Raw genomic sequence first — 72089 nt, 5'->3', positions numbered from 1 at the left:
TTCTTTTTCTTTCTCGTCAGCTCATCCAGAACCCTTGGTTTGAGAAGATCGGCAGTGGTTTTATCGAGGGGTGTGCGTGCGAGTGAAGTAGGGGGGGTGCAGCTTCCTTGTCTTAGAGAATGGGGTGTTGCAGATTGAATGCCATAGTTTGACATCTAAGCTGAGGCTCAATGCAGAGTCAGGACCTTTCACTCATCCCTGTGTTTTAAGAGGACGGGTCAAACCAAAGACCAAAGCTTTCCTTTTTTTTCAGTGGCACAGTGGAGAGATTCTTTACAACTCTGTCAATTCTCTGAGCACCGACCGCAAATAGAGCAAATAGAGGAAATACACTTTCACGACAAGTTAGCAGCATTGTTTGTATTAGGGAATCCCTTTAAAAAGTGGATGAAGCAGTTATGATGTTGTACAAAATGTGCACCGTTCTAGACCACCTCTCCCATTTCCTCTCATTTCAGTGTTGTATGTTTTTACCTTACAATACAGATACTTTAATCAAAGCAATTTCAACTTCTGAATTTAATTTACCTTGACTGAATAAACAAGTATTCTGCTAATTATGTATACTTTTCTCTAAAGCTGTTCCCACCACCAGAGCACCTAATAAACTGATTGGACTAATTACCAACTCCATCAGAAGGCTTTCACCCAATCCCAAAGCGCTGATGACTTTAGAGGGCCAATAAAACCTGCTGAATGTTTAGGAAACCTGAGAGAGAAGAGGACAAGCTAAGGTCAACAATGTTGACTGAGTGTTGCTCTGTGCTGGCTTGGTCTGCACCTCTCTTCATTGGGAACCTGTGGTAGATGGCTAGCTCAATGATCAATGTCAATGACAAATCTGAAATAGATTGATGATCAGTGGTAACCTGCTGCTAGAGAAACATAGGAGAAGGGGAGGGAGGGAGAAAGCGAGAGAGAGCGAAAGAGTGTGTGCTTGAATGTGTATTGAGGGAAAGCAAGGATGTGTATTGGGAGGTGGAGAGAGGACGATTCTGCATTTCCAATCCATTGAGAGGTGAGGAAAATAGCAACAAGGCTCTCTATAACAGTGCAAACTGTCACAACTTGTATTAGAAGGCAGAAGAGGAGGAGGAGAAGGAGGAGGAGCGGCTGCTTTGCCTAATCACTTTCCCCGCTGACTTCTCAGAGGGGAAGGAGTGACAGATCACAGCCCCACAAGCACAATGCAGCAGTCCCATACTCCTCCCTCTCCTGTATTCCTTTCTCCTCCCTCTATCCTCCCCATCCCATTGAGAGGACGCCCGGGGTGCCTGGTTCTCTAGTTCTGCCCACTGGGCTATTGAGGATGTGATGGATGGCTTCATAAAGAGACTGTTGTTGAATCCCAAACCAGCCCCTTGCCCCTACCAACTTGCTTGGAAGGACCTTCGTTGTCATGTGTTGCTGACGGAACTTAAAAGGTGTCTTCCAGAGTGGTGAGGGGATCAACTAAACCCAGCAACTTTGGGACACACCCGTGACCTAAATGGTTTCATTTGTTACATGTGTCACACCTGGAAATCAATGTCATATAATTAGTCATGCCTCTCCATTCTTCTGTATGAAATTATGCAAACTCCAAACATATCGCGGTGCGTGTTGGGTTACAACTTCGCTGTGAAGCCGGCAGCATAGCTGGCTCGGTTGAAGTGGCTATTGGAGGGTCTAATTAGCCCCTACACCCTCAATAATTTGCACTCCCTCAGCTTTGGGACACTGATTTGTGGTGCAGCCTCTCTCTCTCTCTATCTCTCTCATTTTCTGGGGTGGTAGTAGGGGCTCGTGGTGGTGAAGGAATTTTGGCCTCTCTCTCCCTCCCTTGCGCTCTCTTCTTCTCTTTTTTCTCTCTTTTTCTCTCCCTCTCTCTCTCTCTGTTTCTGTCTCTCTCCCTTTCTCTCCCCCTGGGGCTGAGGACAGATGCAGAGGCCTTCCTTTCCCAGTATTCCCAAGGGAGAGAGTATACAGGTCTTAACGCCCTTTTGGGGATGGAGGGATGGGGGGGTTGTTGTTGTCCAGGGGTCATGTATTTGGCGTCAAGTGATGCATAATGAATGCGTTGTTTGGTGTAATTTCGGGTGCTTTTACTGATTTGGCTTTTAATTGGGTCATTCTCCATAAAAGTATCCTGTAAAGACAAGTATTTTACAGGCCTAGTATTTTACATGGTTAGTTTGGGCAACACAAATTGACAGTTGAATGCAGTTGCAATTGGATATAGTTATTTAATTATGCACCTTCATAGGGTTAATTCAACTATGATTTTTGGACCGACACGTTTTAAAAAAGTAGTTCCAGTTACCATTCCCCTAATCACATTTGTTCTTGTTAATATCCATATTACTGTAGTTTTTTTGCCCCAGTATGTCTTTATGTTGCAGCTCTTTGAGAGAAACTACAAACAGACCTTTCATACGGCTCTTGATGAAATCTTCATATCGCAAGCTGGCAGTTCTAACCAGTCTGGCAGTTATTTGGCTTATTCTCCTCAGGCTATTGAAGTGACAGCACATGGTGGTTTGACTGTGAGGACCCATTCAGCCTCTTGGCCTCCATAGCCCAGGCGTAAAAATCGGCTACATTTAATCAGACACGGTGCAGAGTTTAAAGAAAGGGATCAAGAGACCTTTGTCTTAATGGATTGGCTACAGTTTAGGGATCCACCACACCGAGTTACCTTAGATGAAGGCATGCCACTCGGTAACAAACTAACTCAAACCACATGGTGTTTCCTGGAATTTTTCTTGTCTTTTTAGGCTTCGAACATAAAAGGCTGTGTTGTTTCATCATTGGAGAAGCTAGACTGGGTTAGTTAATAAGGATATTGGTCAGCCATGTTTTCAATTGATGAGTCCATCAAGTCATTTCAAAATGAGGCAATCTTCAAAGAATTAGCAAAAGGGGAAAAAGTAAGCCTTGTTTTTTAGCAGGATCATGTGACCTTCTTTCTCTTCTCAGTCTGTGGTTCTATTCTCCAGTCTATCAGTCTGTACATTAGAATTTCAAGCTTATGGCCATGGCATTTCTTAGAAATACAGAAATGAGACAGCATTAAAAGGCCACCACAGTCCAACAAAGAAGTAAATCAAGTGGTTTGACAAACACTCACCAGACAGTTTGCCGTTTGTCATGGACGTGAATGGAACTAAACGAGAAGTGCGGACACATCGTTCAGATCGACATTGCTCAGATACTGCACAAGAGGCCTTTTCAGACAGCTGCAACACTGATTACATTGTGAGAGGGCCAATCAAAGAGGAAAATGACGAGAGCAGTCACGCCGGACGCACACAATGCACAAATGGCACTGGTCAGATGGTGGAAAGAGAGGTGGTGCACCACAGGGTTTTAGAGTCGTACTGGGGCTGTTGGGGCAGCGGCATGGGAACGGAGGACTCACAACATCTCGCAAACATGCACACACTTACGCACATGTGCGCACCACACTAACACAACAACGTACATGCACACACATGCACGTCTGCAAGCCCGCATAAATGCAAGCATGAACACACACACACACTGACACACACACAAACACACGACACGCATTCAAAACTTGGTTAGAGACCAAGATATTAAGACTCATTATGCCATGTGCCTGAGGGGAGGGTTTGGCCTAGAGGCGTCCCAAGTGTGTGTGTGTGTGCGTGCGTGCGTGCGTGCATGCGTGTGTGTGTGTGTGAGTGGGAGAGAGGGAGGGAGGATTGCTAGAACAGGGGATTTTTTGTGTTGGGGGGAAAGAGAGGCTTGGACACTTCATCTTCTCTTCTCTGTGCTGCCAAAAAGGGCAGAGGTCAAAAGTCAGGGCGATTGGAGAATTCCGTGCTGCATGCCTACAGATCGGGTTTCAGGGGTGGGGGAGGGACGTGGACTGCCCTAGAGGGATAGGTGTGTGTGTGTGTGTGTGCGTTTGTGTGTGTGAGCTTGTCCGGACAGCTCTTTATTTAAAACTTCTCCTTACAGCTTTAGTGCTCACAGCATTTGAAACTTTCTCTTGAAGTTTACTGCTCTGCAAAAGCCTTTTGGGAAAAACTTGCCCAACATGTTGCAAAACTAACACTCCTAACTTGGTGTCTAGATTAGAACACCCCATCACACTGCATTTTGTAGAGTAAGCATTTACTGATAAAGTGACTATGGTGTGAAGAGATTTTAAGACAGGACTTGATAACCAAAGCTAAACCTTTTCATCCAAACATAAATTATTTAAGCACTTTTCAAAATAACTTGGAACACAGGCTCGATTATATGGTGGATTCACCTTGCGCTTGGGACAATAAAAGGCCACTCTAAAATGTGCAGTTTTGTCACACGACACAATGCCACAGATGTCGCAAGTTTTGTGCGATTGGCATGCTGACTGCAGGAATGTCCACCAGAGCTGTTGCCAGAGAATTCAATGTTCATTTCTCTACCATAAGCCACCTCCAATGTCTTCAGATGCACAGAGATACCGTGACGAGATCCTGAGGTCCATTGTTGTGCCATTCATCCGCCACCATCACCTCATGTTTCAGCATAACAATGTCGCAAGGAATTCCTAGAAGATGAAATTGTCCCAGTTCTTCTGTGGCCTGCCTACTCACCAGACATGTCACCCATAGAGCACTATTGGGATACTCTGGATCGACGTGGATGACCGCATGTTCCAGTTCCGTTCTAATTTGGGGCAGCAGGTAGCCTAGTGGTTCGAGCATTGGGCCAGTAACCGAAAGGTTGCTGGATCGAATCACAGAGCTGACAATGTAAAAATCTGTCTTTCTGTCCCTGAACAAGGCAGTTAACCCACTGTTCCCCAGCAGGCCGCCATTGTAAATAAGAATTTGTTCTTAACTGACTTGCTAATTTGTTAAATAAAACAAATATCCAGCAACTTCACACAGTCAATGAAGAAGAGTGGAACAACTTTCCACAGGCCACAATCAACACCCTGAACAACTCTATGCAAAGGAGATGCGTCGTGCTGCATGAGGTGGTCACAACAGATACTGACTGACTGGTTTTCTGATCCACGCCCAAACCTTTTTTTTTTAAGATCTGTGACCAGCAGATGCATATCTGTATTCCCAGTCATGTGAAATCCATAGATTAGGGCCTAATGAATTTATTTCAATTTAGTGTTTTCCTTATATGAAGTGTAACTCAGTAAAATCTTAGAAATTGTTACATGTTGCATTTATATTTTTGTTCAGTATATATTGTTTTACCAAAATAGTTGTGTTTGAAAATGTAAGTGAACTATTTTGATAAGGAAAACTTGAAATGCATTTAAACAATCTGAGGTGTTTTCAGATGTTTGGGACGGCAGGGTAGCCTAATTGGTTAGAGTGTTGGACTAGTAACCGGAAGGTTGCAAGTTCAAACCCCCGAGCTGACATGGTACAAATCTGTCGTTCTGCCCCTGAACAGGCAGTTCCTAGGCTGTCATTGAAAATAAGAATTTGTTCCTAACTGACTTGCCTAGTTAAATAAAGGTCAAATAAAAATGTAGAAGTTTCTCCAAACATTATTAATGACAGCATTTCTTTCAAATTAGAGGAGAGTTGAGGGGAAGCAAGTAACTTGCTGATTTGTTTCTTCAGTAAATCGATGTTCAATAGCTAATAACTGTTTTTACACCCAGCCCCAATGGGCTTAAACCGTCGACTCATCCACGATCAATTTAAGACGACAACTTCGGTTATACATTTAGCAGAAGGTTCGGTCATTCAAATGATTTGAGATGCAAAGCACTACAGCCCTCAGCGACTAGTTCCCCCATTGTAGCCTTTGTAATTGATCATTAACGAACATGTGCTCCCAAGTCTCCAGTGGCTCCAAGACCCCAAATAGAGAGCACAGCTGTCTTTCCATTGTACTTATCCATGGAGCCACAAAATAACACAACACTCTGAAGCCTACTGCCTGGCTATGTGCTGGAATTTCTAACGTTTACTTTCCAAGACTTGTAGGAGATGAGTGAAAAAGGTGTTGGGTGGTTGACGTGTGTAGGAAGCGCTAGAGTAAATGTGAGGGGCTCACTTTTATGATTTCAAAAAGAATGACTGATTTATGGACATACAGGTGGTTTGTGGCCGATAAAGTTACACAGAGAACTAAAGAGAGTTTAAAGGGACATGTCAGGTCAAACCCATGGAGAATTAGCTGGATAGTGTGTTATTATTGCACTGTGCAAACATGGGAAAAGTCATTCAACTACGACTGCTCTTCCTCAAGCCATGTTTGTTATAATACCAATGAATGGATGTAATAGCTATTTAATCGTGTGGGTAAAAAAAAAAAAAACACCACATCAGACTGTTAAAAAAATATTTGCTATTTCCTTATAGAGGATGATGTCATATATTTCATATTTTTAATGACCGGTATATGCCCACACCATTCTGTTGTTGGTGTATGCCGACACCATTCCAACACTGAAAATATGCTTTTTAAAGTACTTAAAGGGATACTTCGAGATTTTGGCAATGCCCTGCGTGCAGTTTGAAGAAAGTTGCTAACTAATGTTTGCGCAATTGCTAACTAGCGTTAGCGTAATGACTGGATGTCATTGTGCTAACGCTAGTTAGCATTGGCGCACAAAACTACCTCTATCTTCCTTCATACTGGATGCAGAGACATAAACATGGTGTCCACAATTTCATCTGACTCCAGGGAAGTAGATAAAGGGATCCCAAATCATCCCTTTGGGAAGAAAAAATATTTGACTCATATTGTAATTAATTATAGGTCATATTTCATAGAAATCTGAAATACTGGACAGTTACTTTAATTATCCCTTTTGATTCATGCACAAAATGTGTGTTGCAGATCATGCGGTTTCGGGGTTTTGTGTGGATGCCAATAGACGTATTGGCTTTATTATACATTAACAGGGAACAAGTGCTCCACTCACTGTCCCATTCACAGCTTCCACTGCACAACCTTGGCCCAGAGAACAGTGCAGTCACACAGAGAAACACACAAAGGTCAGAACCTACTCCCACCACCCCCTGTTCCCCCTTCCAAAACCAGAGACTCTCCCTCCCTTGCCCCTCAGCCACACACACTTCCCTCCACTCTCAGGCCCCCATCCCATCCCAACAGAGCCTATACACTGAGGCCTGTTTACAGTTTCAGATCCCTTACTACCCTCTTTCACGCTCAACATTTTTTACACGACCAGGGATCATGAAAGAGAGCAAACGAGTCATTGATGGATCGGACCGGGGTCTAAACTCGGGGGGCCGGGGGCACAAACCCCGCCTCACCCCCAATCACCCCTTCCAGTCCTAGGGCTGTGTGAGTGGTGTGTTCTGATCAGGCCCGGCTCTCTCTCTCAGGTCCTAATGGGGCAACTCGTTGAGGGGGCCGTAGCTTTGATGCCGGCTGGGTTTCTTAACAATGTGTCCTTTCTGTGATTGGGGTGAGATATCGCCAGCAGGGTTCCAAGAGAGGGGAAAATGTAAACTACGGATTAGATCGACTAATGGCCCCTTGCCTGTCATTGACGTTAATTAGCGTTAATTAGGAGCCCCTCATTAAACGCGATGGGGGTACGGCCATGGAACCTGTGTGTGTACGCTGGAGGCTTTCTTTCAGAGCCAATAGGGGTCCATTTAGACCTGGGCGACTCGGAAGAGTTAAGTACCGTCGCTTTTATGTGAATGAATTTCGGAGCATGATGGGAAAATGTCGGGAGTGCATTGGTAGAAATTCTCCCGGAGAATCTGATCGTCTTGTCCGGTCTTGTCGGTTCGACATCCTGTGACATTAGCAAATCACGAGCCAATCACCACAGAGTGCGGGGGTGTTCCCAAAGCATGGCATTGGTCCCACGTGGGGAAAAACAGTGCATCTCAATATGGATGGAGCACAGAGCAGACAATGCATGTATCATCTGGTAACTTTTTTCCTGCTGTGACAGGTACATTTGCTGCAGTCTATAAACACAACAAGACTGATGGAACAGACCCCGTGCCCTGACCCTTTTTTTCACGTGCCATCAGGACCACATCGGACTGATATGAATTGCTGGTTGGGCCATAGGGTGGGGGCTTTACAATGAGTTGGTTCACGGGGTGTTGCAACCAAATCTGGTGGTTGTCTGCTGTATATACTGTAATTTGAGCTTTACACACATATACACACACAAGCCAGGGACTCTCTGTTAGGGGCGGCAGGGTAGCCTAGTGGTTAGAGCGTTGGACTAGTAACCGGAAGGTTGTGAGTTCAAACCCCCGAGCTGACAAGGTACAAATCTGTCGTTCTGCCCCTGAACAGGCAGTTAACCCACTGTTCCCAGGCCGTCATTGAAAATAAGAATTTGTTCTTAACTGACTTGCATGGTTAAATAAAGGTAAAATAAAAAAAATAAAATAAAAATAGCATGGCGACTGCAGCCACTAGCACTTGTCCGCTGATGGCTTCCCACTGTTGCTCTTCACTCGCTGGGTTTTATCTTCACAGCTATTCAGGGGGTCCTCTTTTCTACTGTTCCTGGGCTCAAGCCACCCCACACAACTCTAACCCCAGTATGCCACCTTATAAACCTCTGATCTGTGCTTGTGTATCCACTGAGCCGGGAAAGTGGCTGGTGGGATTTGGGATTGGGATCTTTTTGGCTAAAATCCTCCTCCGTGGTACATAATCAGACACTTTGTTGGCTCAGTTAACCCATATTGTCATAGAGGCCCATTGGAACTCTGATGCTACTCAGCTTGCCGTCACATGACATGTGTTCTCCCCTCTGCTTAGGATGTCCACACACACACACACACACACACACACACACACACACACACACACACACACACACACACACACACACACACACACACACACACACACACACACACACACACACACACAGGTCCACCATGTCTCTGTGACTCACTGCTACCTGAGGGGTGTTTTCATGTTGACATACGTGGCCACCCCTCCTGGCTAACTTGCTCTCATGCTTGATCCCCAGCAGGATTCAGCAGTGTGAAATAGGGGGGCCCCCAGTTTGGTGGCGGAGTAAAACAAAAAACAGAAGAAGGAAAATGCCTCCCTGGCCAACACCTGGTATCACTTTATTAACCCTCGGCTGTCTCGACCCTGAGAGCCCAGGAACAGCGGGGGCGGGGGGGGGGGGGGGGGGGGGGGGGGGGGGGGGGGGGGGGGGGGGGATATGGACGTCCCCACACTGCCTTTGAAGGGGGAAGTGATGCCCCGCATCGGAGTCCCAGCGATGACTTTACCAGTGCCATGACCCTCGTGACCTCGACCCCCCACACCTCCCCTCTCTCTTCCCCACCATTCCTCCCTCCCCACCTCCCCACAGCTGCTGGTTCCTATTGGCCAGCAGTGGAGCCTCAGTGGTGGAGGTTAGAAGGAGAGAAGAAGGGAATGGAAGGAGAGGAGGAGGAGGAAACGGAGGGGGCCATGGCGAAAGGTCAACTGTTGGTCAGAGATTTTTATTGGGAGAGGAGGAGGGAGGGAGAGGGAGAGGGAGAGGGAGAATGTGTTAAAGACCACCGTCTGAGATTTTAACAGTGGGGAGAGAATTTGGCCTTTTTCCACCCCTGCACACGTTAACTACGCAGAGATGACTGGACTGACCTGGCCTGCTGGCCTAATGTTACGTTACTAAGAAAAGAGGAGTATTCTCCAAATGTTTGATACTGAGAACAGAGGATTTCTCCAAACGTTTGCTGGTGGTTCTTGTCTTCTGTGCCTAGATATTGGACCATGGGTTATAGCCTGGCTAGTTGAGATTCCATCATAAGGACGTCACATAGAGGACATCTGATGCAATCAGACACTAGAGCAGGTCTGGGATCAGTCAGAAGTCTGGGTGGCCCTTGACATGGCCATTGGTGAATCATAATCATAAAATAATCTATACGGCCTGATGAGGTGAATCTAACAGCATGCTGTCCAAAAGCATGACAACTAGACAGACTAAATTGAATAGACTAAATCATCGCCCACACAGACAAACCTCCTTAATCTCATGCTGGAGTTATTGGAGATTAATCTTTTTTTTAAAATGGCATCAGGATCCCCAATCTTTCCGCATTGTGCTCGTATGCTGCCTCATTTCCTGTTTTTGGCATTCTTATCACCACAAGAGCACAAAGACGACATTTGGCTAAAACGCTAGCCGCTTCCAGGAGACGTACGGTTGGCAGGCCTGTGTCAGCGAGGTTCCACTGGGAATGCATTAGGAACCTTGCTGGGCGGTGCTGGGTGTTCTTCTCCAGATGTCTGTCTTCTTCATGGTTGTTTCAATGGAAAACAGTGTCACACAAGGTTATCTCCTGACTAGTCCCCGGCCATGCAACGTCAGAACTGTTCAGGCTAGCCTAGTGCGCACGGGCTAGCAAGTCACAAGGGCTTCCCTTCCCTCCGCAGGGGCCAGGGGTTCATTTATTGGCCGATCGCATGACCGCAGATCAGTGTAGATATGCCTGTAAACATTGCATTATGAAGGTTGAGGAGGTTAGGTGGAAAAGTATCTGTTTCAGCCCCAAGTACACTATCTTGTTAAGCCCATTGGTCACAGTCTCAACGCCTGATCATTTATAATTGTGTCTATTAGGACTCAAGGCTGCCTGCCACAAGGCCTCCTTATACAGTCTTATGTATGGATTTCGGTAGTCATAGACTTACATGGTCCTCATGTGGCACAGCCATAAAGGACTATGGGTAAAGTGTGGTATCTTCCACTTTCTTTCTCTCTCTCTCTCTCTCTCTCTCTCTCTCTCTCTCTCTCTCTCTCTCTCTCTCTCTCTCTCTCTCTCTCTCTCTCTCTCTCTCTCTCTCTCTCTCTCTCTCTCTCTCTCTCTCTCTCTCTCTCTCTCTCTCTCTCTCTCTCTCTCTCTCTCTCTCTCTCTCTCTCTCTCTCTCTCTCTCTCTCTCTCTCTCTCTCTCTCTCTCTCTCTCTCTCTCTCTCTCTCTCTCTCTCTCTCTCTCTCTCTCTCTCTCTCTCTCTCTCTCTCTCTCTCTCTCTCTCTCTCTCTCTCTCTCTCTCTCTCTCTCTCTCTCTCTCTCTCTCTCTCTCTCTCTCTCTCTCTCTCTCTCTCTCTCTCTCTCTCTCTCTCTCTCTCTCTCTCTCTCTCTCTCTCTCTCTGTAGGCATCTTTTTATGGAACTGACATTCCTGGAGTGGTCGAAACAGAAGCCCTTGTTTAGGAGCAACCCTCCCACCCAATCCCTTTTTTCATCTTCCTAGTTTTGGAGCCTGAGTTCAGAGGTCGAGACCCCCTCCAACTTCAGAGACATGTCAGGTCATGCTAGCACATAGCATTCCCTGTATAGCCCCACTGGAAAAGGCCCACTGACTTTAGGTTGTGGCAGGATCCTACACAAAAGGTGTGAGTAAGTGTGTGTGTTTTTAAGACAGTCAGTTGAAAGAGACTTTTGGGAGAAAGTGTCCGTGTGTTTAGAATTTTTTTATGTGTAGTTTTTCCAACCCAAGTCCTAATATCAGTAGTTAGAAGACATTAATTATAATAGATTGTTTAACAACTATTAACTCTTTATCTATATAACTATAACAAGCCTGATTATATGTCATAGCTTCCTCTTTGGACTAAATGTACAGGAAGTTAGTGAGCTTGTTTGTTAAAAATGTAAACAATGAATTAATGTAGAAATACATAAAATGGGAAACTGAAAACAATAAGATGGTACTGAATTAAAATAAACAGTGAATACTGTGAAACAAACACAGTCATTTATCCAAGGGTCAAAGTTGAACCAATAATAATAATAGCAATTTTAGGGAGTGTCTTACTGGTTTTGTTAAGGTCATGAGACTTAGCAGGGACTTCATTCATGTCATAACATAGCTTGCTCAGCAAAATGGCAACAACTTCATAACCAGTGCAAAAAAAAGGATGAGGAATGAGCTTGGGATGGACAAACAGGGAAAATGGAGTGGGGAAACATGTGACCCCTTCCAACATACAAACAAATAACTAAATAAATCCTAAGGACACAGGGGTGAGGGAAGCAACCCGTACGGGGTCAGTGCAAGAACAGATAAATCTCCCTTAAAGACGCCATGCTTCTCCATGGTTAACCTCTTAATCAACCCCAATCGGCCAAAGGAAACAGCAAGGCCAAAAAAACTGTCGGCTCAGACCACTATCAAAAGTAAACATGCTCACACATTCACTTTGACACAAACACACATTTCCTTGGATTTTCATTTATGTCTGTCTCTGTGCTAGCCTAGTTCTTGAAAACTACACTCCATGTAACTAGTTGGACTTGATCACATACATAGAGTCCAAACACCACTTCTTGTCTCTAAGGGCCTTAGCGAGGCCCTGTCCAACAGGTCATTCAAGTCCCACTTCTATTTTTGCCCCACACTCAGCTCACATACCTGATCAGTTTATGGACACCTTTCTGAAAATGGGTCATATTTAGCATAGCCAGAAGAAGCATTGCATTGTGGGCCTCTGGTGTTGTCAGGGCCTCCATAAATTACCCAGTAAACCTGTTGCCTTTGCATTTGCTAGGCAATCCTTTGCGGTCATGTTTACCCTCCAACCCCTCTTACCCCTTAAACCCAAACCTGACCACCAGTTGCTGGGGTCATTTATCACTTAAACACGCAACGATATTGGTTCATTAATTTAGGACTAACTAGTTTTGACATGGGTTAGGTTGGCATGAGCTGTAATATCTATTTCAATAACCAAGTTACAGCTAAATAACAAGAACAATTACACTAATTTATATTCAGAAATACAATCAGAAGATGTATTGTCATCTTAATAAGCAATTAACAAAGGTCCATCAAATCAGGTCTCTTTATGACACATCTGTACCTGCATTGACCCTTTTTTGCAATGACTCTCCTGAACTGGTTATCCATTGGACTCTACTCACACACTCACACATACACACACCCATGCACACTACATATGCCCACACACATGCATACTGACTCCACACACACATTCACAAACACCCCCCCCCCCCCCCCCCCCCCACACACACACACACTATACACTTTCACACTCACTACATATGCTGCTGCTACTATCTATTATATATCATGTTGCATAGTCACTTTATCCCTACCTTTATGTCCATAGTTACCTCAATTACCTTTGACTTGGTACTGGTACTCATTGTACTGTATACAGCCATGTTATTTTAACTCATTGGTATTCGTTATTCACTGTGTAATGTTTTCCCACTCCTGTCAGTATTTATGTTATATTTTATATCTATAACTCTGCATTGATAGAAAATGACTCATAATTAAGCGTTTCACTGTTAGTATACGCCTATTGTATACAAACCATGTGACAAATAAATACAATTAGAATTTGATGGATCGTTTTTATGCATTCTAATTAATCTGCCATGGAAACTGATCCAATTTCACTAGTTCCAAATGTCAACAGTTCACTTAAGTCAATGAAAACATAATATACAACTAGTATTGGTCCATCTACTTATGTTGAAGAATGGAGGAGGAGTACATATAGTATGCATTAAAAAATGAACAATTTTGGTTGAACCTCATTAAATGTCGCTTTGCTCAATTAAATTGACTTGAAAACTCCTCCAGCCTTCCTCATAAGCCTTCAACGTATAGAATTACACCCTAATTATTAGGCCCCCAAACCAAAAAGTGCCCTTGGTCACTAGCCTATAGCCAGTGGAATGCTCTAATAGCGAGTCAAGGGGCTAATTGGAAGACAGGTAAGGTTACATGTGACAACAATTATGCCGAGCGCGAGGCCAACGTTTTCGCCCGGGGCACTTGAAGCACTGCACTCAACCTGTCTAAAAGCTAAGTGGGGTCCCGTCCTCTTCGCGCTTTTTTCCTTTGGGTAAATCACTTCAACGTTAATGAAGTTTTTCCGTTCCCGTAGCTTATTTCTGTGAATGTGATTAACCCAGGTTGTACTCTGTTTATACTTTAGGCCTACTGAATATTTGGTTTTACGCATGGTTTTCAAACCAACCTGCACCGGCAATAGGTTGGCTAATGACATTGTAATTAAGATATTTTAAAGATGAGTTATCCTCATTGAAAAAGTAAAAGTCCTAAAAGCAAAATGTGTGTAGCTTTGCATTTCTGAAAGCGCAAAGCCTTCACGACACACTGTTCGGTCTGTTCTGGTACAACTGTACAAAAGCTAAATAGAAAATGCACAGCTTAAAATTGTGTGAATGAGTTCAAGTCAGAATAGTTTCAACGGGTTAATGGCATTTCCATTTGTGACAATTTATTGGCCTTATGAGAGCTAACTTTTGGCGCACAAAGGTTGGGGACATTTAGGGAGTATTTCTCTCTGCATGTTATGACACGTCTGGGGGAAAAAATCTACTCACAGATCTGTTACGAGAAAACATACATTGTTCGTGTTGTCAAAGTTGCTAGGCTTAAATGCTGTTATCAACATCTGACATTTCAGGCCGGAGTTAGAAAATATGAATTTGTATTTGAGTTAGTCAATATCGAAGGTAAGCTATAGGCCTATGTTCAAGTCACAAACAAATAAATGTCTGTTACATATACTACTATTAATATCCAATGACCCAGGCCTAGGTTATCATATTCTGCAGAGTGAAAGGTTAAAAACATGTACTATTTTAGTTGAATTTGCTTCTAGTCTTCACATGGGATTCTGCTGCTGTCATGTACAATGGTCTTATTACTCCTCAAATGACAGATCAGGACCTGTCTGGAAAAATAATGAGGTCCCTGCTGTTTTCAGCTTGAAAACCCCATTAGAGAAAAACACAGTAGCCATCGTTAATTACTGCTATGACCTTTTGTGCATTGATATCCAGATGGCAAGTTTATCTGCACAACAAACTGACAAAATGAACACTCCATATGTTTGTCTTGGTGAGAAGTTTGTCAACTTGGTTTGGCACAATCGATAATCTTACTGTGAAAACTGCATAGCTTTCAGCACGTGGGCATAACATTAAACATTCAGAAAGAGTGCATTGTGGTATCAGTAGGATATACAAGTAGTTAAAACGTTTATTTGTTATTTTTTAAGTGAATTAAAGTGGGTATGATTGAGTTCAATAGCCATCGAATAAACAATGAAAATAAAAGCTAAATTAGAGTGGAAAAGTTTATAAAGACTGATGTTTGGGGACGTATTTGACATATAAATGCCTATTACTTTGATAAAGGCATTTTACCCTTTGACTGAGGCCTAACAGTTTTGTGTTATTATATTTAAAAGAAATCAAGATCTATGTATACAGTGATTTGTGTATCCAGCTACACTCTGCTATACAGTAATAACACAGCCACTCTATCAACCAGAACATACTGTATAGCTAATCGGCGGCTGCGCCAATTGGAGAGTGCCTTACTGCTTTATTCTCCTCTGGCCAATTGAAACTGCCCGCACATGCGTATAACCGTTCTCGATGAGAGGAGGGGTCATGCCTTATATGGTAGTTTTGGCCTTATATGGGCACGGCTGTTTCGTGTCACTTTCACCAAATTCTAACTATGATTCTCAGAGATGGGACAGACAGCCGACGGGTGAAGTACATGTTTGGCAAAGATATCTGCTTGTGAACATACTGCATCTACCACAGAGCACTCCATCCATGGTTTATCGACATTTCTATTCAGACCTCATCGTGGCGCACAACATTAGAGGAACGAAAGTAACGTTTATTTTGGGATGATCCGTATGATTTCACTAGATAACTTCGATCACATAATTGCGTAGAACTGTGGTCAGTATTGTGTTTTTGTGATTGAGAGAATATTTTGATTTAGTTCAGTTCGAATATTAAGCAGAATAAGATTCTAGGCAGTCGATATTCATGAAAATGACACTTTAACGACCACTTCTCCATTCTGTACATGCTGTATTGTTAGTCGACTTTTCAAATACAATCAACGTTTTTGAGAGAGCGTGTTTATGGATTTCTGCGCAGAGCAGAACACTGGCAGTAGCCTCCATTCTTACGCAATAGTCATGTTGATACCGTGCTGTCTTCGTAAACTTTGATAGAAGTTTACAGAAGATACGTTTACGACAGGGACATTTGATTAACTAGAGAAAATCAATTTGATAATATATTAAATACTTTTTGGAGGAAGTGGGAAGCGCCTTTTCGCCCTGCCTTGTTTTCCCAAGACGTCAGAACGGATTCTTATCTCCTCCCCGCGCTACGGAGTTGGACTCGTATCTGTTGTCTAACCAAATTGTTTTAGGATAGCATGGCAATGGTAGTAAACCAGTGGCAAGAGAACATTTCGGCGGATCCCGGGTCCCAGCTCCAGATTTGTAGTCAGGAGCCTGGCGGGACACCGGGAACCCCCTCTGGTTCCACCCCGGGGAACGATGCACTTTCCGGGGACAAGATTCCCAACGTGGACTGCATGGTGTGCGGGGATAAGTCCAGTGGCAAGCATTACGGTCAATTCACCTGCGAGGGCTGTAAAAGCTTCTTCAAGCGTTCGGTGCGACGGAACCTCAGTTACACATGCCGGGGGAACCGCGACTGTCCCATCGACCAACATCATCGGAACCAGTGCCAGTACTGCCGATTGAAGAAGTGCCTCAAAGTCGGCATGAGAAGAGAAGGTAAGATTTGAGATTCGGTGAAGACTGTAGCCTTTATGCAAATGTAATGTAAATGACTAAAATTATCAAATTGGGTTTTGGCGGACGTTTGGTGTCAAGAATATTGGTGCGTAAAGTTGAAACCATATAACGTTAGTGCTTTAACGATGGATGTCCGTGTCTTATAGATTTCCTGCTTCTATCGGTCATAGTTCTCCTAAAAGGCATTTGTAGTCTGCTGTAACGCAATGTTTGTTGTTTCAGATCGTCTACCCTTGTATTTCCTTTTCAGTCCATAGTATGCAATTATTTTTCTCCCCTCGGAAAAGTGCTCCCTTTGTCTCCCCAATTAATTCTGGTGTTTGCTCCTCTACACCCTATCCGCTACAAGAGGGCCCGCGACATGTATTGTATTGTGCATGATTATGAAAGGGTCAATTAGTGCGAAAGATGAACAGTGGCAACGTGTTCGCAAAGCACTGCGTTTCACTTTTAATCAGTCAGCTTGGACCTTGCTGCGTCATGTTCAATCAGACGAGTTGTGTTAATTACAACACGCGAACCAGACACTTGAAATCCTCATAAAAGCTTTCTCCATGCTGGACGTCGTTGTACTCTGTGTTTTATGCGTTACCCACCAACAATACTACATTTCTCTAATCCTAAATACATGTTTATCGCTGGGCAGTGTAGCCTACTCTGGAGTCAACCTTGTTAGTTTATTGTAATAGATTTTTATCGCAAATTAAAAACAATTATATTATGTACTGTAATTCTTGCTAAATCTGGCCACGCAAGCTGTTGTGGATACCCCAAAAGGTTCCTATGATATGACCATAAACAGTGCAAATAGTGACACAAACAGTAGTCAACAGAAGACGTGCGCTCTGTGCAGGAAGCACGCTGTGTTTAACTTCCAGTGTGTGAGTGAGTGTATCAAGCAGGCAGGCCTATTACAAACGAGGTCTTGAATACAGTAGCCTCTGTCAAAATGAACTAACTATACAATACATTTTAGGTGGAAATACCCGTCCTATCGCCTAATATTATCATTCAAGGGATCTCGTTAGTGTGCTAGTGTGTAAACTGTACACAGTTCATGTAAAACACTGCAGGGTAAATTTAGTCAGCCATGCCCCTTTCTGACTGAATGAACCCGAGGAAATCTCCTGACACAGTGCAGTCTGTTGACCTTTCATCTACATAAACATGCTCAATATGTTATCAGACCATTATTTGGCTACATTATATATTAACTACTGAAGATAACATTTTAAAAGGGATTTGATTTGCTATGTTACTATTATATGGTCTAGAATAATATTCACCAAAAACACGATTCAAAAATCTCAATTCTTTCAAGTGTTGATTAAATTGATACAGGTCTGTCATACGCAAAACAGACTCATCCTCATCGTGGATTACAGGCCTAGAGACATGTCCTCGTAAGTGTCAGTGCCTTTGAGGAACATTTTGAAATCGCACTTCTTTAAAATATTAAAAGTGTTGGTTTTAAATTGAAGATGATGACGTGGTTAATGCAGGCCTAGGCATAACTATTTTGTATATGCCTAATTTTCTAATTGACATTCAATAATTATAATTGAAATGCTATGCAGAGTTGTGTTGTACTACAACCAAGTGTTAGCAATGCTTTTAAACAGCAACCTTTGTGAGGTAGTAGATAAAACATATTTAAAAGAAAATTGTTTTCTTTAGGCCTACCAATAATTTTCAAACCCTGAAAGAAAATCAAATTATCAAATCAGATTATAATTAACAAAATATTAGAGGCATAATTTGGTGTGAAATAGTCTACGTATATGTTTCTAACTCAGCAATAAAGATAAAGTCCTGCTAACTATTTGCCCTGAAAAGTTCAGAGGTAGCCTAATGGTGGGGATAATTAATAATAAAAGCACCAATTGTACACATTTAAATGCAGCATTGCAATCACATTAAAGGCTTATTGGTAGCAGCGAGAAAGCAGCAAGACTACACACCCAAAGCTACTTTTCGTCTTCCCCAGAGGTCATACATAAGTCATGTTTCTTCTACATAATGCACCTGGGTTGGCTGACAGAGGAGGCCATTGGGCTTTCTGAGTTATAATCCGTGTGAATTTTGGAACATTTTGGAAATACACAAATGTACATTCCTGCCCTGAATATGGATCTGAAATCATCTCAAATTGATTGTTGAAACTATCAATAATTGACTTTGTAATAGTTATTACCACTACAAGGTATTGCCTACTTGTGTTATGCAAGCCATGCACAAAATAATCCTCTAAATATCATGCTATTCTCGGCACATGGATTGGTAACCAGTGATGTTAATTCATGGCTGCCAAGGGAAGCTAGGCGTCCCCAAAAAATTGACCAATAAAAAAATATATACTGAACAAAAATATAAATGCAACATGTAAAGTGTTTCATGAGCTGAAATAAAATATCCCAGAAATATTCCATGAAGCTTATTTCTCAAACAAAATGGCAAAAATTGGTTTACATCCATGTTAATGAGCAAATCCCCCTTTGCCAAGATAATCCATCCACCTGACAGGTGTGGCATATCAAGAAGCTGATTGAACAGCATGATCATTACACAGGTGCACCTTGTGCTGGGGACACTAAAAGGCCACTCTAAAATGTGCCTTTTGTCACACAACACAATGACAAGTTTTGAAGGAGTGTGCAATTGGCATGCTGACTACAGGAATGTCCATCAGAGCTGTTGCTAGAGAATTTAATATTAATTTCTCTACCATACGCCGCCCCCAACGTCGTTTTAGAGAATTTGGCAGTACGTCCAACCTGCTTTACAACCGCAGACCAAGTGTAACCACGCCAGCCCAGGACCTCCACATCTGGCTTCTTCACCTAAGGGATCATCTGAGACCAGCCACCTGGACAGCTGATGAAACTGAGGAGTATTTTTGTCTGTAATAAAGCCCTTTTGTGGGGAAAAACTGAGTCTGATTGGCGGGGCCTGGCTCCCCTGTGGGTGGGCCGACAGGGGAACCAGGCTGAAATCCATAGATTAGGGTCTAATTCATTTATTTCAACTGACTGATTACCTTATATGAACTACCCCTCTGTATCTGTATGTGTAGGCCATGTATCTGATGCTGTCTGGTTAAAAGAGTATGACATTGTTGCCTCTCGTAGCATTGAACGCAAGGGAAGCCAGCGAGCATTTGGCCTCTATTGATAAAAAAGTATCAAATAATAGCCAATCAGCATTGAGCAAAACTGAGTGAGCTCAACTGTGAATGGTCCTGGTGCACCAAAAGTACAAAAGTGTTAAGGGTAAGCAGCTTGGATTTGGCGTCACTCCTATCAAATTGAATTGAGAGCATACGTCATTGACAGAGACAACTAGAATTGTTGCGTTGTTGTGTTGTTGTCATCCGGTGGCTTTGGACTTGTGGTTTTACTTAATTCTCCATACTGGCAATAATTATAATGGCGATTCTGATCCAACCATTAATTCATACATTGTTGTGCCACTGGCCTAAGAGGATGGAAGTTCAGTATGTAGCAAGTTTTAGAAGGCTAATGTAACGAGCTACTGTTGCCCATGAAAGGAAGTTAGATTAGTGAGCAAACATTTTAGCCAGGTAGTCTAGGACAACAATAAATAAAAGCATGTACTGTATGACAGAGTGAAAGACCGCTTCGTCAACATGAAAGAGAGGAGGATGGCATTGGCCTTTCTCAACAAGTAGGGTGAATCAACATGTTTTTTCTCCTTACGCACACACACACACACACACACTCACACACACACACACACACACACACACACACACACACACACACAGACAGAAATCAACCATGGACAGCCACATCATATTTAGCTTGATGATTGGACTAAATAGTTTTTTGTATCTTTTAGTTGTCACCGTATTAGACAAAACATAGGCTATTTGATTCTGTTGAAATGTTGAAGTTGAAATGGTGCTGGAATAGTGGAGGCAGCTCCTGTTTCCTTTTCGACTTGCGGTAATTCTCCATTGTTCTAAGTCAATGGTTGTTTAAAAGGTCCAAAAATGTCAGAAACATTAACTGCTTGACCATGCTGTAGGTCATGTAGCTGTTTGTTACAGGCTAAATACTTTGTGGACTTCACCGGACAGAAGTTGCTCTCTGGTTTTGTGATGAAACAAAGGTGTGGTTGAATTTATTCTACCACTGTGTCTTCTTATTGTCTCTGCCTTTAGGCCTATATATCACGGTGTCAAAGCATATGAACTAACAGGTTATAGAGCAAACAATGTAATTATCACAACACATACAGGGTTGTATGTTGTAATATGGCATTTTTCCTGGCTTCCCTAGTGATTCTACCCACGCCCTTCTACTGTTGGTAACATGCGTAAAAGTAACGTATTGATGGTGTAGGAGGCCTCTGCCAGTGAAAATAAACAAATATAGCAGAATATCAGCAACAAAGCATATAAAAACAAACCTGACAGGTTATGTTTGTGGTTAGGCGGGCCTTTCTTGTTGACCAAGTCGCTGCCCCTCATCTCCCCTCCCTCTCCAAAAATGCACCACTCCCTAGTGGCGAAATTCTGTAAAACATGGCAACGTTTTAGTAAGGTACAAAAAAAATAGTAATTGATCCTATCTATGCCATAACTTGCTACAAAATGTACTGCACACACATCTTCATTATTTAAGATCAGTGTCACATTCGCTGGCTAATTCAGGAGTGTTATTTGGACAGTTCAGTTGATCTTTAGGGTGACCCTTCGTGTGTAACTTGACTGAGAGGTCACTCTATTTCAGCCCGCATAGATATCGAATATCTCGTGTTAAAGGTTGATTTATACTAAACAGTCATGTAAAAGGTCATGTTTACCTCTTCACTGCTCTACCTGTTTGGCACCTCTGGCATCTCTACTCTACATGTTTCTCAATGACATTCCTGCTTAGAGTAGAACACTGGTGTAAGGGATGAGGAGGGAGTGAGGAAGAGAGAGACAGTGAACCTGTGCAACTGGCTGACAGTTCCTTGGGCTAGTTGGGAGTGAAGTGCATATCATGTTCTGCTGTCGGAATGTTCCGTATGTGCTCCTCTGACCTTAGTGAGACCAAAAAAGACCAATATAGACTGTGATGTTTGTCAAATTCACACGTTCGAAGAAGACACTGTATACTTGACACATTGACAATTTTACATTCACAACTAGCAGCCTTCTCATGCATACAATACATTCCCTACCAGCTACCGCACATAGTGACATGGTCACAGAGATTGGCATGGACAGGCACCCTGTCCACTAGTATGGGAGCTACTTCTAGTATGGGAGCTACTTTTAAAAAATGAAACGGGTTGCGAGCTACTCATTTTTTCTAGCTATGTTTTCTGTCAATATACCTGCTAAAATAATGGTTAATAAACAAGCGGGGTCCTATAGAATTTTTTTTGATTTTAGATTTTTTTTAAAGATTTTCCCAACTGATGTTTTTTTCTTAGTTTTATTTTTTCTGGTTTTAGATTTTCAGATTTTTTTCACTCTCAAAATTGCAATGATTCATAGAGAAACAACAGAATTGGATGGTCTGAGTCCATGTCAAAGCTCAAATTAAATGTATTTTTGTAGGTCTGGAAATAAAACTAGCAAATTATTATGTTTGTCTGTTATTCCCCTTTAGTTGTGCATCTGGCCTTTTAATTGCACATCTAGCAAGTGAGCATTGTGCCATCTAATGTGCTGGTCTAGTAATGGTTCTGTACTACTAATGCTCATTTCATGGCAAAGTTTTCAAATAATAGATACAAATGATATACTTACTCATGATATACTTCTGCCAGGTATGCCTACTTTGCAGTTAAAATTTAATTGAGAAGGATTGGGAGAAAGTATTCCTGTCAACCCACAAGACAGTTATCACATCAACTGGCTACACACGGAGTGACAAAGACACGCACCACACAGACAGACAGGGGCAATATTGATGGAAATTTATTGGCAGATGGTGTTAGGTTTGGCTTTTTAAGCCAAATAGTGGCTAACTAGGGGTGGGATAATATCAATAAATAGTAGCTGGGAGCTTGTGGTGTCTGATACTTCTGAGATTTGTTTATGACAGTTTGTCGTGGAATACATGAAAATTGCATGTACTTTCAGAATTGTTTGGCGAGTTACTCATAGGTGGGCTGCGAGCTACTGGTAGCTTGCTATCAACCTGTTGGAGAACCCTGCTCTAGATTGTTCATAGTAAGTACATAGTTACGACTGTTCATAGACAGAACATTCAAAGACAGATTATCTTCATTATGACTCCTAGTGTGTGTGTCCTTCAATGGTAAATAACACAGGGAAAGACCTGTATATTGATATTCAGTTACTCATACATAGGATTATGAAACACATCACTCTTGACGAGACTCGCTGCTACAGCTGGTGACCCTTGGTTCACACCGACCAAACACAGAGACGGATATACTGTAGGTCAACAGGAACCAGAAACTAAACATTAATAATGGCGATGTTCAAGGTCCAAATGTGAGGTTGACTCTATTGAGAAAGTACCAGGGCTCGCTAACTGACTGCCTTTATTGACTAATCCATACACGTTGTCCAGTTTGTATGAGCAGGCAATCACAAACCGAGACTAGTTTGACCCCTAAACTCTGGCCTGCCAAAACATTCCCCTATTACAATACTGTCATAGTTTATTGACATGTTAGAATAGGTCTCTTTAAGTCCAAGCTGGCTGTAAGGTTCCAGCACCATGGCTTCCATATTGACAGAGGCCTTGCCATTATTCACTGTCAGAAAGCAGCCTCCATTGAAGTGATAGGCGACAAAGAGACCGTAGAGCTGAGGCACTAGTCGTTTCCCATTCTGATATCCCCAAGGCTAGCATTTAATATTTTAGAGGAGGGGGGATGTGAGTGGAGGAATAGAGCTCACTCTGCAGAGATGGGCTTCCTTTGACACCTCAAGGTGAATAGACTCCAGTTCACGATACATTGCGTGTCATATTGTCATATTTCTCTGTTGAGTCTCTAATTTTCTCTGTTGTCTGTACAATAGCCAGGTTAGCCTATTGCCACAATATGAAAGGCTAGCATTTACAGTAAGTCCAGCGTTATCCATATTCATTGTTACATTTTGAAGTATCGTGTTGTTTTTGATTCCAGGCCACTTTACACCAATTTTCTTGAGATACAGCCATTGAGTTTTTAACTCAATGTAATGAAAATGATTGAATCGCTTGTATAGCATAGCTTGTTGTGTGATCTCTTCCATTGTAGAAATGGATATGAGTGAGTAGAGAGATGGATAGAAAGCCAGAGCACTCCTCCGTGCAGGGTGCATTTCTGTTATTAATTCATATCTGCTTCATCAAACCAGCGCCAACATGACTGGGTGGATATTAAAGGGCCTACGTTTGCAGCTAACGCGTCTGAGCATCCTCACCGGGAGCTCTCTCCATCTCCGTCTGTCTGTGTCTCTCTTTTTCCCTGTCTCTTTACCCGTTCCCTCTCCCTTTCCATACAATGTCATACTTAACTCTGTCTCCCTCCCTCCCTCTTCCTTGATCTCATTGCCTCTTTCAGGGATCCCCCTCCAGCATTGGGGGAATATCCCGCTGCCACACGCCACGTCTATTTCTATGGGCACAAACACTGTTCATGGCACAAACTGTTCACAGCCCTCTTGTTGGCGGAGAGCATTTTGCAGGTTTAAAGCTTCTTTCCTGCAATTCTACGCATTTTGTCATGTCTAATGTGTATTCATGTGATATTTATAGGTCTCTAAGGTATGCAGTGACTAACATGACAAGAGGAACTGATGATGCACTACCCAATTTCGGGGATTGCACCTTGTGCATTCTACTATTAGAAGGGGGGGGGGGGGGGGGGGGGGGGGGGGGTTTGTGGGGGGGGGCCCACCCCTTCTGACCCTTTGGGGGCGTGCCCCACCGTTTGGGAACCACTGGTTTATTTCACTTCATCCCTCTATTTCTCAATTCTCTACTCTTACACTCACCTTCATCTTCATTCTCAACCTCTTTTTTTCTCTCCTTTCCTCTCACCCTTTCTTCCTCTCTTTCTCTCCACATCTTTCTCACAGCCTTGGCCCCCTTTCCTCTGTGAATATGGAGTTGACAGGGTAAATGGTTTGACTTTTTGCTGGGGGATTGGTGCTTCACTGTAACCCTTGCATGCAGAGTGAGAGCAGTGACCCCAGAGTTCAGAGTTCAACCCAAGCTAAAGAAGTCTGTCAGAAGCACAGGAATAACACATGAATGTCACATCACACACTCTTCTCTGAGCAGGCTTACACAATACACACTGCTTTACTGTCCAAAATAAGCCATTTTCTGTGTTTGAATGTTACAGTATCTTGTGTTTTTTGTTAGCAGACCTTTAAGGGACTACACGAAAACCATTATACCACTTATCTCCGTTGACAATGAGGCTGTGCCAAATCTGTCATGCTTCTAGTACATAGCCCCTGACTATGACCTTTTACAGGAGCAGATAGTCCTTCATTGTATTTATCTATATTTGCTTGTATTTATCTGTATTTGCTCAACTGTCTTGTACTGGTGGTGTTTTTTAAAAGTCATGGCTGAAATCGCCCATGATACCTGTTTAGTGCCCTTTTCTCCCCTCTGCCTTATTTATGTACCATATTTTATCCGTTATTTTACCAGGTAAGTTGACTGAGAACATGTTCTAATTTGCAGCAACGACCTGGGGAATAGTTACAGGGGAGAGGAGGTTATATGTAGTGCCATGGTCTTTCTGTTTGGGGTTTTAGGCTCTTTAGTTGTTTGGTCCCACTGTTTGCCAGTACCTCTACTGTCAAGAGATCGGGGATTTGGTCTTTCCAATCACACTAAGCCACTGCTGACCAATTAGAAATCTGGAAATCGATTATGGCAGGCATTCAAATCTGTCTCTACATCCTCACTCTCACTCTCTCATCCCATGCCACTCACTATCTTTCTCCCTTTTATCCTGTCTATGCCCTTCTCTCCCTGTCTCATTCATTTCCCTTGCTCATTCACATAGAGATGCTTTTCAAGCGTCATTTCGACTCAAGCACTCATGCACTCACACACAACCTCCTCAAAGAGGCTTTTCAGAAGACAAGTGGATGGGGTGGATTTGGCATCTGGTGCATTACGTCATTAATCATTATGATGCATTGATTAATATTATTTTAATTCAGGTAGTTATAACTAATGAAGGGCAACCATGCTCTAGAAAAAGTTCAGGTTTGGGTACGACCAGGATTAGTTTTTTTTGTGAGTGACATGGTACGGCCCATTGTGCAATGCTGTCTCTGTACGCTACGTTGTCGTTTGCAAAATGAGGCAACATTCTTTCCCTGGGACAGGAGTTGCTTGTGTTCAAGGGAGACCAGTATTTTTTGGTCACAAACTCAAATGTTTTTCTAATCATTCAACAGTCTTGAAATTCGATGGACATATCTATTGACTTACCATGTTCTTGAGTGATTTGACCTGTACTCTTTGGTACACTGTAGTGTATTACATTTTCACAGCTGTTGTGTCGAAGGACAGGTGATGCTGAGTTTCAAAGTATTTTACAAACCCTAGCCTGTCCGCCCTCTCTCCCTCTCTCCCTCCCTCTCCCTCCCTCCCTCCCTCCCTCCCTCCCTCCCTCCCTCCCTCCCTCCCTCCCTCCCTCCCTCCCTCCCTCCCTCCCTCCCTCCCTCCCGCGTACTCTCTCTCTCCCTTGTTCTGTAACTGTAGAGGGAGTTATTAGTCAGACAGCGGGGATGACTGAACAGGTGTTTTCCAAATGGGCTTTGAGCCGCCGCTTCTTAGCTCGGCGGGGGTGGGGATGTGTGCTTAGCCTCTGTGTGCCCCCTTCCCCTTCGGCTGAGCCATTTGGCAGTCGGGGGGGGGCAGAGGTGTGAAGAACCATAGTGTCTTTACTGGCTGCTGGTTGCCATTACTCACTGATGCACGGCACCGGTGTCTGCCGGTCAGGAGACAGAGTGCCGACACATTTAGAGCTGCAGAAATTTCCCCCCGTTTCTCCACACTTTGCACCCCCCACCTCCAACCTCCACCCACCTTCCTCCTCTCCCCAGACATGGCTTTTAGCTGCTAGCCCCAGTGTGATTTGGCCCTATATATTCCCATTGAGAAAGAGTAGACTCGTCTGAGTGCCTCTAGATACTGCTTTATGACACAGTGGTAATTGCAGCCTACTAAATCAAGGCAGTTAGTGTTGGACGCAGTCATGGCAATGTGAATGCAGAGAAGCTTCAGGTCCTAAATGTTACTGTAACTATGCCAGCCTGGATTGAAATAAAGCCTCTTAGGATAGATGGATAGAGTACAGCCACATGAATGAATGAAAGATGCAGTAGTCTAACCAAGTTAGCCCCATGCCAAACAATTAGCTTCTAGCACTTGAGTATTTGCTTATGAAATGTCAAAAGAGGGAAAAATGTATTTTGCTCATAAAATTCAAATGCTTTATCTCCTCATTTTCTTAACCCTTTCTTTCTCTCTCCCTCAGCTGTCCAGAGAGGCCGCATGTCCAACTCCCAGTCTAGCCCGGGTCAGTACCTGACCAATGGAAGCGACCCTTACAACGGGCAGCCCTACCTATCAGGATTCATCTCTTTGCTGCTGCGCGCCGAGCCTTATCCCACGTCCCGCTACGGGTCCCAGTGCATGCAGGGAAACAACCTGATGGGCATCGAGAACATCTGCGAGCTGGCCGCACGGCTCCTCTTCAGCGCTGTGGAGTGGGCCAAGAACATCCCCTTCTTCCCTGACCTGCAGCTCATGGACCAGGTGAGGACGACCACCCTGATTCCTGACTAGAAACTCTGCCTAACTAGATCTTTTTTTATGCCTGACTAGATCTTTTTTGTTATGCCTGACTAGAAAATAGAAATTATGAATGCTTAGAGATGTGGTGTGGTCACTTTATTTGGGTAGTCCCTTATGGATGAGCTGTAGATGCTCAACACAGATATTGCCCAGAACAAATATATGTATATTGGTATGTCATGTAAAGGTTCAATTGTGGGGTCAGCAGCCTTTAAGTTTGAGCATATCACTAACATTTGCCATGCTCAATAATTTGCATAAGGAAGATAAACACTATTGTCCTTGTTTCCCAGAACCACCCTCGTCCACTCTGAACTAACCAATTCTGCCATCATTCCTCCCGTGCCCTAGGTGGCGCTCCTGCGCATGTCATGGAGTGAGCTGTTTGTGCTGAATGCGGCCCAGTGCTCCATGCCGCTGCACGTGGCGCCCCTGCTGGCGGCGGCTGGCCTGCACGCATCGCCCATGTCTGCGGAGCGCGTGGTGGCGTTCATGGACCACATCCGGGTGTTCCAGGAGCAGGTGGAGAAACTGAAGGTTCTGCAGGTGGACACAGCTGAGTACTCCTGCCTCAAATCCATCGTGCTCTTCACCTCCGGTGAGTGGCGTTGACTTTAGTGGTTTCTGTTTCTATATGTCTTTGTTTATGTCCACCTGTAGGATAGTTTGCGTTGTATTTTGTGCGGAACTACACATTTCGGTCGTAGTGGTCACTCCAGATAAGTTAGCCGACGTATAGAGTCTGCAGTACAGCGTGTGGTTAACAACCAAGTGGTTAACAATGTCTTTGTAAACAATGTATCAATAATGTATGGATACCATATCAATATTATCATGGATGGACTACTTATATGAGCTAAAGAAGCGTAAATATTGGTGAAATAGCAATATAAAAACAATACTTTGCTTACTGCTTTGATACACCACTTTTGCCATTGAATGAGGCACAGTACATCATTTTGGTTATTCTACGCCACCCAGAATGCTGTCAGATCTGGGATTGGGATGTGTGGAGGACTCATTGTTTATGACCCAGGGGGTATGAGTGTGAGAGCACCCAACTCTGAGGTCTGTCAGATCTGGGATTGGGATGTGTGGAGGACTCATTGTTTATGACCCAGGGGGTATGAGTGTGAGAGCACCCAACTCTGAGGTCTTGCTTTTTTGTTTCCTGTCGATCGGCCTTTTCCTCGTCTCCATCGCACAGCTTGTCAGAATCACGTTGCATATACCAAGTTCTGGCTCGCACTCTTCCATTTGGATGGCTGAAGAACCCCTTCGCTCTTCTCATTTATTTCATCACCCTCTTCTCCTTCACGCTTCCATCTATTATTGAAACCAGTCAGGCAGCCCCTCCCCTTTCCGCCTCTCCAAACCCCAGCCCTCTCACCCCTGCCTTCACCACCGTGCTTGAATTATTCATGGTAGGTTGCAGCGACAAGGGGGATTCGCCACAGCCCAGGCCCTGACCTACACAACCCCTGTAGCCCTGAGCATCCATGTGATCAGTCCCACAACTCCAGCCAACACACATGCATGTACACACAATGAGACACACACACACACACACACACACACACACACATATGCATGTACACACAATGAGATAGACAGACCATTCGTAGACCAGGCCCCCCATCGAGACCTGCCTGCATGAGCTAACAAGGACAGACAAAATCTCAATACCCCCCTCTCACCTCCGCCCTCAGAAATTCCACCCTATATCCCAGTCCCATCACCCCAAATCAAGGAGCGGCCATCTTACCACCGCCACCATCCTCATCCCCAGAGTGTGGCTGTGTGTGCCCAGGGAGCCAGACGAAATTATGAGGCACATGAATCTTTTGTTACGCGGAACTGAAGCTCAGCTGGACCAAGTTTGCGCAGGGGGGTGATTAAAGGGTACTGTAACAAAGGGACCAGCATGCTGGGTGGTGGGTAAAAGATCCTGGCCCAGTGCTTCTGCTGCCCACTAGAGTAAAGCACTTGGGAGAAAATTACCCTCGCTGTTCGATGCAGCCTTTAAACAAGGTTCATACTGGGGACAGAAACACTGGCACAGATGTACTGAACGTGCACTACGGCACCGTGCAGTACAGGACAGCACCGTGCAGTACACTAAATGGGACTTTGTTTTGAGTTCACCCATCTCTGACCCCATAACCACGGAGCTCGAAGGATGTGAAAAGTATCTCACACAGTCGACACACTCTCTGTGTGATGTGAGACTCACACCAGGGACTGGTGCTAGGGGAGGTGTGAGAGCAGGGACAAAACCTCGACCCACAACTGAAGGCAAAGGGAATTGTATTCCACTACATAGAATGACATATTTACTTAGGGATGCAGACATTTCAGCTCTAATGTATGTACGTAGCTGGACACAATTTCACATTGCATGTCAGTGTGAGGTCAACTCATCAAAAACATGAACCAGAAACTCATCAACACCTAACCTTCCTATCCCTTTCTCAGATGCCATGGGCCTGTCGGATGTGGCCCACGTGGAGAGCATCCAGGAGAAGTCCCAGTGTGCCCTGGAGGAGTATGTGAGGAACCAGTATCCCAGCCAGCCCAACCGCTTTGGCCGCCTGCTCCTGCGGCTGCCCTCCCTCCGCATCGTCTCCTCGCCCGTCATCGAGCAGCTCTTCTTCGTGCGCCTGGTGGGCAAGACGCCCATCGAGACGCTGCTGCGCGACATGCTCCTCTCTGGCTCCAGCTACAACTGGCCCTACATGCCCGTGCAGCGCGACCGCCCCATCTCCCTCCACTACAATGAAAACGGGCCCTGAGGAGGACGAGTCGTCGGGTATTCAGCTCTTCATCCATCTTTCATCGACCATCCCTCAATCCCTCCCTCCGTTTATCTCCTCCCTCCATCCCCTGGAAGACCACCACCGTTCTGCCAAAAAGCAGACTGACCACCTCACCACATCCCTACCCCATTCACCAATCCAGCCATTCACATGCCTCTTCTCCAGGGGACCACGGCCAATAGAGAGACAAGGAGGCTGCCATGGCCCCTCCTACTTCGCCATTGCCACATTTGAGAGGTGACACTAGACGGGCCGGCTGGCAGAAGGGTTTTTGCGCCGTTCTCCTGCAGCTCTGTCGGACTTACGCCGTTAAAGACGACTTTGTCAGTCTTGGACTCGACGCGGTGTTGGCTACTGGCGACGCAGTCACTCTATTGTCGGCACTGTGCTTGCATCTAAAGGAGACGTGTCCAAGAATCTCCACTGTATGGCGATTTAGAGCAAGGCCTTGGCCGATATAACTGCTTGACCGAGAGAGCCAGGCCAAAGGTTCTTCATCAACCAATAATTTTTTAATTAACCCGAAGCCATTAAAAAACAAATGCCAAATTTCCTTGGAATTTTCAGAAGACATTTATTGTGTGTGTGTGTGTGTGTGTGTGTGTGTGTATTAGCACTGTTTATAATGAGAGAAATTCATGATTGTGTCCATATGTATGTCATTGACTCATAGACATCCACATTAAGGGGTATGTTGGGACTAGATCAGGTTCAGGTTGGGGAGACAGGACAGACAGGACAGACATGCCACTATCAGTAGGTAACAGAGAATCACTCCTCACCCAGGGCAAAACACCTATCAACAGTCTGTACCAAAGTGGAACATGGATATTAATTGTTTGGATTATCTTTGTGGTAGTGGTGACAAAAACACCTTTTGGTTTGTCTATAATTTGACCTTTTACTTGTATTTAGACGTCAGAGGGTGTGGGAAGTTGCAAAACAAATATATATTTACAAAAATAGGCACTTGCAATGTGAAACTATCCAGAACCCACACTTGACCCACTCCCATCATAAACACAGCACTGGTAGATTCTTCCTCAGCTGCCATTTTGAGGTCAAAACTACAGGGCCACTAACTGGTAATGGTCAGTGTACTTCCGCCACTGTTTCAAAGCAGAATATCATACAAGTATCCCTTCATAACATCTATATAATTCTGTCAAAGGAATGACATAACACATGCCAGTTAATCCCTGTTAGTTTCATGTCACAATCACAAAAAAAATGTAAATTGTTATGGAGCCTGGACCAATAAGCATTTGAAAACTATAGTTGTACTTTGCCTTAGAACAAGATTTTGTCACTGAGCATTTATTTTATGACTGTGCCATAATCTGAAGTTACCTGTTATGACAGGCAATATGTCCTCCATATGAGGCCACCTCAATTCAATTGTCATTCAAGCAGCATACTAGGAAATTGTATTACTAACCTCCAAATCTCAATTAAAGTTACAATGGTCATTACTGTGATTTAGCATAGATATTATTGTGTTTTTGTTACCATCAATTGATGACGGGCTGTAAGGCAACATTGATTGTTGGACGACCAGTCTGTTTTTTAACGTGGCACTGGGGTATCAGCAACAATTATTGGGATTTCAAAGCCATTGGGACCTTGGAGAGCAGGACTGTCTGTTGATAAATTTGTTCACAGAATATTTCTATAAGAGTATGTTTTTTTTTCTCTATTTTTGTTTGGGAAAAATGGATCCATTAATTGAAATAAAAATGTGTTGTTCACAGTTATTTCTCCATCTTGTGTTGCTATGATCCGAACCAGCTAACATCCTACTCTATGAATTTATTGCCTAATGCAGTTAACACATGACTTACAGATGTCATAACCAGTCATAACCATGACTAACATTTTAGATGTTAAACTATACTATCAAAGTTTTATTCACTTCAAACACCATGGCATATTCTGTCATTATGACTACAACATAATACAACTAAATTATCTTGCCAAAGAACAGGCTGAAATCAGGTGATACACCAAGTCGATATGAATTCAAGTGGCTATTTTAGACGGAGCTTATGACAGGTGGCTCAAGTCATATGGATAATTCCATGTAGTGCAGTCCATTGGCCATGAGTAGTAGTCACTCAGTGTGGACAGTGTGTTTATCTCAAGCTGTTTGGATATGATGGGGTACAGAGGCATGAAACAAATCAATGCTCTAAACTAATCAGTGAGAAACAAAGTGGGGGACTCAACCAACTCTCACGGCAGGGTGTAGCCCAAATGTTGATACTCCCCTGCTGTTAGTGTGAGAGAGAGAGAGTGTAAACAAACACTCTGACCTCTCACTTAATGATGTATGTGTGTGTTTGAGTCAGGGAGAAAAATAGAGAGAAAAAGAGAGAGAGAGAGAATCAAGAGAAAGTGCACACATGGTCTTCGACCCTTCAGTTCAAGGTGGTGTGTGTGTATAAGAGAGAGAGAGAGAGAGAGGCTTGGTGGGTGGGTACTGTATGTGTAAACAACATCTGTGGTCCTTCACTCAGATTGGCAGCTCTGTGGCAGCCTGATAAAGGTAAGAGAGAAGAGCTCACAGGTCCTCCGCCTCCCTAAAGACATGCTTTATATTCAGTCATTCTTCCACCGGCCCCCTCCTCCCATCACACACCACTACCCCACACTGTAACCTTGTGCCCTTTACACCCCACCTCCCTCCCACCAACTGCCTTAAAGCCTTCTCCCTCCCCAGTCCTCTACCCTTCATAGCCTTGTTCTGTTCCCCTCCCCTCTCCCCCTATCCCAGAATGGTGCGTGTGGTGAGTAGGAGAGTGACTTATGCCTTCATTTCAGAGCTGTCACTCCTGGCCAAACACCATGACCCCTCAACCCCCATTTTGAAGGCACACATTTTTTCCCTCCCTTGGTATGAATATAAAAAACACATGTGGCCCAAAGGTGTGTGTGTGAGTATCTGTGTGTGTGAGTGACTGTGTGTGTGTTTGTGTGTGTGCACTACTGGGGGTAAGGGTAAATCAAACCCTGGCATGGCTGCTTTGAATGGCTTGAGAATAATTACTCTTGCCTTCCGTTTTGCACACCTGCCTTTTTACGGCAAACATTTCCACCTACACATACCATCAAAACATGACTACATAGACATATGAATCTGTAGGTGGAGTCAAACACCAACTTCAACGTTGTATAGTACTTCCCCATGTGTGAACATAGAAGTATTTCATTGAATAAACCAATATTTGAACAGCATTGCAAAAGACTTGCATGCATGTAAGAGGAGGTTAGTTCTCACCAATCAAGGCTCAAGTCAGAGGTTGGGATGATGAATACATTAACTCTGCCGATACGTCACCCGTAGCCTGACAGTAATTGTTCCAGGTCCCATCACCCCCTAAAACACGCAGGTGCCTCTGGAGATGACACACACAGGCACCAGTCACATGCATTTAACCCAGACACCTCCTCAATCTGTCATGACAAACACTTCACATTTTGCAAATGGTTCCGCAGATGAGCAATGCGTATGAGGAAAACCTGAAAAACAGGGTTGGGGGATTGGGGGGGGGGGGGGGGGGGGGGGTGTATTCTGATTGAGCCTGTGTAATTTATATTTTGGAGAGGGGGATGGTAGAGGGAGATGGGGGGTTGTGCTTGATAAACAGGCCAGAGGTTTTTAAACGTGAACGTCAGTCATACAAGGACAGCCAAGTTGTCTGTCTCCGGGGGATACGGCAGCCCAGGCCGCCATCGAAGGAGATCGATAGGCGAGACTTCAGATCGAATTGAGGTCACTCTTTGTCCCCTAAGAGGTCCCACTTACTGGCTCGCACGCAAAAGCTAGATGGGCTGAAGGGAGGGAGAGAGGGATGGAGGGAGGGGGATAGAGGGAGCGAGGGATGGAGGGAGGGAAGGGGATGGAGCGAGAGGGGGATGGAGAGAGGGGGATTTTAGCTGGACAGCTGTATTTGGCAACCCATGTCAGAGATATATGGGTTTTGTCAGTAACATGCTCTTTGGGAGTCTGATCCAAGACATGGTTTTCATTGTTGACACGTTTTGTTCTATATAGTCCATGCAAATTAAAAAGTTTAATATACACTATTAGTGGATTCGGCTATTTCAGCCACACCCATTGCTGACAGGTGTATAAAATCGAGCACACAGTCATGCAATCTTCATAGACAAACATTGGTAGTAGAATGGCCTTAACGTAGAGCTCAGTGACTTTCAAAGTGGCACCGTCATAGGATGCCAACTTTCCAACAAGTCAGTTCGTAAAATTTCTGCCCTGCTAGAGCAGCCCCGGTCAACTTTAAGTGTCGTTATTGTGAAGTGGAAATGTTTAGGAGCAACAACGGCTCAGCCGTGAAGTGGTAGGCCACACAAGCTCAAAGAATGGAATTGCCAAGTGCTGAAGCGCATATCATGTACAAATTGTCTGTCCTCGGTTGCAACACTCACTACCGAGTTCCAAACTGACACTGGAAGCAATATCAGCACAACAACTGTTCGTTGGGACCTTCATGAAAGGGGGTTCCATGACCAAAAAGCTGCACAAAGCCTAAGATCACCATGCGCAATGCCAAGTGTCGGCTGGAGTGGTGTGAAGCTTGACACCATTGGACTCTGGAGCAGTGGAAACGCGTTCTCTGGAGTGATGAATCACACTTCACCATCTGGCTGTCCGACAAACAAATCTGTGTTTGGCGGATGCCAGGAGAACACTACCTGCCTGAATGTATAGTGCCAACTGTAAAGCTTGTTGGGGGAATAATGGCATGGGGCTGTTTTTCATGGTTCGGGCTAGACCCCTTAGTTCCAGTGAAGGGAAATCTTAATGCTACAGCACACAATGACATTCTAAACGATTCTATGCTTCCAACTTTGTGGCAACAGTTTGGGGAACGCCCTTTCATGTTTCAGCATGACAATGCCCTCATGCACAAAGCATGGTCCACACAGAAACGTTTTTTTGAGATTGGTGTGGAAGAACTTTACTGGTCTGCACAGAGCCTTGACCTCAACTCCATCGAACCTTTGGGATGGAACGGCGACTTCAAGCCAGGCCTAATCGCCCAACATCAGCGCCCGACCTCACAAATGCTCTTGCGGCTGAATGGAAGTCCCCGCAGCAATGTTCCAACATCCAGTGGAAAGCCTTCCTAGAAGAGGGGGGACCAATGCCCATGGTTTTGGAATGAGATGTTCGACGAGCAGGTGTACAGCACTTTTGGACATGTAGTGTATGATAAGCAATTTGTGTTGCCTAGTTAGAAATGTTTGTCCATGATGGAAATAGACGGATTCATAAAGTGCTAGTAGGGACATAAGATTCAGAAGGAGACCCCCAAAATCATGACCAATAATGTCTCTGTCACTAAATTTAACAGTCAAGAAGATGACCAATGCTTCTGGATTCCTTATGTTTAGGAGCAACAACGGCTCAACCGTGAAGTGGTAGGCCACACAAGCTCAAAGAACGGGACTGCCGAGTCCTTATTAAGTCTTGATAGAATGATTGTATGTCAGGCAGCGATGTCAAGGTCATTCACATCCGTTTTTATTTATACTGGGTTTTCTACAAAGTCAATTTCTCACAGAATCCATGACAAAATCTCCAGGCCTGAAACGCTTCATAAGTAAGCCCACTTGACACTTGATATGTAAAGCAATACATCTTAGAAACAAATAATGAATGTGATATGGGAGTCAGTGTGTGTGGCTAAACAGTGGACTGTTTGTGAAGATGTTCCAGAAGCAATAACCCATATTCCAGAATCAACAAACCCATTTGGCATTCCCAGATCCCTTGAAAGGGGAAAGCTCATAACAATCATCCCGGCCGTGCAGCATCAGAAGGGAATTGGATCTGCGTCAAGGCAACCCTCTCTCCTCAGATCTCATCAAGGGTGCACAGAAGTCACCCCTCTCCCACGGAAATTGCTACGAACAGAGAGACATCGTCTGCATCATCGAGGTACGGATCCAAAATGGCATTGCCCCTCGCGAGGAGTGCGCCTCCCCGGTTCCTGCTATAAATCCTTAAAGAAAGCCCAACTCCAATATCTGGCAATAGCATCAATATTAATGTGGGAGAAAGTTCTTCCAAAGCCGGTTTAGCCACAGAACATTAATATTGATGGTGTTGTGCAGCATCCTCGCTGCTCAGTCGGAACTCTAAAATGGTAATGGCAACAGGGCTGGGGTTATAGGCCAATCTCACTGCTGAATATGGACATGGAGAGCATTGAGATTGAGGTAGAAAGGGACAAAGGTACATGCCAATCACCAGGTCTTCTCCAACATCTTCACCATCACAATACGTGTCTGTCGACGGTTTGTTTAGTCACTGTTCCTTGTGGACCCCAGGAAGAGGAGCTGCTACTTGTATCCAAATAAACAAATACATTTCAATTATTTTCATTTGACCATTCTATCATAAGGAGAAGGACTATTGTTCTTATGTTTTCTTTCAGTATTGCCATGCAAAAGTTGTATTTTCCATACCTGATTGAGATATCTGAAAAGGTAATACCCTATTGCTGTTCATTGCAGAGAAAGGTCACGTGAGAGTTTCAAAACCGGACCAGAGTGAAAAGTGTTGTGAGTTCATTGATAAATTACAACCGCATTAAATGTTCTGAGTGAGTGTCGTCTTCATTTTACTCAATGGTACTCTGGTCTCAGGCATGCAGATTTTCGCTGCCAACATTATACCCGACAGACTGACATTATGTGGTTCATTTGCGTAGGTTTTCTAGTGTGTTCTCCTGCGACGAGCCACGTACTCCTGGCATTTCATTACCGTTTCCATTGGCCCAAATGATATCATGGCTGTGCCATTGCAGTCTCTTCTGTTGGAGCACAGATATGATTACACTGGGGCTGTTTCTGGGTCAGTAAGTTAAATATTTCAGATGATTTATTTTTAGCCCGTCTGTTTCCACTTTCTGTACGTTCCCCTCGTGTGTTCACTAGTGCATCTCTCTATCTCTTGTTCCCTCTCTCTCTCTTTCTATCATTCCCTCTCTTTCCTTCTCTCTTGTTCCCTGTCTCTTTCCATTACTCTCTCACTTGCTCTCTCCCTCTCTCGGTCTCTCTCCCCCTCTATCTTTCTTTCTCTCTTTTTCAGTTTTTATTTTTTGCTTCCTCCGTCTTTCCCTCTCAACTCTCTTTCCCTCTGTTTCTCTCTCATTCACTGCCATGTCTGCAGGCTCCATTTGACCCACTAAGTCATCTTCACATGGCCCAGAGGCATATCAATTGCGCATTGTGTGCAGAAGGGTCCCTCTGTAATTGGTTGTGAACTGAGCGTAAACATCCAACCACAGAAGACCCACAGAGGTTGTGACATTGAAGCCTTGGCTGCTGGGGTCAATGCGAACCATCATCCACTATGCCCCTATCAGATCCATTTCAGGATTGGTCTTTGGAGTGAACACTTTATACCATATAGATTTTGTAACCACTCTTTGTGGAAAGGATTCCATTCTATTGTACAGCAGACTAATTATGGTCCTCTGGTTCCATTCTCCTCAAACCAGTGGCCATAGATCAGGAATATTAGATCACATGCATGTTGCATTGAGCGCACAGGATGCAGAGAGGGAGGGGTCATTGTTGCGGAGATGAGCGGCCATTGGACTGAAAACATGGTGCAAGTTTTCCCAGAAACGTAAACAATTACAATGGGCCCAGGAGTACATGTCCCATGCTATATTTTGACCCATGCCACATATGTGGGATCAATGGAGAGCTTTTTGCCCTCAGATGGTCTGTGCATTGCAATCCATACATTCATCTTCTTTGTTTCCATGTAACCCTACAGAATGTATTACTGAAGTTGAGAACAGATTTGAAATAGTTTAAAATCAGATATTTAACATTTGATGTCCTTATGGATCATTATGTTATCTGAAATTGAATAAAGACAATGCACTGCCATTTAAATAAAAGTTATAGAGACGCCAGATCAGGACAGGTAGTAAAACAAGCATATCCATTTCCAGAATTGTGACTTGTCATACTTTATATGAAAAATCAGATGATACAAGAGCTGGGCGAGGGCCAAGTCGCCAGCGAGCATGTAGCCTAGCTGTTCCAGCCGAAGCCACAGTGTTCCATTGTGTCCCTGCCAAGCTCTAACAGAGGCCCCATCCAACTTCTCACCTGCAGCATTGTCCACCGGGCAGCTCACTGTAGAGTAATTGGGAACAGGGATTCCAGGACGAGCTTTCTTTTTGTTCCTGTTGTGGGAATCACTGACCCGGATGTGTGAGGTCACCGCCGTGCTAATTGGTGCTGGGTGATGCAGCTGTATGTTCCTGAGTACTTCATCGAGTGTGATTAAAGAGTGAGACTTTTGGGCACGCGTGTGTGTGTGTGTGTGTGTGTGTATGTTGGTGTGCACGTGTGTGTTGGTGAAATTAGTCTTTTATGAGTGTATGAATTCTCCACAGGGGTCAGAGTGAAAGAAATTCCATCATACTGTAAATGATGTGTTATTTGGCTTGGACACTGATCACACACACACGCGCGCACACACACACACACACACACACACACACACACACACACACACACACACACACACACACACACACACACACACACACACACACACACACACACACACACACACACACACACACACACACACACACACACACACACACACACACACACACACACACACACACACATAAACTCAAAGTGAGAAAGTTAGAAAGTGAGTGTGAGAGTCACCCTCGAATAACTGTTCCGGTATTTGTGAGGAACGATAACAAAGCAAGCACCACTGGTCTATCAAAGGGAATTGCGTATGTGTATCAATGACCTACCAGTTGCCTGGAGGGGAAACCCCATCTAAGGTCATGACTCATGACAGGGATGTTGACAGCGGTTCCCTCTCCACCACCTGTCAGCCTCCCCTGCACTGTGTCTGTGTGGCCAACGCCCAGCCAGGTCTCCATGGCAGCTGTCGATAGGCATGTTACCCGGAGATACCAACACCTGTCATTACCTCAGGGACAGCCAGACTCCCAGCTGTTGTTTTTATAAAGTCCAGAAAATGTCCATGTTTCCATGAAGGCTCAAATGTCTGCTGGTTGATATTTATTCATTTGTATTTCATTAATGGTGAGAGTCATTGGTTTGAGAGGTTTCATTCAGTATTGAAACAATGAGGACAAAAACTTAGACAGTGCAGGTCAATAGACTGTAAATCTTGTCTTGGTTTTAGAACTTAATTCAGGATTAGATGTGGACGTTCTGATACGCAATCATACTGTAGATTTTTTATATCACATCCACATAATTTTAATTATACACTCGCAAACACGCTTCCCAACATGATAGACCTCATGAGCCAATGTTCAAACCTCCTCAGTACCCAATAAAGATCTCAGTGTCCCTGTACGGAGGACAGAACAACACAGCGGGGGCCCCCCCACCGGCCCCTCCAGGGGTCACACAGTCACTTTTTCACTCACAGTGTGTGATATCACAAGTAAACCTAAAGTGTTCTGTGAGGACTCTCAATGTGATGCCTGCTGGCCTGGACAACAACAAGGGTAAGACATGCTTCCGTGACCTATGTCTGACATAACTTACTGACCTGAGATGACACTCATATCCATCTTACAGTTAGTAAACAACAGAGGATCAACTGGAAATCCTCTTACCTCGTGTCACTCCTAAAAATCACTTGTGTGCGTTTTGTCTTTAAACCGTTTATCATTTACACAGACCTATGTCTTTGTCATTTACACAGACCTATGTCTTTATCATTTACACAGACCTATGTCTTTATCATTTACACAGACCTATGTCTTTGTCATTTACACAGACCTATGTCTTTATCATTTACACAGACCTATGTCTTTATCATTTACACAAACCTATGTCTTTGTCATTTACACAGACCTATGTCTTTATCATTTACACAGACCTATGTCTTTATCATTTACACAGACCTATGTCTTTATCATTTACACAGACCTATGTCTTTATCATTTACACAGACCTATGTCTTTATCATTTACACAGACCTATGGCTTTATCATTTACACAGACCTATGTCTTTATCATTTACACAGACCTATGTCTTTATCATTTACACAGACCTATGTCTTTATCATTTACACAGACCTATGTCTTTATCATTTACACAGACCTATGTCTTTATCATTTACACAGACCTATGTCTTTATCATTTACACAGACCTATGTCTTTATCAATTACACAGACCTATGTCTTTATCATTTACACAGACCTATGTCTTTATCATTTACACAGACCTATGTCTTTATCATTTAGACCTATATCTTTATCATTTACACAGACCTATGTCTTTATCATTTACACAGACCTATGTCTTTATCATTTACACAGACCTATGTCTTTATCATTTACACAGACCTATGTCTTTATCATTTACACAGACCTATGTCTTTATCATTTACACAGACCTATATCTTTAACATTTACACAGACCTATGTCTTTCTCATTTACACAGACCTATATCTTTATCATTTACACAGACCTATGTCTTTATCATTTACACAGACCTATGTCTTTATCATTTACACAGACCTATGTCTTTATCATTTACACAGACCTATATCTTTAACATTTACACAGACCTATGTCTTTCTCATTTACACAGACCTATATCTTTATCATTTACACAGACCTATGTCTTTATTATTTACACAGACCTATATCTTTATCATTTACACAGACCTATGTCTTTATCATTTACACAGACCTATGTCTTTATTATTTACACAGACCTATGTCTTTATCATTTTGACAGATGCATGTTCTGCAAAGAGGTTCAAGATCATTTTATTATAGAAAATAAAGAGGTCACACTTTAAAATGAATAAGCCCTACACCAGATACAGCCAGTGGAATGACCTAGGTGTCATTACCCTGTAATAGGTTATCCAATTATGCAGTGCCTCATCCATTACACATGTAGTGTAAGGAGGTTGACACAACAACTACAGTTTAATTGGGATCCACTTAAGTGGCTAAAAAAACGTTAGAAGAAAAAAGACAGAAGATAACACCACTAAAAGAGGAAATGATTGTGTGATGATTGTCCCTGGGGTAAGCCCATTTGTACAAGTACACCAAGCCTCTGTCATTTTCCTTCCCACATCCATCCTCTGGGATATGAATAAATTATCAGAGGAAACGTAGGAAATGTCTTTATTTCATCCACCCGTTCAATTAAATACTCAGCTATTCTCAAACAATGGGATATTGCAAGTTCTACAAGAAGCTTGACTGTGTCCAAGCCAGAGTCAATTCCATATGTGGACAATATTGCTTACCTTTACAGAGCAAATGCTAATTCACAAAAATCAATTTACACTAGTATTTAGGAATTTTTTGGGCTATGGATAATATATATGTTGATAAATATGTTATTAATACCATACACATATCCCTGCATTTAAATTATGACATAAATGGTTGCATAATATATTGTTGGGTATTTCAGGATAGACAATCTGTTGTAGACAAAATGGATTTGGAATATTGTATATTTGCTGCAAGCATCTGTGACAATAACTCAACGCACTGTACATACCACGCAAACTGTAAACCTATGAGGCTGTGGCCTTGTCAAAACATTCAACAACAGACCGAATTTCCAACACAGTGCATCCTGGTGGCGTTTAGATTCAAGGTCGCCATAATGTGACTGAATCAAAATAAACAAAAGGAAAAGTCACATTTGGGGGGGGAAGGGGCGGGCTACGTGACGGGGGGTCCAGTACATGGAACTCTTGTGCTTTTGTGTCTGACATGTTGACAGTGCACCGCCAGACCAGACAAGGGGGGTTAGGGAGGGGTTTGTGATCCGAAATCCTCCTGTTTATACCGTCCTTCCTCACCCCGAAGCTCCCTCTTGCCCCACTCTGTACAGTGGGGATTTCCATTGGGATCTCATGGTAACACCAAATACCCCTCAGAAAAGTCAGATGACATGAAAAACAGCGCCCCTTCTGCAACCTTTAACTGTTTTCCCGTGCATCTCTCTCGGTCTCCATCTCTCTCTTTCCCCTCCCCTGACATTTGGAGATGAATGCCAAACCGGGACAGGGTTGGTATGCTCTGTGCTGACCTGTCCATGACCCCGCGGTGCATTCTGCCATGTCCCCATGGGCGTGTCACAGTGGGATGGTTAAAGGGCTAGCTGCCGCGAATGTGTCTGGTAAAGTGTTAGCTGTTGTTAGCGTGCACAAGTGTATGTGCGTGCTTGCGTGTGTGTGTGACACACAAACGCTGTGCGTGATGCTTTTGCATGTCTGCTTGTACACGCACACCTCTGCGGGCCAGAGGGCATGTGCCTGTGAAAATGGCACGCAGGGTCGACCTGTGTGTCAGGGATCGAAAGTGTGCATGTGAGTGTGTCATTATTACATTGCTGTGTGTGTGCGTGCGCACGCGTGCGTGAATGGGGATGTGTCTGTGCGTATGTTTGCACACCCAGTACCGGATGAATGAGGATTATGCGTGTATGACGTACCAATGTGTGTGTGTCCCAGCGGTGGCTGCCCTCGCTTGTAGCTCCCAGGGAGATCCGTGACGGATGCTCCTCAAGTTGAGGGTTCATCCTCAGTTCAGTGACAGGTTCAACTGGCGGTCAGCAAGCCGCTACCAGGGCACTCTCTCGCTTGCTCGCCCCCCCCCTCTCTGTTTTTCTCATTCTCCCTCTCCTTTCTCCGCCTCTTTTTTTGACTGCGTTAAGCAAATCAGACAGCACTCTCTCCAAAGGAGTGTATTAAAAATGAGTGTTATTTTTACTGCCGTAGCCAACACAACGGCCTTATTGTTCCCTCTATGCATGCTCGATCGAGGGAGATATACGCTGTGCGTTTGGCTAAGTGTTTAAGTGCATGTGTGTCTGTGTGTAAATGTTTTTGCCTGTTTACCGTTTAACTATACCCAAAGTAAAGTGGTTGTAGTTGAGATTGTATCCAATTGAACATAATTTGTGTTGTGGTACATTGTGGTCTGCCATATGAAAGTATTTATTTCACGAGGGAGAATGTGATGAGGTTGTACAGTACGTGTGTATGACCTGACATGCTGTGATCTGGTTAAATCCATATGTCGGCAAACATGGTTGCAAAATTTGATCAGAAACCCTTTGTCTTTCACTATGGGTAAAAGGTGTGACCTATTTGGGAGTTGATAAAAAAAGGCGATGTGTTGATAAGGTTAACCATGTGTTGATCTGTGGGAAGTTCCAGAGAGTTCAGGACCACTGTGACACAACAACCCAGGGAAAAACAAGCCCAAAGCCCACATAGGCTAATCCAGACCACTATAATACAGTGTGTCCTCTACAGTCAGAGGCTGAACATATGCCAGTCTTTGCCATTACGAATGCCGATGTGCTCACATTATTGTCATTCCCTTGTCGCATTGCTCATAGTGGTCAAAGATCATTGTTTCATTTACATGGCCATTTGTATTTGAACTGGAGTTTGAAGATGTTTTGCTATGACGGCAAGTGCATAAAATACATGGTGCTAGTAGCATACTATTAAGTCTTAGCTTAAGTCTATCTTAAATTGATCAGGAGAATAATACAAAGTGTAACACCAATAACAGTAACGCAGCCCATAATGATACATTAACAAGCAGTAGCGGCACTAGAACTAGCACACTGTAATAATGTATTGCTAGCTTGGTAGTTGTAGTGTTTGACAGTTGCAGTCCACATTAATATATTTGAATTATTCTAGTCTTTGAATACATTTGTGTCACATTTGTACATTGTAGCAGCAACACCAGTAGCAGCATTAAAACTAGCAAGCTAGCAGGATTAGCTGCTAATGCTAGCTCGTCAGTTGTAGACTTTGATCTCCCTCCCTCTGGTCTGCTATGGATGTAGCACAGCTTGTTAAACCAGCCCATTGGCCAGGTTCCAACAGGAGTAGAGCCAGATTGGAGGGGTGAATGGCAGAACAAAAGAATGACTAGTTAATTCAGCCATAACGGGTCCCAAGCATCATAGCAAAGCAAATTGGCTTTGTTAGAACAATGTTGGACTGACAATAGATAATATATTTGTTTCGTAGAGCATAGCTCTATGTCTACAAGACAGTTCCTACTTGATATGCAACACAGAAGACAAGGCTCAGCAGAGGTGTCTGAAGTGATGAAACCGCCCTATCTGAATACCAGGTTTGCTAGCGCTGCTGTTTAGTCCACCTCAATATTGTATTGCTGAGTTTCATTTTGCAGGAGAAATCGAAGCTGCCCGTTCTTTTTGGAAGCCACCCGACCTTTGTCAAACCAGCGAATTAGCTAGAAGCGAATCAGCTGCGCTGGCCCATTTTCCTGACTGTCCTATTAACTGAGTGAAGCAAGGCATGGGTTACACTTAAGTAACCTTATCTTGTAATTGGGTTCAAGGTTAAGTGACCCTGGAGCAGGGAGGTCCGGGGCTAAGGTCGCTGTGTCAGGCAGAAGGGGCTGCATTTAATCACAAATGGGAGAGGAAATCAAGGTCCAGGCTTAAGCTGTCTGGGTAGGCCGGGACCACAGTCAAACGGGGGGGGGGGGGGGGGGGGGTCGAAGGGCCGGTTGCTAGGCAACTCATATTCAAGCCAAGGTCTTCAAAACTTTTAACCTTAGCTCAAATCAATATGGACAGCAATTCAGCTAATATTCATCTCGCAGATGGGAAAATTAGGCGAGAGTTGAGCCAGAGGAGCGCTGTTGGCATTGTAACAGCCCTGTAAGGGCTCCACTAATTTAATGTATGCAGAGGGAGAAAAAGAGTGAAAGAACGACAGAAAGATGAATGAATAATGGTTGTGACAGCTTTTCAGTGGAGTGGCTCCATGTCTCTATCTCCGTCTATCAACTCCCCTCTCTCCCTCCCTCCACTAGTCCTCTCTCTCTCTCCCCCCTCTTTCCCTCCCTCTCTCTATCCCTTCATCCCTCTGTATCTCATAGCCAGTGGGAGATGGATGACCAGGAGTGGAAGGGTTCAGCTAGCGTGACCCATAGACCTGTCCATTGCCAAGGGCGAGGAAATAGCCCAGATTAAAGAGCTTGTAAATAATGGCCCATAAACATCTGCCTCTTAGGACCCTCCATCCATCTCTGTATCCATCTGCTACTACCGCTTTTGATTTCCTCATTGTGCTGCCTTCACCAGCAAATGCAATCCCCAGTACAAAGTTATTCCCATTCCAAGACAAACAAGCGTGTGCTTGACCCCCGGTCGACGGCCGTGTACAGTTCAGAACTCAAACGTTCACAGACACCGCATCTGGTCCAAGGACAACAATGGAGCACATTTAGCTTGGATATGTCTACGGTTTACCGTGAACCTTCCATAACAGCCCTGTTTTGATAAGATGCTAGTGACTGTCCTATCCTCCCTTTTCCAGGCTGCTCCCTGGCTCCCTCTCAGTAGTAACCTTCATTAGCCACCCCTCCCTAATTAGTGATTAGGCCTCATTAATGGTGAGCTGCTGACATCTGCTCGGGGTTCTGGCCACTTGCACTCCCCTCTCCTCCCACGGTGACGCAATTCAGAGCAGCGTGAACACACCAAACGACCCCTGGTACCAGAGCTGGCCACCTCATTTGTGGCAAAACTGCTGGTGGTGAATTAAGGTAAACAAAAGGGCAATCATGGATAGACTGACACTGAGCAACACTCGCCAACAAGTTGCTTGTACAGTCATGTGCTGTATTGGCCTTGGTTTAGTTTAAGATTGCAGAATGTTTGTGGTTTCTTGATCGATGTTTTTGGGATATGTAGCACCATCTTGTTTTATTTAATCTTTCTTTAACCAGGAATACACCCACTGAGTCACAGCTTTGCAAGGGAGATCTAGCCAAGAAAGCAGCAGCAGTCAATACAACATTACAACATTTAAAACATGCAATATAAACAGCACATTCATTAAGAGATGATCCGGCCTACAGGAAACATTTACACAGAGTTTTAAACTCACTAAGGGGCACTAGTACATATAGGTGAAGCGTACTTTGCAGACTGTTCCATTCCTCCCGTGCACAATAGGAAAAGGCAGAATCGCCTAACTCTGTAACGGCCCTGGGGACTTTTAGTATCAACCACCTAGCAGAAAGCATCTGATAGGAGAGCAGGGTACCAATATAGAGGGGGAGTTTACCCGGAAACATTTTGTAGATGAACACATAAAAATGTAGCTGTCCGCGCATGTAAAGTGAGGTCCAGCCCACCATTTCATACAAGGTGGGTGAGCGACTTGGCATTGGTAAGAGTCCAGTCCCGTCACGGAGTACAAAAAAAAAGGAATACAATGTCCTCTTTTTAACAGCTTTTCAATTAGCCCTAATTGGAAGAGGGAGTGGTTACACAATTGATTGGACACACCTAGTAACATGAATGTGTATAGTATTGCTTACTAGGTTTGTCCAATCAATTGTGTAACCACGCCCTCTTCCAATTAGGGCTAATTGAAAAGCTGTTAAAAAGAGGACATTGTATTCCTGTTTTTGTACTCCCTGATGAAGGCCATGCAGCCGAAACGTGTTGGTTTTAAAAAACTTTGTTTCTATTGAACATGGCATACTAATAAAGGCATTTTAATCAATTATATGAAGAGTGTCTTGGTCCTCCTTTCTTTTTGATGACCAATTTACCCCTTTTAGCAAAGAGCACCTTCTATCTACCAAAATGTACTATTGTGTACCTTAGTAGCACTTCCCTTCCTCCTCTTTCTACTAAAAATATACTGTTTAACCCACTGCATATGTATATACTAAGGATGCACAATATATCGGTGAACATATCGGAATCGGACGATATTAGCTAAAAATGCCAACGTCGGTATCGGCTTGAGGTCTAGTTTAACACTGATGTGCAAAACCGATGTTAAAGGTGACGTGTAATATTTTGCGCTACACGTGCAACACAGCATTCCTAACCTAGCCCACAATGTCTGTTGTGTGTATCGAGCAGTCAACAAGTCAAGCAGTCATTTGAAAGAGTAAGAAAATGTCAGTGAGACAACACAAACGGTAAAATCCATTAACGCCAAGATAATGGAATTCATTACCCTTGACAATCAACCGTTCTATGTCGTGGGTGATGTTGGCTTTCGCCGACTGGTCGAGCACCGGTACACACGTTGCCCTACCAGAGTTACACAGTAATAACGTCACTGCTATTAGCTTCATGACATAATATGGAACGCCGTTTGGGTCTTCGCGTGTCAAAAAAGATACGTCAAATAACACTATTTGACGTGTTAAATAAGCTTTTGATTTGACACGTCAAATAACAGTTCTATTGTAGAATGTTGTGTGTTCTGAATTTGCACATGCAAGCCAAGCGCCACCACTACTATCAGTAGCACTGTCAAAGCTGTACAAAAAAAGTCTGTAAACAAGCAAACACCGGCCACGAACGATGTGTTTACAATAGCGCGTTGGTAATAAAGCATTATTTGTTCGACCGCAACTTCTGGGGTAGCTAGCTACCTTTAGCTTGGTACCTAGCTAGCACCAATACAACCAGCCTGAAAACAATGACCTGTAAAAACTGCAGTTATTTTCATTATTCTTAGCAAAGATTTAGGAATCCTTGTGAGTAAGTATTAGCTAAGTAGCCACTTGTTGTTCGCCTATTGAAATTGAACTTCAGTTCATGAAAATAAATAGCTAGCCAGCTACTTAACCCTGTTGCCCAAAGCTAATGTTATAAGCAGCCAGCTAGCTTCATCTGACTAGGGAAGCTCGACCGGACCGGGTTATGTGTTGTGATGCTAGCCACAGTAAGGATTAGGCACAATAGTGGAATTTGCAGTTTGCCTTCAAAATAAAAGTACCTATTTGAAAGTGATGCAGAAGGTTATAATTGGTGGAATCAGACTATATACTGTTACACATAGTTGGAATGTGAAGCAATGAAATAGGGTATCAGTCTACTCGGTGACACCCACAGAACACAAATGTGAAGAGTTTAAGCAAATATTAGCGTTGTAGCTGTTATCGCGGGACTGTGACTGTGTGAAATCACTTCCCTAGTCAGCTTATTGTGTTTCGACATTCATATTGCACTGTACAGCTTTATCTAAGGATTGGGGATCAACGAAATGGGGTATCAGTCTACTCAATACCCAATATTTTTTTCTCCCAACGTCCTCCTTAGAGTTAGACTCCAAAACATCCACGCAGTAATTATTTTCCTCTGGAATAGAGTTCAATCCACATAGGTTGACAATAAATGTGGCTTAATTCACAGTTGTTTCAGAGTCCCGCAATAAGAGCTAATGTTCTCTGGGTGTCACTGAGTAGACCGATACCCCATGTCATTGATCCACAATCTATAGGTAAGGTTGTACAGTGAAATAAGTATGCCCCCAATGCAATTCTAAAGTATAATACATATAGTGTGATTTCAACAGATTTGTCAAATTAACTCATTGTTTTGTTGATTTTCCATAACAACATTCTACCTGGAACTAAAATGTTATTCAAATAGTTCTCCTATGGGGACAGCAGAAGAACCCTTTTAGGTTCTAGGTAGCACCTTTTTTTCTAAGAGTGTATATGGGATAGTAGTACAGTATTCAAACTAGATTTGAACCTTCACCTTCTTCATAAAATCATATACACTGTCATAAATGCTCATTAAAAGAGTCAGATCATCAAAGTAATGTATAACGCCAGTGATACAGGCTAGGAGTAGAGAAGTGTTTGTGGGTAATAATGTGAATGAGGCCAGTCATTTTTCAGGCAGGTAACTAAAGCATTCTAAACCCAAAGAGCTGGGAGGGAGGGACACCGCCCTTTACTCTTTAGATGAGCCCTCTAACCTGCTGGCTCAAGCTCAAACTGTCAACATGAATGATGCTCCATCTTATTGCCGGATCTCACTCAAGGTGAGGTCTCCCATGCTGCACTGTACCGAGACATTTAGCATTCAAGCCTCTATAAAACAATCTATATCTCCTTAGAATGCCCTCCCCATTTTTCACAGAGTTGTAAACTCCCCCCTTTTATCTTCTGGCCCATCTATCTCTCCTCTCGCCCCTCACCCCAACTTGGATTTATTAGCTGCCATCTTTGGCCTGGAGAATGACCCCCACCTTAAACACATTTCAATGGAGCCAACACATTTATTTGGCAGATAAATCACTGCTTACCAAATGCTCGCAGCGCAGAGAAGGTCAAAGTCATGGAAGGGATAAAAAGGAAATTACAGAGATAGTGAGTTCAGATGAGAGGTGCCAACACCAATGTAGCATGTAATGCACATCTCCCTGTGGGTGGTGGTGGCAAACTGGACCCGATCCCCTTCACTTTTAGCTTGTCCTCTGTACATGAAACGGACTGAATAACTTATTCAAAGAAAAATCGATTCAAAGTTTATTGGTCACGTACAGTTTAGCAGGTGTTATAGCTGGTGCAGTGAAATGCTTATGTTACAAGTGCCTAACAATGCAGTAAAATGTCAAACAATTAAAATGTAAGGAAATAAAATACAAAAAAGGACAAGAAATCTGGGACATATCTGATTAACAACCCAAATAGAATATATGTATAGCAGGGGATATATTAGAGTAAGCTCTGTCAAGAATCCAGTGTATTCTGTAAATACATATATAGTGTGTATAATCAGTGTAACTAAAATACAATGTCCAGTAGTAGAAATATTATGATGAGCTACATTGGGGATAAAGTATTTAAATACACAGTGTGAAACGGGAAGTGACCAGTGGTTCAATGTCTCTAACATGGGACAGCAGCGTTGGCTGTGTGTGTATGAGTGTGTATATGTGTGTATGTGCATGTGCATGTGCATGTGCATGTGTTTGTGAGTATGAGGTAGGTGTGTGTGTGTGTGTGTGTGTGTGTGTGTGTGTGTGTTTTGTGTGAGTGAGTGTGCATCACCCGGTAGACGGCTAGTGATGGCTGTTCAACAGTCTATTCAGCACTGTTCAAAAGAGCAGGGACAAAGAACTATGACATGACCTGACCAACAATTGTGTTACGTTACAGCCTCATTCTAAATTAGATTCAATTATTTTTTCTCCTCATCAATCTACCCCATAATGATAAAGCAAAAACAGGTTTTAAGAAATAAAAAACTGAAATGTCAGTTTCTGAAGCAGGTTTTCATCAAGGACCTCTCTGTACTTTGCTCTGTTCATCTTTGTCTTGATCCTGACTAGTGTTCCAGTTCCTCCGCTGAAAAACATCCCCACAGCATGATGCTGCCACCACCACTATGCTTCGCCGTAGGGATGTCATTGGCCAGGTGATGAGCGGTGCCTGGTTTCCTTAAACGTGACGCTTGGCATTCAGGACAAATAGTTCAATCTTGGATTCACCAGAGCAGAGAATCTTGTTTCTTATGGTCTGAGAGTCCTTTAGATGCCATTTGGCAAACTCCAAGCGGGCTGTCATGTGCCTTTTACTGAAGAGTGGCTTCCGTCTGGCCACTCTACCATAAAGGCCAGATTGGTGGTTCCAAACTTCTTCCATTTAAGAATGATGGACGACACTGTGTATGGGGACATTCTGCAGATTTATTTTTTGGTACCCTTCCCCAGATCTGTGTCTAAACACAATCCTGTCTAGGAGCTCTACGGGCAATGACTCGACCTCATGGCTTGGTTTTTGCTCTGACATGCATTGTCAACTGTGGGTCCTTATGTAGACAGGTATGTGCCTTTCGGTTTTTCTAATGACTGCCTTGCCTGTTTCACCAACTACTTTGCAGACAGAGTTCAGTGTGTCAAATCGGAGGGCATGTTGTCCAGTCCTCTGGCAGTCTCTATGGGGGTGCCACAGGGTTCAATTCTCGGGCCGACTCTTTTCTCTGTATATATCAATGATGTTGCTCTTGCTGCGGGCGATTCCCTGATCCACCTCTATGCAGACGACACCATTCTGTATACTTCTGGCCCTTCCTTGGACACTGTGCTATCTAACCTCCAAACGAGCTTCAATGCCATACAACACTCCTTCCGTGGCCTCCAACTGCTTTTTAATGCTAGTAAAACCAAATGCATGCTTTTCAACCGTTCGCTGCCTGCACACGCATGCCCGACTAGCATCACTACCCTGGATGGTTCCGACCTAGAATATGTGCACATCTATAAGTACCTAGGTGTCTGGCTAGACTGTAAACTCTCCTTACAGACTCATATCAAACATCTCCAATCTAAAATCAAATCTAGAGTCGGCCTTCTATTCCGCAACAAAGCCCCCTTCACTCACGTCGCCAAACATACCCTAGTAAAACTGATTATCCTACCGACTTCGGCAAAGTCATCTACAAAATAGCTTCCAATACTCTACTCAGCAAACTGGATGCAGTTTATCACAGTGCCATCCGTTTTGTTACTAAAGCACCTTATACCACCCACCACTGCGAACTGTATGCTCTAGTCGGCTGGTCCTCGCTACATATTCGTCACCAGACCCACTGGCTCCAGGTCATCTACAAGTCCATGCTAGGTAAAGCTCCGCCTTATCTCAGTTCACTGGTCACGATGGCAACACCCACCCGTAGCATGCGCTCCAGCAGGTGTATCTTAGTGATCATCCCTAAAGCCAACACCTCATTTGGCCGCCTTTCCTTCCAGTTCTCTGCTGCCTGTGACTGGAACAAATTGCAAAAATCGCTGAAGTTGGAGACTTTTATCTCCCTCACCAACTTTAAACATCTGCTATCTGAGCAGCTAACCGATCGCTGCAGCTGTACATAGTCCATCAGTAAATAGCCCACCCAATTTACCTACCTCATCCCCATACTGTTTTTATTTATTTACTTTTCTGCTCTTTTGCACACCAGTATCTCTACCTGCACATGACCATCTGATCATTTATCACTCCAGTGTTAATCTGCTAAATTGTAATTATTCGCCTACCTCCTCATGCCTTTTGCACACAATGTATAGACTCTTTTTTTTCTTTTTTTCTGCTGTGTTATTGACTTGTTTATTGTTTACTCCATGTGTAAATCTGAGTTGTCTGTTCACACTGCTTTGCTTTATCTTGGCCAGGTCGCAGTTGTAAATGAGAACTTGTTCTCAACTAGCCTACCTGGTTAAATAAAGGTGAGAAAAAAAAGGAAAAAAAATCAGACCAATTGAATTTACCACAGGTGGACTCCAATAAACCTGTTTTCGCTTTGTCATTATGGGGTTTTGTGTGTAGATTGATGAAGGGGAAACATAAGTTAATCCATTTTAGAATAAGGCTGTAACGAAATGTGGAAAAGGTGAAAAAGTGAAGGGGTCTGAATATTTTCAGAATGCACTGTATAAGCACACACATTGCTTCATGTAATAAAGCCTCTCTTGAAAAAGCCAGACCTTGACCCAGAAAATATAAAAAACTATCGGCCTATATTGAATCTTTCATTCCTATCAAAAATTTTAGAAAAGGCTGTTGCGCAGCAACTCACTGCCTTCCTGAAGACAAACAATGTATACGAAATGCTTCAGTCTGGTTTTAGACCCCATCATAGCATTGAGACTGCACTTGTGAAGGTGTTAAATAACCTTTCAATGGCATCAGACCGAGGCTCTGCATCTGTCCTTGTGCTCCTAGACCTCAGTGCTGCTTTTGATACCATCGATCACCACATTCTTTTGGAGAGATTGGAAACCCAAATTGGTCTACACGGACAAGTTCTGGCCTGGTTTAGATCTTATCTGTCGGAAAGATATCAGTCTGTGAACGGTTTGTCCTCTGACAAATCAACTGTAAATTTCGGTGTTCCTCAAGGCTCCGTTTTAGGACCACAGTTGATTTGTCAGAGGACAAACCGTTCACAGAGACAAACTGATATCTTTCCGACAGATAAGATCTAAACCAGGCCAGAACTTGTCCGTTTTCACTATATATTTACCTCTTGGGGATGTCATTCGAAAACATAATGTTAACTTTCACTGCTATGCGGATGACACACAGCTGTACATTTCAGTGAAGCCCCAAAATTGCCCTCGCTAGAAGCCTGTGTTTCAGACATAAGGAAGTGGATGGCTGCAAACTTTCTACTTTTGAACTCGGACAAAACAGAGATGCTTGCTTTAGGTCCCAAGAAACAAAGAAATCTTCTGTTGAATCTGACAATTAATCTTAATGTTTGTACAGTCATCTCAAATAAAACTTTGAAGGACCTGGGCGTTACTCTGGACCCGGATCTCTCTTTTGACGAACATATCAAGACTGTTTAAAGGACAGCTTTTTTCCATCTACGTAACATTGCAAAAATCTGAAACTTTCTGTCCAAAAACGATGCAGAAAAATGAATCCATGCTTTTGTTACTACTAGGTTAGACTACTGCAATGCTCTACTTTCCGGCTACCCGGATAAAGCACTAAATAAACTTCAGTTAGTGCTAAACACGGCTGCTAGAATCCTGACTAGAACAAAAAAATGTGATCATATTACTCCAGTGCTAGCCTCCCTACACTGGCTTCCTGTCAAGGCAAGGGCTGATTTCAAGGTTTTACTGCTAACCTATAAAGCATTACATAGGCTTGCTCCTACCTATCTCTCTGATTTGGTCCAGCCGTACATACCTACACGTACGCTACGGTCACAAGACGCGGGCCTCCTAATTGTCCCTAGAATTTCCAAGCAAACAGCTGGAGGCAGGGCTTTCTCCTATAGAGCTCCATGTTTATGGAATGGTCTGCCTACCCATGTGAGAGACGCAAACTCGGTCTCAACCTTTAAGTCTTTACTGAAGACTCATCTCTTCAGTGGGTCATATGATTGAGTGTAGTCTGGCCCAGGAGTGTGAAGGTGAACGGAAAGGCTCTGGAGCAACGAACCGCCCTTGCTGTCTCTGCCTGGCCGGTTCCCCTCTCTCCACTGGGATTCTCTGCCTCTAACCGTATTACAGGGGTTGAGTCACTGGCTTACTGGTGCTCTTTCATGCCGCCCCTAGGAGGGGTGCGTCACTTGAGTGGGTTGAGTCACTGATGTGATCTTCCTGTCTGGGTTGGCACCCCCCCTTGGGTTGTGCTGTGTCGGAGATCTTTGTGAGCTATACTCGGCCTTGTCTCAGGATGGTAAGTTGGTGGTTGAAGATATCCCTCTAGTGGTGTGGGGGCTGTGCTTTGGCAAAGTAGGTGGGGTTATATCCTTCCTGTTTCGCCCTGTCTGGAGGTGTCATCGGATGGGGCCACAGTGTCTCCTGACCCCTCCTGTCTCAGTGTCCAATATTTATGCTGCAGTAGTTTGTGTCGGGGGCTAGGGTCAGTTTGTTATATCTGGAGTACTTCTCCTGTCCTATCCTGTGTGAATTTAAGTATGCTCTCTCTAATTCTCTCTTTCTTTCTCTCCCTCGGAGGACCTGAGCCCTAGGACCATGCCTCAGGACTACCTGAAATGATGATTCCTTGCAGTCCCCAGTCCACCTGGCTGTGCTGCTGCTCCAGTTTCAACTGTCTGTGATTATTATTATTTGACCATGCTGGTCATTTATGAACATTTGAACATCTTGGCCATGTTCTGTTATAATCTCCACCCGGCACAGCCAGAAGAGGACTGGCCACCCCACATAGCCTGGTTCCTCTCTAGGTTTCTTCCTAGGTTTTGGCCTTTCTAGGGAGTTTTTCCTAGCCACCATGCTTCTACACCTGCATTGCTTGCTGTTTGGGGTTTTAGGCTGGGTTTCTGTACAGCACTTTGAGATATCAGCTGATGTACGAAGGGCTATATAAATACATTTGATTTGATTTGATGAGAACCAGCAAACTAAAGTTGAAATAATTTTGCATGATATTATCAGATAAACAAAATACATTTTTAAAAACAGAATTCAGGATTGTCAATTGATCTAATGTAATTTCTTATCAATATTTTGGTCAAGTACCAGGATAAACTAAATTAAATGTGCAGTCTTCCAACCTAATTCCATATGTACCGTGATTTAAGATGGAACACAATATGATGTAAATTTGATTTGTCTGACCAACCAGCCAACTGGGCTGCTTATCCATGACCTCTGAACTCTTTAGTTTTCCAGTTGGCTGGTGGAGGACAGCACCTTCACTTGACCCCTCGGCCTGTATGGTAATGACATGTAGGGGGAGGGGCAGTTATTTGAGAGGAGAGAGGCCACACAACACGAGCTCAAGGCCAGTGTCCTCTAACTATGTACCAGCCTGCCTTAGCTATGTTTGCGCATCTTTGTATACAAACTACTGCCCTCTATTCCTTCATTAAACTCTAAGTCCATCCATCCGCCTATCTTGTTGTCAATATTATTAACATGCCTGCCAACAGTGTCTAACTGTATGCATACAGGCAGGCAGAACATATTCAAAGCCTTTGCAGCCATCTGTACATCTGTGTGAAGTGCTTAGAATTCAATTCGCAGGTTTCCTATATGCTGTGCACATAGATGTTATCAATCTACCATAACAGATACAGTAGCAGATTTCCAGGCTGCGCTCCAAAAGCCTGTGAAAGCATGGGAGTGCTGTGATCAGAGTGGGGCTCAATTAGCTACTGTTGTGGGTGTTGGGAATGGGGCCGGGGGGCGAGTGGGGCCAAATCCTCTCTTCCAGGCCAGCTGGGGGATTAGGAGGGTTTCCTGTCCCTTGGCTGACCCTTCAAACCCTGCCCAGATGTCCTGAACCACCCCTGAACCCACTCTTAACTCTCTCAAGACAAAGCATTCAGGTGACACCTCTTATCTCAATGGCCCCTCTTATCTCTCTCTCTTGCTCAGCCTCTTAACGGCTTTCCCTGCCCTCGAGTCTTGAGAGAGGGTGTTCGGAGTGTCGACTATCCCTCGACTGGACTCGCGGTCTGGGGTTCTGAAAGACTTAAGGATGGAAATGAGTCTCTTGGTCTCAATCCTCCGCTGCATGCCTGCTGCAAGGTGTTTAAGAATAGCTTACCAAGGCCGAGAGCCACTGACAAAGACAACCTCTATCTGTATGAAGTTAAATGAAGACAGGAAAAGTTGGTCTGTATACCGGTCTGTGACTCTGTTCAAGAATGTGTCTGTGACCACGCTAACCTCGTGCGGTGCAGTTCTTCAGAAGTTGATGGTGGTCCTTGAGGGGTCTCGAGGGTGACCCTGCTCCAAAGGACAGACACTTGGCAGGGTAATGACCACCCAAAGGGAACCCTATTGATGTCTAAGAGGGCATGGAGAGATGACCGGATTAGGACTCCGGGTCAGATGCTGGGATTAGCATCCAAAATGGCTCTTATTATTTCTTACACATATTACCAGAAAGGTCCATAGTATTTTTATGAAATGTCCAAGTATTTCCTTATAGACCTGAGATACCAAACTGTTTACACTGTTTAACTAAGATGGTGTCTCTTACAGATGGGAATATAATAGCCCCATATCTTCATCAAGGTTTGACAGTTTCAGTGTTGGATCAGTGCTACACATGCATGTATTCTTGTTTCCGTCACAATACAGTACACATCGTGTCCTGCCTTCACATTTAGCCAAATATATGTATATATTATAATACATCTTCCTCCATCTCTATACAATGTTCTCTGTTCTTTTTTCATTTGCTTTTCTTAATCCTCCTCCTCTATTTACCCTCGCCACCACCCTGCCTCTCCATCCCTTTATCTCTGCCCTCTTCCTCATTCCCTCCTCTCCCTTCTCCTCCTCCTCCTCTCCCTCTGTCATTACAGGGCAGTCAGAGTTTTAGGGACCCAGTGAGCTGTGAAATCGCGCAAATTGCTGTTGCTTTACGTCTGGCCCAGCGACAGAGGGAGAGAAAGAGAAAAGGAGTGAGAGAAAAGAGGAGGGAGAGAGAGATTTTCTGCTCCAACACTTCTGAATCTTTTCTGCCCCCCTTATTCAAACACACGGACACACAAGCACACGCACAGCTGCAAGACTGCATATCTCCCCCCTACCACCTCCACCTACTCTCAACATACAAGTCCTCCACCCCCCACGATAAGACACCTCCACCACTTTGCTTTAGTATCCGGGTCACAGAACAACTTGGTGAAGCAGCCTCAAGAGCGTTAAAGCCCCTAGACCTGGGAGAGTCATTTCAGCCACTTCTAATGAAAAGAACGCTTCCCCTAACACCCAGGTCACAAAAAGGCTAAAAAAGAACATGCTGTGACTGTGTTTGCACTTGTGATGACTCCATGTTTCTTTTCTATTTCAGTCAGACAGTAAGACCTAAGCAGGATATGTATACAACATACCTGACTTTACCTCATATTGGTCCATCCTTCTAATGATCAAGAAATGTCCAAAGCTCTCATTTTTCATGTTATATTTTTGGTTGTCTATTGTTATACTTGTAATTCCACCCCAATCTATCCCATACTTTCTGCTCACAACAATTGATTTAGATTTCCATGCATATCCATAACCTGAAATGCTATGAGCCAGCAAACCACATTATATGCATATATCCACATCAATTTGTAAAGATATTCCCATAAAATTTCTGGCTTTATTTTGATGATATAATGCACCTGTGCATATATGATGGACCTTCCGTCAAAGGCTGGTACCTACAGCATTGGAGCAATGGGCAACTTTCTTCCCTTATGTCCATATTATTTGCTGTATACTACTACCATCATGTGGAGAAAAGCTGCTACTGCAAGTTTGCCCTTTTATTTCAATATTTGCAATGCCTATGCACACTAACAGGGCACCACACTCACACACCCTGTCACTCCAACACACCCGCACGCCAACTCACATGCAAGCTGCTGCTACTCTGTCTATCTTATATCCCGTTGCCTAGTCCCCTTACCCTTATACCTGTCTACCTCCATCACTGCAGTATCCCTGCACATGCATAGTATTGGAACTGACTTTTTAAATATGTCCTGTATATAGTATGCCTACTTACTTGCTTTACGGCGTATTTCATATTTCTTATTAGTATTTCTCGTGTGTTCCTTTCTAGTGATACATTGTTATTGATTAATGCATTGTTGGGTTTTGAGTTTGCAAGAAAGGCATTTCACTGTACTTGCGCATGTGACATTAAAACGTGAAACTTGAAACAAAATCAGTATTGAGTTAGCTACCACTAGACGACGCTGTGACTTCGCCACCACCTTTAAAATACATGCGGAAGTGAATGTTGTTTGGAGATAATCAACATGAACTGGGTCTGTTGTTTTATTTTCTCTACTATTAACGCGTTCTTTTGAAATACCGCCGGTTCGTTCTCTTACCAATTTGTTATTATCTCATCACCTGCGTTAGAAGCGGTCGGATAGCACTGCTGGGTGCACATGCAGTCTTTAGTGGCCGGCTTTCATGTTGAAAAAAAATGAATTATTTCCATAGTAGAGCAACGTTCTCCTTTTTGCAAAATGAAGACGACGCTCGTGCAGTCGAACATGCAGTTAGAACAGCGATACATACTGTTGTGAGTGTTATTTCTAGTATCAACAGTGCCAAAATACAAGAATATCAAAGTAAGTTGGCCGAGAAGGACAAAGAAAACGAAACGCTGAAACGCAAAGTTAAAACAGCAGAACGAGAGATCACAGCATTGCGAGGCACCTTTGAATTTTCAGGAAATGAATGTCATCAAGTCAGGTCAAGCACTTATACACTTTCACCAGAAATGCAAAGAGGGAAACCAATTTGCCCTGAAAACGAGGTGTCAAGCAGAGCTGATTGGAGAATAGATTTCCCCAGTGAGTATTGTCCCGATTTGATTTTATCCCAATATTTAACTCTTTGACATACACTTACCAACCCCTGCTTTTGTCCAAATATCTTTGTTTTGATCACAGGTCTTGGTGGAAGGACTCCTCCACAGGTTTTTTCCCAGTGCAAAGTCACAGCTGTTCCCACTGGGGCATCAACTATTTATATGTCCCATCACCAGAACCCTTCCTCCCATTCTGCAGAAGAGTCTGGGCTTTTAGCAGAGCGAACCAGAGGCCAGTCCCCATCACCCAGTCCAGTCACCAGACCAGTGATAAAAGAGGAGCCCTCTGACATTGAGACATTCTACATTAAATGGGAGATGAGTGAGGAGGGCATTGGGGAGCAACGGGAAGGCCTAGGCCCGACACACGTCCTGGGAAAAGAGTACGAAGCCCAGCAGAGGGGTGGAACTCCAACCATGCAAAGAGATGGAACTCACCCTGTTGCTGGTAGCCAGAGTGGACATGAGTATGGGGAGAGACCAGCCAGGCATCTGAAAAGTATGCATGTGAAATGATATACATATTTTTTTAATTCAGGTTTAACAGGATCATGCCAACGACAATATGGTTCTATTGTCTCAGATAGGCTGTCAAGCGCAGAGACACAGCGGAGGTTCAGAGAGAGAGTCCGTGCTGACCCTGAGAAGTTCCGGGCCTACAAGGAGAAGGAACGACGCAGGTAAATAGGTTACAGTACCTTTCACTACCACAGTCTGGATGTCCACCTTCAATACAGTCGTGAGGAGAATATTGACATTAACGTGAATACAATTAATCTTAATTCCATTGTCCTGCATGGAGACGTTCATTTCATAGACATTTGAAAACAGAGCATGCAACATGTTTAACGTTGTGATCATGTGTATTTGTTATAATATCTGTGTTCATGCTCACTCCTTTTTTCCCCAGGAATCAGCAGAGGAAGGTGTCGATATCAGATTTACCTGAAGAGACCCGCAGATTGAAGAGAGAGGCCTGGAGAGAAGCATCCAGACGATGTCGTGCCCGCAAAATGTCCTCCCTCCAGACGAACCTCACACAGCCCTGCCACCTCCCCCAGAACACAGAGACACCTGGGTGGACTAGGGGACACTGCAGGGGCAGGCAGTAGGGTAGAATTCGGTGGGGGGGATTAGGCCTGCACAGATGAGTTTAGGCTACTGAACAAAGATGGGGATTTGGGGATCATAATTGTTGATATCTCCTTTGTTGAGGGAATGATTTCAGTATCATATTCTAACAATCCAGTTATTCAATGAATTGGTTGGGGCTGTTAATGTTGTATGTTGTTATTATTATTATTTTTAGAAATGTCAATAAATTAGTTCATTGTACACCTATTGCTATTTGATTATTCACTGATTTACCACTAGATGGTGCTGTGATTGAGCTACCACAAACACATTTGACACGTGACGCGCGCGTTCAACACGGCGGAAGTGAACTGCGAGGTAAACATTTAGCTGTAATACAGTTGCTCTCTAAAACATGTCAAATTCTTTTTTTTCCGAATATTTTATGAAAGTGCATTTGAAATACCACACTTTAGTCCGCTTTCTCTCTTCGACAATATTGTCACTGACGTGTTACAAACTGACTCACACATCGGTAAAGTTGTTGGCTGCTGTTTAGCCAGCTGAGCTAGCTAGTAACGTTACAGTGCCACAGACAAAAGGGTTAGCTAGCTAGTTATCAGTATCTTTGGTATTGCTGCTTCACTCTCAGTGACTTGGCCAACTTAACAAACTTGGTAGCGTTAGGCTGTGTGGGTGATTTTTTTTTATCTCCCTAGTAGAGCAATGAATTCCTGTTTACAAAACGAAGAAAACGCTCGTGCAGTGGAAAATGCTATCAGAACAGCGGTAAATACTGTCATGGATGTTATTTACAATATGAACAGTACCAAAATACTGGAATATGAAAGGAAGGTGGTCGAGAGGGACAAAGAAAATGAAACGCTTAAATGTAAGCTTAAAAAAGCTGAAGAGGAATTAACAGCATTTCGAGTAGGCCTATCTTTTGAATTTTCTGCACTTTCACCAGGAAGAGATTTTGGGAAACCGATGTGCAATGAGAACGAGGTGGGAAGCGAAACTGATTGGAGAATGGATTTCCCCAGTGAGTAGCTCTGTCCTAATTGCTTGGTTATCAGCAGTTCATAATACTGTACATTCCCACTCAGGTCACCGGTGCATAAATGTCAGTGTGTACATCATTATAGACACTATGATATGATGAATGCATTCATAGTTGATATTCCCTATATGCTAAAGTTATGCCATTCCCAATACTGGGACAAATCTGGAACATGACAGAAAATGTTTTCTCATGAGGTCATGTAGCTAACTACCCTACTTGCCTCAGTATATGTTCTGCAGATTATCATTGTGTACTAGGTACTGCCCCATTTAGCATTGCAACGCCTATGATGAGACATCTTCTTGTTCATGGTAACTGATCTGCTGGTAAAGGCTACTTGAACATGTCTATGTTCAAACCTGGCCAGTTTGAGACCAACCCCAGCTTTAGATATAATGTATTTGTTTCAATCCCAGGTCTCAATGCAGGGACTCCTGGGCTTTCAGCAGAGAGAACCAGAGGCCAGTCCCCATCAGCCACTCCAGTCACCAGCCCAGTGATAAAAGAGGAGCCTGCTGACACTGGGTCCTTCTACATCAAATGGGAGATGAGTGAGGAGAGCATTGCTGAACAACAGGAGGGCTTAGGCCCGATGCACGTCTTGGGGAAAGAGTCTGATGGAACGTCTTCTGTTGCTGGTAGCCAGAGTCCAGGCGATAGACGTTCAGAACTGTCTGAGGAGACATCGACAGAGCGTGTGAAAAGTATGCTTGTGTGTCTTGTCTCTGTCCTTTTCTGTTTTTTAAAAAAAAATTTTTATAGTGTAGTGGTGAGGGTTATTGTAAAGTTGTAAGGGGTTTTATGGATTTAAAAACAACTGTCTGCTATGCAGTTCATGGTAAACTCCAAGTTAAATTCAGGTTTAAGAGGATCATGCCAATAACAATACGGTTCTATTGTCTCTTGACATCAGGGAGGCTGTCAAGCGCAGAGACACAGCGGCAGTACAGAGAGAGAATCCGTGCTGACCCTGAGAAGTTGCGGGCCTACAAGGAAAGGGCAAAATGCAGGTATGACCTTTCATCCACACAGTCTGGCTGTCCACAATTGCACTTAAATTGTGATTCAATTTAGTTAAGTTGTCTTGCAAAACATGGAGCATGTAATATTTCTGACATGTTTAGCATATTTTAGTGCTTTGACAGGCCTGGATTCTGGGTTGTCAATTATTTTTATCAGTGATGTGAAAGACTGTCACAAATCCACAGTAAAATACCTTCAGTGTGTTTTGCAGTGTAACACAGTAGATTACATTACAATTAGTGATGCACCGATATGACATTTTTGGCCAATACCGATATCCAATATTTTCCTTGCCAAAAAAGCCCCGATACCAATATTACATTTTTTTTGCAGCCTTTTAAGCATTCTAGTAGTGGACACAGCGGTCTAAGGCACTGCATCTCAGTGCAAGAGGCGTCACTACAGTCTTTGGTTCGAATCCAGCCTGTATTACATCCGGCCGTGATTGGGAGTCCATAGGGCGGCGCACAATTGGCCCAGCGTCGTTCGGGGTAGGCCGTCATTGTAAATAAGAAATTGTTCTTAACTGATTATGTTGGAATTTACGCATGTCCCCATTACCAGTAAAACATCAAAACCTATTTCTTTCACTTACTTGCTGTGCCGTTTCGTTGTTTATTTGTTCAGTCGTGTCTTTCTCAACCAGGATTTCTCATACTATGAAACACCATTTGGGTCTTTGCGTGTTAAATAACACTATTTGAAGTGTCAAATAAACTTGTTGACCAATCAGGACCTGAACATGACTGCACGTCACATAATTATTTAAGGCGTTCATACATTTTTTACATAGTGTAATCAATGTATAATAACTATCACTCGTATTTCATATGTCACAACGATTCATTGATACGTATGCTATGATGCTGGTAAAGTTGTCTCGTGCACCTACAGTGCTGGTCATAAAAGCTAGCTAGCTCATGGATGCAAACAATGTTCTTCCCTTAAAACATAGCAAAAACGTTTCAGTAGCTATAGTTAGCTAGCTAACTATATAGCTAGGTGTCATCATCTGAAATAACCCTAATTTATAAGACATTTCTGATTAATGGTGGTCAGACCCATCTATGTGAAGCTAGCCACAATAAGGATTAGCCACAATAGTCTACTTTGCGGTTAGCCTTCAAAATAAAAGTATAATTAACAGTGATGCAAATTAATACAAATAGTAGAATTATAATTGAATAGATCATGCTAAACAAGGTTGGAATGTTGTTATATAAAATCAACAGAAGACAATTTGTTAATTTGACAAATCTGTTGAAATCACACTGGATGTATTAAACTTTAGAATTGCATTGGGGGCATACTTATTTCACTGTACAGCCTTAAATGGATTATGGATCAATAACATTGGGTATCAGTCTACTCAGTGACACCCAGAGAACATTAGCGTCGTAGCTCTTATTGCGGTACTCTGAAACAACTGTGAATTGAGCCACATTTATTGTCAGTCTATGTGAACACTATTCATTAGGAAAAACAATACTGCATGGATGTTTGAGTGTGATAACTCTGAGGAGGATGTTGTAGAAAACTATATTGGGTATTGAGTAGACTGATACCCCATTTCATTGATCCCCAATCCTTAGGCAAAGCTGTACAGTGCAATATGAATGTCAATACACACAATAGGTTGACTGGGGAGGTGTTTTCACACAGTCACAGTCCAAGGATAAGAGCTACAATGCTAATATTTGCGTAACATTTTCACATGTGTGTTCTGTGGGTGTCACCGAGTAGACTGATACGCCATTTCATTGATTCACATTCCAACCTTGTTTAACATTATTTAGTCTAAATATGGCATGATTCCACCTTCTGCATCACTTTCAAAGATGTACTTTTATTTTGAAGGCAAACAGCAAACTCCACTATTGTGCTTAATCGTTATTGTGTCTAGCTTCACTACACATAACCCGGATCCACAGTCCGGTCGAGCGTCACTAGCCAGATGAAGCTAGCTGGCTGCTTATAATGTTAGCTTTGGGCAACAGGGTTAAGTAGCTGGCTAGCTATTTATTTTCATGAACTGAAGTTCAATTGGCGAACAAGAAGTGGCTACCTAGCTAATACTTACTCACAAGTATTCCTAAACCATTTCTAAGAATAATGAAAATGACAGAAATTTGTACTGGTTGTTGTTTTCAGGCTGGTTGTATTGGTGCTAGCTTGGTACCGAGCTAAAGGTACCTAGCTACCCCAGAAGTTATGGTTGAACAAATAATGCTTTATTACCAACGCGCTATTTTAAACACATCGTTCGTGGCCGGTGTTTGCTTGTTTGCAGACTTTTTTCTGTACAGCTTTGACAGTGCTACTGATAGTAGTGGTGGCGCTTGGCTTGCATGTGCAAATTCAGAACACACAACCTTCTACAATAGAACTATGTTATTTGACGTGTCAAATTAAAAGCTTATCTAACACGTCAAATAGTGTTATTTTTATATATTTTTTGACACGCGAAGACCCAAGCGTTCCATAGTATGTCGTGAAGCTAATACCAGTGACGCTATTACTGTGTAACTCTGGTAGGGCAACGTGTGTACTGGTGCTCAACCAGTCGGCGAAAGCCAACATCACCCACGACAGAGAACGGTTGATTGTCAAGGGCAATGAATTCCATTATCTTGGCGTCAATAGATTTTGCCTTTTGAGTTGTCTCGCAGAAATGTTCTTACTCTTTGAAAGGACTTCTCGACTTGTTGACTGCTCGACTTGGCGTCATTACGTTATATAGTTATGCACGTCAGCTTTGACATCGGTTTTGCACATCAGCATTAAACTAGACATCGGCCGATACCATGTTGGCATTTTTAGCTAATATCGTCCGATTCCGATATGTTCACCGATATATCGTGCATCCCTAATTACAGTATAGGACATTTCTTCAAGGCGGGAAAACAATACTGTAATCTTCCATAATATAAAGCTTGCTGTTATATTACTATAACATTACTGTACTTCACATAAAAACATATTTACTGTTAAGAGCGTTGGGCCAGTAAACGAAAGGTCACTGGTTCAAATCCTCGAGCTGACTAGGTGAAAAATGTGTCTGTATCCTTGCGCAAGGGACTTAACCCTAATTGATCCTTTAAGTCGCGCTGGATAAGAGCGTCTGATAAATTACAATTGTGTTAAAATCAACTGTGCTTCACTGTCGGGAGACACTCAGATATTTTTATTCAAATATTTTAATAGATATTTAAAAAGCATTGATTGTCACGAAAGATCTGCATACAGTATAAATGGAAAAGGTGTATGGTCTAACTGGACACTATGTTGAGCCAATTCAGCTCAGATGTCTTGGTTCCAATGCAACAGGCAGGGATCTACTGACAGAAGCGTATCCTATCAAAGAGACTGACACCTATTCTTGGACTGTCAACGGTGAAAGACCAGTACAAAATGATCCACTTTGTTGCTAATGAGGACATGACAAATGGTCAAATTTGAAAGAAAATTGACTTTTTACAAGAGCCTCCCATCATCATTGTCAATAATTCTCTACCAGGATTCATTGGAGGTACCAAATCCTCTTGGCTCAGGCAAAAATAAACATATAATAACATATTGGCTTTGTATAGCACTGTGAACACTTGCCACACAAGCAACCATCAATTTATCCCATGCAATTGGTATTGCTTTTTAGGGAGGATGATGATTATGATGAGGATTGGATCAGCAACTTTCATGTCCCTTGGCAGCAGACGCCTGAAAGCCTCAGGCGAGCCATTGCAGAGGGACGAAGAGTCGAGGCGGCAGATAGGCGGCTGATGGTGAGGATCACCGTTGATGCAATGCGTGTACACTGCCTCAACCCCAACAAGAAAGTATGTTCAGAAATTGCCAAAGCTATAGTTTCAGAATATCCAGAGAGCTTTGCAGACCTGTCAAAAGAAGGGGAACTGCTTAGCAGAAGGTACTCCTCCTTGCTCACCCAAATAAAGACCAGAGTGGAGCATGTGAACCGGAACACTGAAAATAGAATACGCAGACCCAAGACGAGCAAAAAAGGGGAACACGGCAACAGACAAGTCAAAACAGCAAGAACAAAAGTGGACAGTTATGGGTGCATCAACTGGCACCCACAGGACCTTCCAGAAGGAGAAACTCCTGACTCCCTGGAAAATAAGAGACAGATTATGGCCACCATTTTCAACAGTGCAAGCCCCAGAGGTGTGGACAGGGGAGACGTGGATGAATTCATGAGGCTTACGTACATTAACCAACGCCACATGATAAATGCATGGCCAGCCCCAAGCATCGGTGACGTCAAGGAACAATGGCCTTTTCTTTTTACCAAGAGATGGCTCTGCGCCCACTTCCACATGCTCACTGGAGTTGAGATCGACCGCTGTCTCAGTGACGCTCTCCAGAGCAAAGGAAAGACCATTGTCAATTTCTTCCGAAGTCAGAAACCCAACTGGAGGAGAGGCATCCAAAGTCTCCTCAATGACATTGAAGGTGACGTCAGTGGAAACCTCACAGCCTGTGCTGCCATTCTTCTGGTGCTGTCCCACTTCAGAGAGAAAGAGGACTCTCTCTTCCTCTTGGCTGATGTAAGTTATTGTGTGTGTGATTTTATTCAAATAAAAAACGTAATCTGATTGTTTTATACTGGGACTATATACATTATACTGTGCTTTTACACACATGATTGATCATATCAGGATTCAACAACCTTCTTCTCTTTGTGTTTAATGTAGGTGAATGACACCCAGATGGATGTAGAGGCTCAGTTGCATTTGCCGGCCACTCCAAGACTTATTATGCTTGGTAATGACAGCATTTTGTGTATGGACTGGAGATGATCATATTCTTAAATCAGATTATGTCGACGGTGGGGCTAGATACTGGTACTTAACTTCATAATGTTAATACTGCACAGAAGAATAGAGCAATAAGATTAGTTATAGTCTAATACTGTAATCTTTAATTGTGGTGGAACAGAAATATATTGTGTAGGCCTATATTAAAAAAATATATTGTTTAACACATTCATTATTACTGTGTACTTCAGGGAGTTCCCTGCTGGCTTCATCTAAGTGGATGGTGTCGATCGAGGGGAGAGTGGTCTGTGTTTTGGATAATCAGTCCAACTTTGCTGCTGCCCTCTCTGTGCTCTTCGGATGTTTCTACGTGTTCAATACAGAGTACCAGGAGACAGCCTCAGCAACACTGGAGCTTATTCAGAGGCAAGTATTGAACATTTATTGATCCAGCACTTACATTTGTCTTGCATGCCTTGCAGTTACATTTAGTCTTTGCGCATCTCAGTGTTGAGACTTGCCTAGTGTTGCAAAGGGAGGGTATGTTACTGGAAACTTTTGTTTACCAGTAAACTGCCAGCTTTTTGGTATCGTCAAGGATTTTATTTAATCTATTACAATACATATAGTGGCCCTTTTGGGTACCTCAGATTATCACAGGTGTCTGTAATTATCTCTGGCCCTCTGTGTGACCTTATCACATTTAAATATATGAAATAATTCAAGAAGAATATTTTAAAATAGAAAAACAAAGCTGTAAAACATCCTAAATATAAACCATTAACTTGGTGAATACCATTGGTGATTCATATGAGGGTTTCAGCATGAAGTAGCTTTTATATATTTTTGCACACTTATTTATTTTACTATGTCAGTATTTTATTTTAATTTGAAATTTTCTTAACCTTTATTTAACTAGGCAAGTCAGTTAAGAACAAATTCTTATTTTCAATGACGGCCTTGGAACAGTGGGTTAAATGCCTTGTTCAGGGGCAGAACGACAGATTTTTACCTTGTCCGCTCAGGGATTAGATTTTACAACCTTTCGATTACTAGTCCAACGCTCTAACCACTAGGCTACCTGCCGCCCCGTATGTATTTGTTGTCAATGTTTTGGCGTCAAACTGGTGACAGTTGTAAAAAAGTCAATCGTTGATGCTTTCATTAAATAGGCTCTTTTCTCTTGAACCATATCTACTAGAAACTCATGTACAATATGGACACAGATATATAAAAAAATGAATACTATATATTTTTATTCAAGTATAAATTACCAAAGTTACAATAGATTGCCATACATTTTCTCTTAATTACCGAAATTACTGAAGATTCCGTTAGATTTCTAAATTACCCATAGCTTTGCAACCCGAATTGAAAGAGTTGTGAAAGCAATGCCTGATTGCCTGGATTGACTAATGCTTCCATGTTGACTATTTAGGTTTCTAGTAGGGATCAACCCAAATGAAGGAACCAAATGCTCTTCATACCTTGATTCAGAAGCCGGGGTGAGCCGCAGGACTGGAAGAGTTGTGCAAAGGAAGACCGATGCAGTTGCCACCTTCCTCAAAGACCTGACTGAATTTGAATGGTGAACCAGTTTCATAGGAGATGCAAACACACAAACAAGGATGCACATACATGATGCATAGCTTCAAATGTTATAATGTTGCTCTTGTTTAATATCAATCAATCAACACTACAGATTGCAATTGAGTTCTATCTATCATGATATGCATCTTGGAATAATTGTTATATGTTTCTGTTGGCTGGCCCTGTCTGTGATGGGGAAACGTGATTTTATAACTTTTATGTTATAATGGTGTTCTAAATGATTACCGGAAGTGTTTTTTTTTGTTGTTGACAGATTTCTTTAAGACGTTTTGTTGACTTACTGTAAACAAAATCAGTGTGATTAAATTCAGTTTTGTTCATTTCCCATTTCACTACAGTGTTAAAGGGGCAGTGAAGTTAAACTTGATTTTTCCTGCTTTTTGTTATATTTCCACACAATGAGGTTGAAATAAAACTCAGAAATGGTCAAAATGATGCCTGTTTTGTGTAAGAGCTGTTTGAAAATTGCCTGGAATTTAAGCCTGTTCAGGTAGGATGGAACTTTTGGCCCACATCATGATCTGATTATAATAGCCCAATGATTGTTCATCTGGGTAAGGGAGTGGGTTCTAGACCATCCTATCAGCCAATCGGATCTGTGTATGAAAATACTGTATCTTCAAATGTGTTTCCTAACGCCCACACAAACAGACTGAGCATTTTAAGGGCCAAAGGAGGCTCAGGGACATAAATGGTTAAACATACAGTATATGTTGGTGTAATTTTCATTAAATAAACATAGTAATTTATTAGACATACAGTGGTGATTTAAAAATAGAATTACAAAGACTGCATGGGGGCTTAAGCTGTTATCCTTTTCAATATTATTTATTTGTGATAAAACATCCTGTTTTGGATTAAACTGCATTTTTCCATTGCCGATCTAGCTTGAGGATTGGAATTTGTCTACTGACAGTGCAGTGTATTTCTCTGACTGGTAGCTAATCAATTTCGCACCTTAAAGTACAGTAAAATGTTAAGTTTAAATACAATAAATCAAATCTCCATTAATCCCCCATTCCTTCAACCTGTACTTGATGTGTGCGCTCTGCTGCTGAGTAGGTTATTTCATTTTTCCCCCCCTTGAATGGGATTAATAGGGAGTGGGGAGGCTATGCTTAAGGCTATCATATTATCAAAACCCACCCAATCTAGCTGATTGTAATAAGCCACACTCAGGGTACCTGTTCAAGAGGTAATATTGACTGCAACTTCTGTTTATTGTCAAATCAAATGTGCTAACCATGTGCTCTCCTTGACGCCTTTCTGTTTGTTTCTTTGTTCATTCTTTATCAAATTTAACCAACTCATGGCTCAACTGCAAACGGTTGTTAAATTATGCTTCTAAAATATGAGACCTGCAAAACCGTGCAGCCTTTCAAGAAATACCACAAATAACAAAATAAGGCAATGGACAAGACACTGATAGAGTGGACAAGAACGACCATCCTTTAAAACAACGTTGCCAGGTTCCTGGACTCACTTTTCATAATGGTAACCCTCCATATTTCTGGACACATTCTTAGCTTTATTCCATTTGAATTGAACTAATTCCTATTGTATTTATGATTAGCAGCCATCTGATTGAAATTATAATTCTGTAAACCCTTTTGTCTTCTGCAGCTCCGGAAAGTGCATGCTCTGGGCTTTAGGTCCGTCCTCATTGGGAAGCAGTCCCGTGGAGGCTGCTGGGGAGTAGAAATCATGATGCCCACCAACCCTCGGCCAGGTCTGTAGGAGGACTGCCTCCAGGAGCTGCTCAAATACTATGAATCTTTTCTGAAGCGTAAGTTACTCTCCACTCTCAACAGCATACACAAAATACCCTGAGTGTACAAAACATTAAGGACACCTGCTCTTTACATAGACTGACCAGGTGAATCCAGGTGAAAGCTATGATCCCTTATTGATGTCACTTGTTAAATCCACTTCAAACAGTGTAGATGAAGGGGAGGAGGCAGGTTAAAGAAGGGTTTGTAAGCCTTACACAATCCATTTCTCAATTGTCGCATGTGTGCTGTTCAGAGGGTTAATGGGACAGACAAAAGAGTTAAGTGCCTTTCAACAGGGTATGGTAGTAGGTATCCTTAATGTTTTGTACAGTCAGTATACGTTTAACAGCATACATACAACAGCATATACCAACAACTCCCCTCTGTGTAGCAACACAAAGTGAAGATTGCAGAATGTATGCAACTTTATTTTATTGAAGATATACCTTGCATAAAAAATACCTTGCATTTTTCTTCAAACAGATATCCCTGTCAACCAGCCCCCCACCAACTCCACAGAAGCCACCAGTGGTAGTCTCCTGGAAGGACAAGAGGGAGAAGAGGGTGACGTTAGCACTGGGGAAGGAGTGGACGAAAGGGCTGCAGATGTGGAAGTGGGAGAAGACGATGGAGATAGACCTGAAGGAGATGAAGAGGACATGGAACCTGACTACCAGCCACCTGCCAAGAAGACAAAGTAGATTGAGCTGCACTACACCACAGAGGCGTGCTCTCCAAACTCTGTTTAGCCATAATAGTATTTTTTTTAAATGTTGCGCAACAGCTGCATGCTTGTTCATGTTTTCTATCAAGCATCTGCCGGTTATAGAGGCCTGATAAATAAATGACTTAAAGCAGCAAAACAGCGTCATTCATTCTTTTAATCTCCATGTGGAAGTGTACCACTCCAAACAAAATAAATACATTTACCGAAATGTTAAACAATGACTGTCCACCAAGGTTTAGGCTTCAATTTGTGTACGGTCTGTATTTATGACGGGTTATCAAATCAAAGTTTATTTGCAGATGTTATCGCAGGTGCAGCGAATTGCTTGTGTTTCTATCTCCAACAGTGCAGTGATCATACCTAGAAAACAATAAGCACATTCTCCAAAAGCAAAGGTTGGGCGGTTCTACTATGACAGCCCTAGTGTGTGTATCTGTGTTGTGGAGCCTGTGTTCATACTCATTCTCTCTTCAGGTATTATCAGAAGAGGGTGCTGATATCAGATCTACCTGAAGAGACCCAGAGACAGCAGAGGGAGGCCTGGAGAGAAGCATCCAGACGCCGGCGTGCCCGCAAAATGTCCTCCCTTCCGACGAACCCCACACAGCCCTGCCACCCCCCCCAGAACACAGACACCTGGGGGGACTAGGGGACGACGCAGGGGCAGGCAGTAGGGTGGCAAGTTTGGATAGCTACTGGACAGTCTTCTTTTGACATTCCATACAGACCACTTACTTAAAATGAGATGTTGAGCATGGCTGGTAACAAACGGTTTCAGGACTGAATAGATAGATACCTGGTTCATCTCTGTAATTGATGTCATTGAGCCTATCAACAGGAGGCACTGTTTGTGCATGTTCAGGAGTTTCCTGACAGGTTGAACTTACAGGTGTACCTTCTCATCATCCATACTTGCAGCGTTATTCTATCAGGTGTTCAATTTAGCATAAAATATTGTACAGTTTGTAATAGCAATAAAGCGAAAAATGTTTTTCCTTTTTCATTTAAACATACTGTCCATCTTTTGCACATTAATAACATTTAACTTACTGAAGTATTTTTCTGAATTTCAATTGCTCCTGATCTAAAACAATTGGATAGGTGTTACAGAATTATGACCAAAATAAACACCTTGATTTTGGAAGAATAT

The 72089-nt window shown here is 43.2% G+C and overlaps 2 protein-coding genes across 4 annotated transcripts; both read left to right on the top strand.

Moving 5' to 3' along the window:
* The first annotated feature begins 15468 nt into the window (after positions 1–15468).
* LOC110515085 (nuclear receptor subfamily 2 group F member 5) lies at positions 15469–31965 on the top strand. Its single transcript, XM_021594134.2, has 4 exons — positions 15469–16570; positions 27080–27360; positions 27751–27997; positions 29875–31965. Exons 1-4 carry the CDS (start codon positions 16204–16206, stop codon positions 30189–30191), a joined length of 1212 nt encoding a protein of 403 aa, XP_021449809.1. The 5' UTR covers positions 15469–16203; the 3' UTR covers positions 30192–31965.
* A 26210-nt stretch (positions 31966–58175) lies between these two features.
* Positions 58176–68873, top strand: LOC110515051. Of its 3 annotated transcripts, XM_036972942.1 has the most exons (11): positions 58230–58874; positions 58974–59390; positions 59475–59571; positions 59802–60343; positions 60936–61010; positions 61448–61735; positions 61945–62041; positions 65710–66619; positions 66767–66836; positions 67081–67255; positions 68268–68873. In XM_036972942.1, exons 5-11 carry the CDS (start codon positions 60956–60958, stop codon positions 68419–68421), a joined length of 1749 nt encoding a protein of 582 aa, XP_036828837.1. In that variant the 5' UTR covers positions 58230–58874; positions 58974–59390; positions 59475–59571; positions 59802–60343; positions 60936–60955; the 3' UTR covers positions 68422–68873. The 3 variants fall into 3 exon arrangements, with proteins under 3 accessions (XP_036828831.1, XP_021449788.2, XP_036828837.1); XM_036972936.1 differs by having other exon boundaries at positions 58176–58874; positions 59479–59571; positions 59802–61010; XM_021594113.2 differs by having other exon boundaries at positions 58214–58874; positions 59802–61010.
* The last annotated feature ends 3216 nt before the right edge of the window (positions 68874–72089 follow it).

The sequence above is a fragment of the Oncorhynchus mykiss genome, chromosome 3 (genome assembly GCF_013265735.2).
Source record: "Oncorhynchus mykiss isolate Arlee chromosome 3, USDA_OmykA_1.1, whole genome shotgun sequence".
NCBI lineage: Eukaryota > Metazoa > Chordata > Actinopteri > Salmoniformes > Salmonidae > Oncorhynchus > Oncorhynchus mykiss.
Note: the sequence above shows the minus strand (reverse complement) of the source record. Positions and strands in the feature narration are given on the sequence as shown.

Coding starts and splice junctions, on each gene's coding strand:
- LOC110515085 (XM_021594134.2), top strand. CDS start 16,204: ATGGCAATGGTAGTAAACCAGTGGCAAGAGAACATTTCGGCGGATCCC. Junction 16,571..27,079: donor AGTCGGCATGAGAAGAGAAG/GTAAGATTTGAG, acceptor TCTCTCCCTCAG/CTGTCCAGAGAGGCCGCATG. Junction 27,361..27,750: donor ACCTGCAGCTCATGGACCAG/GTGAGGACGACC, acceptor CCCGTGCCCTAG/GTGGCGCTCCTGCGCATGTC.
- LOC110515051 (XM_036972936.1), top strand. CDS start 60,692: ATGAATTCCTGTTTACAAAACGAAGAAAACGCTCGTGCAGTGGAAAAT. Junction 66,620..66,766: donor CTCTCTTCCTCTTGGCTGAT/GTAAGTTATTGT, acceptor TGTTTAATGTAG/GTGAATGACACCCAGATGGA. Junction 67,256..68,267: donor ACACTGGAGCTTATTCAGAG/GCAAGTATTGAA, acceptor TTGACTATTTAG/GTTTCTAGTAGGGATCAACC.